General features: G+C 35.2%; 5 protein-coding genes across 5 annotated transcripts in view; 2 read left to right on the top strand and 3 right to left on the bottom strand.

Moving 5' to 3' along the window:
* LOC111903295 (uncharacterized) overlaps positions 1–302 on the bottom strand; it is an 870-nt gene extending 568 nt beyond the window's left edge. Inside the window, exon 1 of the mRNA XM_023899071.1 lies at positions 1–302. This exon is cut by the window's left edge and continues 568 nt beyond it. Within this exon, the coding sequence (XP_023754839.1) occupies positions 1–302 (302 nt within the window).
* Positions 303–4,916: 4,614 nt separating this feature from the next.
* On the bottom strand, positions 4,917–6,849 carry LOC111903254 (xyloglucan galactosyltransferase XLT2). Its single transcript, XM_023899037.3, has one exon. It carries the CDS (start codon positions 6,673–6,675, stop codon positions 5,227–5,229), a length of 1,449 nt encoding a protein of 482 aa, XP_023754805.1. The 5' UTR covers positions 6,676–6,849; the 3' UTR covers positions 4,917–5,226.
* Positions 6,850–31,398: 24,549 nt separating this feature from the next.
* LOC111903255 (CDGSH iron-sulfur domain-containing protein NEET) lies at positions 31,399–32,329 on the bottom strand. The gene is made up of 2 exons (XM_023899038.3): positions 31,954–32,329; positions 31,399–31,681 (listed from the first exon to the last, which is right to left on the bottom strand). Exons 1-2 carry the CDS (start codon positions 32,187–32,189, stop codon positions 31,582–31,584), a joined length of 336 nt encoding a protein of 111 aa, XP_023754806.1. The 5' UTR covers positions 32,190–32,329; the 3' UTR covers positions 31,399–31,581.
* Positions 32,330–39,197: 6,868 nt separating this feature from the next.
* Positions 39,198–40,228, top strand: LOC111903256 (cysteine and histidine-rich domain-containing protein RAR1). Its single transcript, XM_023899039.3, has 4 exons — positions 39,198–39,280; positions 39,355–39,506; positions 39,597–39,838; positions 39,921–40,228. The coding sequence occupies exons 1-4, from the start codon at positions 39,216–39,218 to the stop codon at positions 40,014–40,016; spliced, it is 555 nt and encodes a 184-aa protein (XP_023754807.2). The 5' UTR covers positions 39,198–39,215; the 3' UTR covers positions 40,017–40,228.
* A 9,981-nt stretch (positions 40,229–50,209) lies between these two features.
* On the top strand, positions 50,210–51,162 carry LOC111903282 (putative zinc finger A20 and AN1 domain-containing stress-associated protein 8). The gene has a single exon (XM_023899059.3). It carries the CDS (start codon positions 50,501–50,503, stop codon positions 51,119–51,121), a length of 621 nt encoding a protein of 206 aa, XP_023754827.3. The 5' UTR covers positions 50,210–50,500; the 3' UTR covers positions 51,122–51,162.
* The last annotated feature ends 20,927 nt before the right edge of the window (positions 51,163–72,089 follow it).

Raw genomic sequence — 72,089 nt, 5'->3', positions numbered from 1 at the left:
CATTCATCTCTAGCATTTGGAAGTATAACTTCCTTTTGATGATCAAATATTTCTTTCAAAAGATTCCAGAGAATACTTGGATCAGTAACATCAAGATATTCAAATCTTAACATTTCATCAATATGCTTACGAAGAAAAACTTGTGCTTTTGCTTTGTCTTGTGCCAAACAATTATTAAATTCATCTATAGCATTTGAGATTCCCATGAACTCAAGATGCATTTTTACATCTATCATCCATGGCACATAGTTTTTCCCACTAACTTCAAGTGCTGCAAATTCGAGCTTTGCAATGTTGGACATATTGTAACTATAAATTTTAACCAAAATAAAAACAAAAATTAAAATCCATTTATTTCAATAAATATTACACAAAAAAGAAGCGGTAAAGCTAGCATTGCATACAAACCTAAAGGTAGATGAAATTCCATATTATCTTCGATGTTAATAATTGGGATGAAAAGTAACATGACTATTATAGTCATGATTATCACAAACGGGTGAATCATCCTGAAGCTTGATTTCTTGAAATTGACTTGTTTGATAGAAGAGAGAAATATTTATTGTGGGTAAATAAACAGGGTAAATATGTTTATTTATACTAAAAAAAAATATAGTCGTTGTTTTTGCTGTTTATAACCGTTGCATATATATATATATATATATATATATATATATATATATATATATATATATATATATATATATATATATATATATATATATATCCGTTGTGTATATTTATAAATCATTTAATAAGATTTATAACTAATACATAACTTTACTTGGTATAATTTTATTAATTAGAAATATAAATAAATATTATTAAATAAAATTATGAATAATATCTAAAATATGAATAAACATTGACATGTATAAATAAACGTTGGTATATATAAATAAAAATTAGTTGCATAATTTAAATGCTAGTATACATAAATAAAAGTTAGTTGCATAATGTAAATGTTAGTATGCATAAAAAATTAGAATACATAAAGAAATGTTAGTATAAGAAATAAAAATCGTTAGTAGTCCATAATGTTCATAATGTATAAGTTTTATTAATTGATTATTATTATTATTATTTTAATATGATGAAGGTTTTTATAATTAATAATGTTTTTACTAAGTAATACATATCTTGATTAAGATAGATGTGATTTACACTTCTAAATAACATTGGTTTAAGCTTTCGTGCTGATAACATGTTATAAATTCAACGTGATTAAGATAATTTAAAACAAACTAAAACAACATACGTAAAGAAACTTGATGGAGAAGAAGATTTAGAAAAGATATCAGATATTTTATCTTTGTGAAATTGTTGCTTCTTATTCTTCCAAAAGCATGTTACATATATACAATAAAAACTACCTATCATATGTCATGTAAATAGTATGATATGACATCTTTCACCAATTATTGGTGTCATTCACAATAATTTACAACAAAATATATAAATATATATGAAAAACACGTACAGTAATGAGATTTTACCAGGAAAGGAGAGTGTGGCGATCATAAATTAATGCAGGTAAAATTAACAACTTAAACAAATCGAGTACATTAAATATCATTTAAGCAAGTTTTAGATATGAGTTAAATAAGGTCTTGTCGACTCCTAAGTAATTTTATATCTATTATTTTATTTGAAATATTAACTTTATTATAGTAAATAATTTAATTATGAAGTATTAAAATTTGCTATCACAATAATAATGAATTATCCTCTCTAATAAATCAAAATCTTTTTGTCAAATGTCCTCTTCTCCTTTATTTGGACACATGACATTTTCTAAAATTTTTGAATCTTCTATTTTCCACTTGTCATTATTGTATTTTTCATTTTATTAAATTAATATTTCACATTTAATATGTAAGGTATTATATATGTAAGCTATTTATTAGAAATAGTTTATATATGTAATGTATTCAATATATTAAAACCTCACTAATTCTAATAATTTAAATTTTTTCACATTTTTCTTATAAATTCAAACTTCTCAAATTGTTAAATTTTCATATATATATATATATATATATATATATATATATATATATATATATATATATATATATATATATATATATATATATATATATATATATATATATATATATATATTAAATAAACTCATTTAATACATGGGTCTCACATCCAGTTACTTAATAAAGCAACACATTTGCTCCACTTCGTCAGGTTTGTTTTTATAACTAAAGTCTTTTAACTTCACCGATTCATCCTGTTTAATACATTTCCATAATCGTCATAACCACCACCTTCACAACCACCTCATTTGTTGGATTTTGTTTCCGAAACACAACCTTCACAACCACCTCATTTGTTGGATTTTGTTTCCGAAACACAACCTTCACAACCACCACCTCAACCAAAAAAGAAAAAAAAACGGTCGCTCCACTACCCAAGAAAGGGTACCATGGACAAAAGAGGAATAAGAAGAGCTAACAGAGGGGTGGGTTTCGGCTTCCCAAGACCCAATTGAAGGAGAAAATCAAACTTTCAATTATTTTTGATAGAAAGTTCGAGGCATATTTTATTCGTTAACGGGAAGTGAAAGTTGAAATCACGATCAAATTAGCTCTAAGTGGCGCTATATTTGACTAAAATGCACCAAATTTTGAGGAATTTACAAAAACATTCAAAACATACGCAAAAGTGGGTCAAACAATTTCGATGTCTTCAAGGTGGCCTTGGATCAATTTGAAACAATGATGTCAGCCCGCAAAGCTTTTTCGTATGTGGCACAGTGGCTAAAACTTAAAGACGCTCCAAAATGGAAAGAGCGAACAGAAGGAACTTCACAAACTTCTTTTGATTCAAAGCGTTCAAGAAACCCAGATGCAACTTTCCAACAATCGGACGAGCGAACACACATCAACATCAATGATGATCCGCTCGATCTTGAAGACAAACAACCTCTCCATCGGCCGTTTGAAAGAAATAAAGCAAAAAAAGCTGGTTCGTCGGCTTCGGGTTCTAGTGTTATTGATCATTTTGGAGAGAAATTTGATCGATATTTTCACATTTAAGAAACCAAGGTGGAGATGTTGATTCGGGTGGAGCAAAAATGATAGAAGCGTAAACGTCATTCCTAAAAGCGCAAACGAAGCTTCAAACAAAAATACGATATGGAGATTTTGAAGATGAAAGCGGATGATCTCGAAGACGAATATTTGGAGATTTTTTTCGCGGTGAAAGAGTCGGTTCGATCCCGATGTAGGAATAGGGGGTAGTTTTTTTAGTTACGTTTTGTATTTTTAAGTGTTTTATTTTTATTGTTATTTTTTATTTTAATTAATGTAATGAGGTGTTTAATTTATTGAAAAACTAGTTTTAAAAAAATTACATGTTAATTTATGTATTTTTAAATTAAATTTTATTAAAAAAAAGGTGAAGTGATGTGTTTAGTGGTAGGTATCAAATTGTTAGTTGTAGGGAGTGTGGTGATGATGTGACACAAACCATTATAGTTGTTAATGATGTATATAACGAATGACCTAATATATGATTTGGCTTACTGTTTTTTGCTAGGGATGTTAACAAAGGCAAATGGAACGAGGAGTGCATTTCCCGTCCCCACCCCCGAAATTCTCCCATTCTCTGCCCCCGCTCCCGCCCCCGAAACCTCTAGCCTCCCCACATCTCCCTCGCCCCCGCCCCGCTCCGGCCTCCGAATGATTTTCGGTTGTATTATTTATATATTTATTTATTTTTGCAAAAAAAAATTGTTATTTGGGCCAACAATTAATATTATTTATAGCAAAATTTTACATGTTAAAAACAAAAATATTACGACATCTAACAACTTAGAAACATATTTTTTGTTGAATTTTAGGAACTCAAAATAATGCAATAGTTTATTATATTTATATAATTAAGGGCATCTCCAACCCACCCCAAACTTCATTTCTTCCCCTAATTCTTCTATCATTCTTCTCCAATCCTACCTCATTTTCACCTCCATTTTTGGAAATATGAATAGTATTCCCCATATATGGGGAATAATATTCGTATCTCCAAAAATGAAGGTGAAGTTTGGTTGTCAATTTTAGTGTCTCTCATTTTTATTTTATACATTTCTAGTTTATTTTATCTAATAATTATAATTTAAATGTAATTTTTAATATTTATAATATCATGTTATATATTAATTTATATTAATTAATCATAAATATATGGTTTAATTAGTAGAGAGGTGTATTTTACAATATATATATATATATATATATATATATATATATATATATATATATATATATATATAAGTTATAAAAATGGAATATTCTAGGAATATATTTTTTGGGGTAAAAAATGGGATAGAAAATGGAATAAGGTTGGAGATGAAACACTATTTACTCTATTTAATGAGAGAAAAAATAAAAATTGGTTGGAGATGGTCTAATATTAATAAATATATATAATTTATCATAAGGGCCCATGGGGTTTCATAATGGGACAGCCTATCCCCGAAATTAAAACGGAGTGTTAACCTTGCCCCGTCCCCGCCTTATCATCGATCTTTTTAACAAATACCCCCATACGAAACGAGTCTGCAACGGAAACGGAGCCATGACACTTTTTGACATCCTTATTTTTTACTAAGATTCTGAAATTAAATTATGGAAGGCATTAAGGCAATTAGTCTTAAATTAAATCTTAAACATACATTATAGTGGTCTTTGGTACCCATCTACACCACTCGAGCTTCATCATTATTTATTCGCTTTTCATTAAAGAGGAGCCATGCCATAATTACTTTAATTTAATTTTAAGAAACATATTTACGATATTGTTAAAAGGCATATTACCTTAAAAAAAAACAAAACAAAAAAAAAAACTTAAATCATTCCCATAAACGGGATTCAAAGATAGCACACTTTAGATGTAAACAAATCTAACAAAATAATAGATAATATATACTGCAAACAATGTAACAAGGTCCATTATTGTCATCATCTACTTGTAGCAAATCTATATAAATTGTACACATTTTACATTTATAGCATCACCCACCATAACCACTTAACTCAAAATTCATCATATCACTTCTCTTGGATACGTCTTGTATATCTATCAACTAATTTCTACCATCCGCATTGCCCATCATCATGATAATCCCAATTCCCAAAACAAATTCTTCACAATCATTTTTATATATAATTTAAAAAAAAATAGAATGTCTAAATAAATAATGCAAAAAAATAATTACCATTTGAATCCCTCTCTTTCTTGATCTTTGATTCTATTCAGAACTCCCTCCACAGCCAAATCAAAAGCATCTTTCATGCCCTTAAGACCTTGATGAGGTTTTGCATACACAATTCTTGGAATATATTGTATAACCTTTTCCCTCATTTTCCTCACTTCATCTTTCCCAAAGCTCTCAAGAACACCTTTTATGGATTTCCCATTTAAAACATCATTCTTATCGATATAAACCGAATAGCTTTCGGGTTGACCCGGCAAGAACCATTCGTATTGTGAGTAAGCGGTTCTGTTCCAGAAGAAAACCGGGATTGAACCGGCGATCATGCAATCAAAAATTGACCGCCGGGTGAAGCTGTCGCCTCTGGGTTGAAGACAAAAGTCCGACCCGAGGAAAGATTCAAGTATCAACGACGTACCGTTGGAGCATTTTGACCCGCCACAATCCACGACCCGACAAGAACCCGAGGAGTTGTAACACTGGTTTAGCAAGAGTCCTCGGAAATCATTCTTGATGAGGCCACGTGTCGCGCCGGCAAAGCAGAAAAGGGTGGTACGGGTACGTGTACGAACGAACTCCTGCCACGTTTCGACATCTGACGGCGAGGTGGGGTGGAATCCGGTGGGGTATGGAACACCGACGTCGAAATAGTCCCACGAGTTCCGTTCGATGAGGAGGCGCGTGATGTTTCGCATCCCAGGTAAATAGATGCATCGGGAACCCCAGTCATCGTCTTTAGACCGGCGGAAATCCCATGTGATACGACCCATCGTAATGAAGTGATCCCAACCGTTGGATTTTTTCCAATAAGGTTGATCATGAACCCATTTCAGCATCGTATGGCAATGAAGGTCACGATCCTCCGCCGTGTAATTATTCGTCCATAGATATTTTCCGACGGCAAGGCCGGCGTACAAAGGAATGTAGTACGCCGTAGCAGATTCTGGGTCTAGCGTCCTACACCGGTAGTTCAACATCCGATTATGATAAATAATCTCAGATGCAAATTGATCCGTCCAATACCACGCTCCGGTGAGACTCTCCGGTATCACTCCGGCTAGCTTTGTTGCAGGGCGTCCAAGACCATCATTAGAGTACGTATCGCAACGAGAACCCCAGGGATTCAATTCATGACAATTTTCTAACAATTCTGTGTTAAAAAAATGCGGCAGGTTATAGACGAAGACCTTACCGGACGGGCATTCGGTATCGCCGCCGTCCACGGCGGTGATGGCGGCCACTTCAGGAAGGTGTTGGGGGATGATAACGGCCGTGGATATGTGGTAATTGCGAGCGATTAAGAGAAGGATGATCTGGAGGAAGAGGACAAAGAAGATAAGCCATGTGCGAGGGAGATAAGGTTTAAGTGAACCGAAGGAACTTTTCCGATCTAGTTCTGGGTTTTGGGGTTTATGCGGGGAAGGAGGCGTATCGAAAAGAGGAAGCATGAGGGTGATGAATTTAGGTGCTTTCCGGCGGAATAAAGCCGGGATATATGGTGGGTTTTCAATGATTTCGGTTGTTCGTTGGTTTTACGCCGATACAAAAGGGTGTTATGGTGGCAGCTTGATGGAGAATGAGAAGCTTGTAATTATTTGTTGAGAAGATATATAGGGTATACTTTCTTTTATCAGGACTCAAGTACCATTCCATTTTTGACATAATTACATAAATTAACCTCCAGCTTCTGTAAATGACAAAAACACAACGCTTTTGAAATGGGTTTTTGATAGAAATAGTATTTAATATTGATACAACTAAGATATTAATTACTTATTTTTATGTTTTGTTGGTTTGTTTTGCTAAATCTAGTTTCCAACATCTTGCAATAGATACTCATTTAAATCCATAAATTTGTAACTTTTTGTTCTATGGTTTCAGTTTATCTTTTAATAATATATTGTAATAAATTATGAAGAAACCGTCACTAATTAAGAATATCGAGGATTTTAATTTTAAACCCATACAAAATAAATAAAAAATTGAAAATGCTGTTGTTCTTAAAACATCATAAAAAAATAAAGAAAAAAAAAACTTTAAACAAAGTTATTACAAAAATATTTTTCAAATCATTAAATATGACACATAAAACTTCAAAAGAAAACAATGATGAACACCATACCAATAGGACACAACAACACGCAATAACAACCAAAAAGCCAAAAAAAGAACATGAAAGAAATCCACTTAAAATATCGAAATCAAGGATATGTTTGGTTATGATTACGAATTTTTTGTTTTTTAAAACCCCTGAATTGAAGAAATTGTTAGGAAAAACGAACTTACACTTTTATTAAAAAAAATACACATGAAAGAAATATACTCTTTTAAAAAAAATATTCGTTTTCAGTAAACTTTCATATTAACCCAAAAAAATACTCTATTTGGAAATACAAACTTAAAATTTTATTTTAGAATTAAAAAAAAAAAACAAAGCAAAATATATAAAACACAACTATTTACATGTTACATTTTGTTTATATGCAAAGCAAATCTTATATTTTCAGTAACCTTTCATATTAACCCAAATATTCATTTTTTTTTTAAATTACGGGTTATTTTGTGATATGACATTTATATTTTTTGTTTTTAGGTTAACATAAAAACAAAAATAAATAATGTTGCTCTTGCCTAAGTAAAATGTGAGAAATTAATCATTTACTCAAAAAAAAAAGTGACATCACTTAAATGTCAATCTAAAAACGAACAATATAAATATATGTTACAAAATAACCGGTAACTTCTTTAAAAAAATGGATATTCAGGTAAACTTGAAAATTAATTGAAAATATAAAAGTTTTTCCTGCATTTAACAAAATATAATGGTTTTTCTAAATGTTGATAGATAAATGATTGTGTGTTTTTGTATTTTGCCCAAAAAATTATTCAAAAGTTACATCTAATGGCATAATTAGTTGATAACTTAAAGTTTTAATTTGTATTTGTGTAAAATGTTTACTATAAGAAATTTATAAAATATAAAACTACATAAAAACTAAAAGTTAAAAGTTAAGAAAAAACTAAAGAGCTCCAAAATGTTTAATGGTATATCTTTTAAATTAACATATTATTTCTTTAAAATAAAAGATTTAAGTTGTAATGACCTGAAAATCTCAAACAATGTTATAACATGTATTTCCACTAAATACATTCAAATGTGAACTCATATAGTGGAACCTCAAAGTTTTTGGTAATGTAATATATATGTTCTTATGCTTATTGCATTATGAGAGAAAATTTATAAGTTTTTAGCAAACATTTTGTTATAAGAAAGTTATAGTTCACTCTGAAATGGTTTCATGGATATAAAGTTTGTCAAAATTTAAATTTGTATGGGAAAGTTAGGGTCATCCGAAATAAGACAAAATCTATTTGAATGTACGAAATACCTTTCAATAGAGCCTAACCAAATTTTCAAAAAAAAAATGTTTAAGTCAACTTATTTGACCCCACTTAATACCAAAGCTTCCCTAATAAGAGTAGGTACGAAAAAAAAGGGTGACATTAGAATGTTTTTAAGAGATTATGCTCCTGGGAGGCTAGAAAATTGATATTCGATTTCCACGATAATAACGTCGAGGACAAGCTTTTAAGTCGTGTAATCTATGTATTTCACACACTCTTAAGCTTCTGAGCTTGTGATGAGTATTGAGTGTTGTTGGAAACATTCATATCAAATTTAATGCAATCTTTTGATTTTTATCTAAGAGCTTGTTTAGACTTAAATTAGAAGGTTATGTTACTTTCAAAGAGCTTTAATGAATTTGACAACTTGGAGAATTAGAAGTGTTAGAACTTGTTAACACTTTCAAGTATGTATGAATAAGTTAGTAAACGTCATGTCATCTTTGATTCACATTGGTAAGTTGGCATACATAGAGTTGAAGTCCTTATGAATTCTGAATTTATTTTATTTAGTTAACTGCTCACTTGCTTAAATCATTGCATTTAAATTCCTCCTTTTTGTGGCTAAACTACCTTACGCAAAAATGCATAGACGTTAGCCATGTATCTCTATGGATCGACCATGTTTGTCATGTACTACCTTTTAGTGCAATATAACAGTGTTATTTTGGAATATTTTGTACCCATATTATTTGTTGGGTTTGACATCCCAACACACTCTTTATAATTTTGTATACATTCTTTCAAATATTTTAGAACTCAGCATCTTCCTCTATAAAATCAAACACAAGATTAACAATCGGCTTCATTTCTTTTAAGACCTAAGGAAGGTGACATTTACTCATTTAGTAGCATAAGGAGAATCAACCTCGTTGTTGATGTGATTCACTTTGAAACGGAAGTTTGCCTATATGATTTTGAGGAACTTATAAATAATGCAGCAACAAAAGAAAGAAATATAAGATGCATTTATGATTTAACATGACATGTTAATAAAATACATGAAAAACTTAACATATATAAAAAAAACTTATAATTACTAATCAATTATTATAAATAAATTATTAATTAAGATATATATTTTTGTATTTATATAAAATTATAATCGTTGTTTTAAATAAAAATGTGAAATATATTTTGAAGATATATAGCAGACAATATTTATTTGTGAACTAATGAAGAAAAATAACGTTAAATTCGTGAATATTCAGTGCAGATGAGGTAAATATTTGTATATATATTGAGTATATTGTACAGTTGTTTTATTTGAAAATTTAAAAATTACATTGTAAAAATGAATAGGTGTTATGCATGGATTTAGTATATTTGACGGAATTGCATAAAGGTGGCGTGATTGTTTGAAATTACATTTATTGAATAACGGTTATTGTAATAAATTAGGCAACAAATATTACAAATCAAAGGGAAGAGTGAATTAATGGAAATGTAATTAATAAGAAAAAACCTAAGATTGACAAGTGACAAATAATTAATTTCAAGCTTTAAATGATTGACACGTGACAAATTTGCTACTCTTTTATTAGGTAGGGAGAGGATATATATATATATATATATATATATATATATATATATATATATATATATATATATATATATATATATATATATATATATATATTTGACAGTTAACTAGTGAAATTTGCATGTAAAATTATCAATAACTCAAACATAAACCAAGTTAATATTCATTCAAAAATAGGAATTTGGTAATGAAATTTATTTATGAAAAAACAAAACTTAAATATATGTGAATAGAATGAATCAAGGATAATAATGTACGTGGCCTCGGTTATCATGTATTTTGCAATTATTTGTAGGTGAATGGTCATTTTATCATTGTTCTAAAGTATTTTCGTAAAAATAGTGACTAATAGTTGATTAATATTTAAACAGCAGGTGATTGATTAGGCGGTGTAGAACGATTAATTCTTAGACAATTGGTGAATCCGATATATATTTTTTTAATATTTTGAAACATATATCATGACAAAAAGTATTTAAGAAAACATTAGTCGTTTTTTCTTAGTCATATTAACTTATCTTTTTAATGTTATTAATTATATCTATCAATTCTATTAATGAAGATTTATTTATTTAAAATTCAAATAATTTGAATTTTATGACTTTCGTTTAACTTTTAGTCAATAATGGACCGATTTAATAAATCACAAGCTCTATATATATAAACAATGAGGCAATGGTTCTTGGCGTGTCGACTGGGGTAACCGGTTGCCAAGAGCAACCGACAGAGAATAGATCTTCCTTTTACCGTCAGGTGTCAGTTTTTTAGTTTTGGAAGCAGTCAAGTCATTAGTATTGGCTACTGTCATGTGAGACAATTTGTACACGTGTATAGAGACGAATGGTAGGGCGAACTGTCATATTAATGTAATGACACGTTGAGGGGGTATTTGTGACAATGAAACTAATGATCACGTGATGGGCACGTACATATATGTGATGTAAATGTAAAATTAAAATAGATTCTGTTCATGCCTTCATGGGGGAGCCTGGAGCCATGGGTGGCGGGCGTCATGCAAAATTGAGAGCGGTGTTGCCTCTCATTTAACGAAAGTAACGTGGGATTGTCCTTGTTAATTTCCCGCCGAATTATTGTAGGTAGTAAATTTTGTTTATTTAATATATCAATTATATTATATGATAATAATAATAATTTATTTAAGGTGATAATGATAATAGATTAAAAACGTTATTAGGATTTTCTTTTTGAATGATTTTTTTTTTTAATAATGATTTGGGGCATGTGAATATTAAAACCGAAAGAAATGGTCACAATTCAGAAATAGGACGATGAAGTGGCAATAGGCTGTCTGGTCGTAAACTCGTAATGGGTGTAATTAAGCTGTACAGATGGAGATTGGGGCCAAGTACAGGTGGGCCCAATAAAGCCCACCATGTGTTCACTCCAAATTCAATTGCCGACAAATAACTTTCCAAAAGGAATGTACAGCGTCTCTTTTAACCTTTTTCTCAAATTTTTCTTTTATCTTGGCAAATCGTAAGTCGTAACTATGATAGTATAATTTATCTTAGTATTTTAAGTGTTTTTGGGTTTGTTATGTTTAAAAACTAAAAAAATAGTTAGTAAATTAACTTTTTAACCATCACCATTTTTAACAAATTTATAAAGATTTTTTTTCTTTCTAAATTTGTAGTTTATTAAATATAAAAAACATATATTCATTATCCAAAGGATGTTTGGGATTGCTTATTTCAAACTTTTTTTTTGGGTAAAACTACTTATTACCTTATATGGTTTTAAAACTAAGTTTTAAAAAATTGCATAGGTTAGGTTATCTGATATTAAAATGTATTAACTTGATAGGTTATTTTGTAATGTTTGGTAAATGAAGCTTGCTAGTACTTTGTTACTCTGTACGTTGCGGCAGAGAACATCTTCGTAATATGAATCACGAAACAGTTATGCATGGAAGAGACGAACAAAAGTAAAGTTTGAACATGTATCTTGATTCGTACAACACAACAATTAGTTAAGAAATTATTATAATAATAGGTAATATTAGTAAAAACAAAAACTATAATAACAAATTGTGTAAGAGACCAAAAATGTAATTTTAAAATACTGTAAGTGACCAAAATCGCAGCTTATATGATACAATAATTTAGCTTTAAAATTATGGGGGATGAAAACTGTTAGATCAAAATTAGTTCGGGAGTAATGAATTTAAAAGTAAATGAAGTTTAGAATAGGAAAATGAAAAAGCAAATGAGCAGGGCCAAGGCATCCACATTAGTAACTAATATAGAGAAAATATCATTTTAACCCTACCAATTTTTCATGTTTGTTTTAAAACATCCATAATGTTTTTTTTGGCTGTCTAAGGGCTTAACATATATTTTCACTTGTTACCGATAGGAAGCCCTCCATTGCAGGTCACAAAAATGGAATAATAAGCCCTCGCGAAGCTTTATTCTTCGACGACGCATTAACTCTGATAGCTCCTCCTTATTTGACAATGGTGAACCATCCCTGTCTTCAACACCTTCGTAATCAACCTTCATCGACCATATTAGCCACCATCTTCACAACATGCAATATTCAAACTCTCCTTAAACCCACCACCAAAATCAACTTATATGTTAGTTTTTAAAAATAACCATTTTACCATTGGTCTAAAATAATTTAAAGACTAAATTATAGTAATCACCTTAGTAAACCTCTAACTAGGAACGACCTTAGTAAACCTATAACTAGAGGAACCACATGAGTAATATATATGACGTAATATCCTCTTACCTCTTACAACCGGATACACACGATGATGCCCCCCGCCTCCATCTATACGACTCTCCTCTCCCCGCCTCTGTTATAGTCGTAAGCTATCCTGCCACCCTCAACCACTTCAACGTCTCTTCCACCCACCATACCAAATCTATTGTCGATTAAAACCCCTCCTTGTCACCAACTTCTTCCACCCTAACCCTCTACATTTATTCTTTTCATATTCCACTCAGTTAGTCATTGCTCCAATCGTCACTAGTCATTGCTCCAATCGCCACTGTTACCGATATATGCGCCTCCAACTCCCAAATTACAATATTGTTTACCTTTTCTCTAACTTCTAAATCTTCTACTCATTCCAACTCGCTAGTAAAAATGGAACATTATTGTCTCTCTCATCATTGTGTTTAGAACCAACATCATGAATCATCCATCTCTCTCATTTTTCTCTCTCTCTAGCGCCCCTTGAAAGAACTACGCCAACCGTGACGGATCCTAGTGTGAATCAAAAAATTAAACCCTTTAAGAAGTTGTAAATGGTCAAAGATGTTAGATTGCAATCATGACATGTTATAATTAGGTTCCATGTAACACAAGTTGAAATTTATCCTCATAACAATCATTTATTGGGTTATTAACCGACATAAACAAACAATGGTGAGTACAAGTTTTTTTTTGTTGGGGGTGCCATTGAATTTTTTCAAAAACATAAAAAGGATTTCAAGTAAACTTTAGAAAATTAAGGTATTTATATTGAAACATCTCAAAAATGCAAGCCAAAAATTTTGTTTTGAAACTTATTTTTAAACCATAAACCATCCATAATCATAAAGAAAACCATGTGTCATGTATCTCAAAACATCACATCAAATACCGTGACAAAACATATGATAAAAAGATCAGAGTCTCAAACAATCCCAGGCTGAAGCTGGTGTGTGTGTCATGCGATCATCCCGAGCCCTTCCCTTTGCTAGAGGAAGTACCTGAAACCAAAACTGAAAACTGTAAGCACAAAGCTTAGTGAGTCCCCCCAAGCTACCACATACTATACATATAATCACATATTGGGCCTAACCCACTGCATCAGGCACCGTCCTGCATAACTTAGCCTCGCCCCTGCATCGGCCCCGCCCGACATCAGACTGAAGTCCAGTATACATCTCACGAGCATAACATAATCATAAACATAGACATAAGCATAACAAGAATCACGAAGACATCAAGTATACTAACTGCATCGGGTCCCACCCGACATCAGACCAAAGTTCGGAACATAAAATCTACATCGGGCTAACCCCGACACATACAATCACACATAAACGGGCCGACCTTGGTGCCTTAGAACCGTTCCAATAGGAGAAGACTCACCTCTTAAACTGAATGCTGAACTTGGGTGTGAGGAATCTCTGCTAGCTGCTCCCACGACTCCCAGCTAACTCTATACAACTATACATAGTCAGATAACTGAGAATCTTTTTAAGCCCACTAATGGCCCATTAAAGGCCCACTAACGGCCCGATTTTCTAAATTGGTCCCAACTTCTCAAATGGGCCTTCCCTAAGCCCAAACATAGTCTTAACCTAAATTATCTGACTTCTGATGTCCCACTAAGGCCCATTAGCTGTTAAATCCAATAGTTGGCCCAAACCGAGGCCCAAAAAGGCAGAAGCCCAATACTGTTGAGTACGCGGGGCGTAGTTCTCTGTACACAGCGTGTACCTACTGCGGGGCTTGTACGCAACATGTACTGGTTGGTACGCCCAACGTACTATCCTGTTAAGTTACTTTTCTCATTAAGCACTTAATACTCAACTCTAGAGGCTATAACTACAGATCCAAGTCCTTTTTAACATCCTAATCCATAAAGTTGATCACTTGTTGACTTGCAATCCACACAATGAGCCCAAACATAGAATAATAGCAACTAACTCCATAGAAATGGCTAGATCTCATGCATGGTTCCATAAAAGCCCCAAAGATTGAAACTTTACTGCTAAAGGAATGCTTTGAGCTCCAAGGGTGGCAACCCTAAGCTCAAAAACGAAGTTGCATGGTAAAGGTCCAACCTTTGGTCCTAAAAAGGTCCAAAGCTCCAAAATCTTAGATCTAAACTTCTAAGAGGAAAGTTAGAAACTGTATACCTCCTTTCAATGCCAAAAGATGAAATAGTTTCAGATCCTTGAGCTCAAGATACTCAAGTTCTTCTCATCCAACTTCTCTTCACTTATTCTAAGTTTTTTTTCACCAAAATGAGCTCAAAAAGGTTAAACAAACACAACAATTGAGTATGAGGCGAATTAGGGTTTTCTGAGGGTGAGGGGCTGGTAAGGAGGCCGGGGGTTGGCTATAATGGGGTATTTATATGATTTAAACCCTAAAAATTAGGATTTTGGCATCTGCCCATGTACGCTGCGCGTACGTGTGCGTGCCTCCAACATCCAAGGCCTGCCTCTATGCCCCATGTACACTAAGGCTACGCTCAACGTACATCTTATGGGCGGTCCAAACCTTGGACCATTTGATTAAATTCAAACCAAACGTCCTTTTGTCCACATTTTTCCCAACAATAATTTAATAAATACCTCAATTAACAGTCGTTACATATATTTATATTTTTTCCATTAGGCATGTGCCCCCACTCCCAATGCACTGCATCCACCACTGCAAGCAAATGAACATTTTCTTGTGAATTGTTTGTTCAACTATTATATGAATCTCTTGCTTTAGACAATGGATGTTGGTTTTTTATTCGCTTGTACATTGTTTTATGGATGTGGGATTTGTAATTTGGTCCAAGATTAACAAGGAAGCATGTTGAAGAAACAAAAGATATTCTTTTGATTCGTTTGTGGTTGCTTGGGAATTATTGTTGCTTTTAATTTTAATGACACTAAGTCCTTCAAACTGGATGTCGATAAGAAGTATCAACATTATCGTGAATATTGAATCATTATTTTACATCTTATTTTATTTTACTTAATAATTTCAAGTTGGTTTATTAGTTAGTTTTTAACAAACTTGATTTTTTATCTGCTAATAGTTCGTTATCCAACTATCAACTAATTTTTTAGTTGGTTTACATGTCATCCATTTTACAGAATAGATCAGTTAAGGACTTGAGGGATCAAAAGTAAGGTTTTTGGGAAAAACATTGTTCCACAATGTGGTGAATGAAGTGCCACGGTGTGGCAATGCAATTTCAAGAAACACACATCTGATGGCTGCTATGGCATGGCAAGAGGAATGCAACGACGTGGCAACTTGTGCAACCCAAACCCACGATTTTTAGTGGGTTTTCCATATTTAAGGACCTTAACTTTAGGGTTAAGTCTTTCTATTTAACCTTCACCTTCTTATCTCGAAAAACCTAGCCTCATTTGATTGTTCTTGGTGGGGTTGTGGTGTTCTTGAAGTGTGAAGCCTTGGATTGCAACTTGAAGAAATAGAAGGTGCACTTTGAGCAAAGATCCAACAAGCAAACCTCCTCACCACCGTCTTACAAACGTTCTGAAATTTTGTAAGTCATCAAGTTTCTACCTTTATGTGCTAGTCTTCTAGACCTAGGTTTATAAGCTCGTTCTTCATTATTCAAGGTGGGTTGTGTTGGATTTTTATTCAAAAATAGTCTAATTATAGAGACTAATTCGACGTAATTAGCAATGGAAGAATTTTTAGATTTGAATAAACTAAAACCATTTTAAACTACCAACTTGAAGAAGGAGAAAGTGCACTTTGAGCAAAGATCCAACAAGCAAACCTCCTCACCACCATCTTACAAACCTTCTGAAATTTTGTAAGTCCTCAAGTTTCTACCTTCATGTGCTAGTCTTATAGACCTATGTTTATAAGCTCGTTGTTCATTATTCAAGGTGGGTTGTGTTGGATTTTTATTCAAAAATAGTCTAATTATAGAGACTAATTCGACGTAATTAGTAATGGAGGAATTTTAATATTTGAATAAACTAAAACCATTTTAAATCAACAAGGATTATTTTGCAAGACTTAGAAAGATTAAAACACAAACATAGGAAAGAAAAAGTTTACAACCTTTGACGACTTTGATTATCATGGGAGATTAGAAGTTGATGAAGAATGTAGAGTACAACTCCACCTTAGTTAGAAACACCAACAATTCTTTAACTTGATAAGATGTCAGTTTTCTTGTTGTGGTAAAAGAATCCCTTAAGCTCTTAAGATAAAGAAACTAGTTTTCCTTAAAAGAGAGTTTGCAACTATCAAATATTTATCTTCTATGTCTTAAATCCCTAAGTAAACTACAGAGAAAGAGGTCAAAGAAGAGAGAAATTTCATAGTTTTTGAGCACTAGAAAGAGATCCAAAATGCAACTACTATAGTCATTTATTATTACCTACTAGGTCTTAACACTTTGAGACATGTTATGCTTTTTTATAATATTTAAATGCCATACTTATAAAACATGTCCCATAGATTAAAATAAGCTAAAGACCATGTCTCCACTCTTTAGCCATGCTTACATTTTTATAAAGAAAGGACAAGATTTTTATAAAAAAACTTCAAGTCTTTATAAAATATAAACCCTTATCGTTTTAGCTAAAAGTAAAAAATCTTTCTAGTCCAAAAAGATATACATGACCTTAAAAAATCATACCATATGATATATTATGATACTAAACATTGAAAATTAATTTCCAATTAATTACAACATTTATATTTATTTTTCAAGAATTAATTTCCTATAAATAATATATTCACATCAATTTGTTGTTAGTGTAACCCTTTAAGATCATATATTATCTAACAATATAATTCTATAATGACTCTTGAGCATAAAGTTACTTCAATCTCCCACTTTCACAAGACTCATCATAGATTGGTATAGACAGTGGTGAACGTCTATCAACATTTCACTATCCTAAATAATATATGACTTAGTGTCATTTTATCAACATCCAATTCTCAAAATCTCAACGCCTCAATTGATGTACAAGGTAAGTTTATCAGTTACCCCTTTGTTATAGACATCCTGCTGAACATGAGACTTGGATCGCAATCAATCTCATTTGTCTTTCAACTTTTATGTAACACGCATTAGATGTAAATCTCTCAACACATAAGAGGAAAAAAAACCATTTTGACTACATAAGCCTCTTGTATAGTTCCCACCATACCTAAAATTGGATTTTATAAATGCCCAATTAAGGATCGTCATTTGACTATATCTAAGCACAACACTCCGTACATTTAAGACCCACTATGTATCCCAGGTGTTGAGGATGCAAAGATAGTACCTTTTAATCAAGTATCACTCATAACTGTCATCTATGAGTTGATCTTGATGCGGGTCCATTCAATACTAGTTCTCTGACAAGTACCTATGAAACTTGGTTACAACCACTTGCGTACTTTCATCTAGTGAGAGTCAATCAATCTAATTCATATTTGTCTCACTTCATAATTGATCATACAATTATAATCTACTATGGACTTTTAGAATAATAGGATCATTCATGGGCAAAACATGTTAATATATAACACAAGTATTGATGTGATGATCATATCCCGATATATCAAAAGAATATAATAGTTGTTGTCTTAATGTTATGATATCCAAATACTAAATTCAAATCAAAATATCATTTCTAGAATAATAAAGTCCTATAGTTGAAGTGTGACCATTCATACTTATCTTAAAAGAGGGACTGAACTAATGGGTGTGACTGCATTTAATTTATATGAATTCTGCGAATACTATCATCTACATATTTGAATTTACTCTAAGTATAGTTATATATCTTGGAGAATAGTTATATATCTTGGAGAAGAGTTATATATCTTGGAGAATATGATTGGTGTTCTGATGTGACAGAGTTTCTTAGCTTGATTAAGTATACTCTATAAGCCATAAAAGATTTCTAGGTTATCCATGAATGGAAGGATTAAACCTAGTTTTTGAATGATCTAGTTCATCCAATAATATTTGATTTCAACTTATAAAGTATCAATGTATTCTTATTTAGAAGATTGTGTAGTTATGTTTTGATTGGACCTCATTACAACAAAACTTACACTTCATTCCATAATGAATTTATAATCCAATTATAATTCATAATTATATTTATTTGTTTTGAAGTTAGCATCTTATGTAGCTCTTTACATAGAGATCTTATTCCTAATTGATTATCTCATATACATCCTCTTAGTTCTTCTTAAGTACCCTTAAAATGCTCTCTAAATCATCTAGTTACTTCCCCATTTATTCAATTGGTATCTCATGATATGCTCATAGCATAATCATATACATAGTCTCTTGTGCGTAAGATGACATAAATAATGGATTTGTTTTCCAAGAAAATAGAATATAAATTATTTCATCTTGCTCAAACATGTTTGCTAGGTCCTTTTAAGACATACTCAAAATGGTGTCATGTGACAATGCCAATAATCCTCCATGGAATCTTGTGTCTTGACCTCTTTCAAGATATTGTTAATTCATGCAAAATAATTTAAAACTTTTAACATTCATCTTTATTTATCTCTATAGATTTTACATTCCAAGAATGTATCTTGTCATTCCTAAGTCTTTCATTTTAGAATCATTTTCCGAGTCAAAATCAAACACTTTCCGAAACGTTACGACTAAGAACAAAGAACCCTCATCAACCAAAAGAGAACATACTTAGGTCCCCAAAGCTTGCCAAACGAGTGGAAATCACACTTAACAAATTCCTAAGGCAAACACCAATGGTTTTTGGTACAACAAAACCACAAAGCATTCTACCCCAAAGGCCAACACTAACCTTTTGGAAGAATTCAAACCTAAAATAGCCAACATAAACCACTTGGGATGAGAAGTAACAAAACTTTAAATCAAGAGCTACCATAACATAAGCATCATGGGTAAAAGCGTATTGTTCACCGGACATTCCCCAGAATTAGACAAAGGCCACGTAGGGCTAAAAGCAAAACAAAATGTTGTCCAAACTTGTTTCTTAAACATCAAATAGGAGAAAAATGATTACTTACAGAGTGGACTGGAGGAAGGCACACCTTTGGAGGAACTACCTTTAGGTTGGTTATCTTCAACGTCAAGATTACTGCATAATCAGCGGAGGCCTTCCATATCGAGCTCACCAAGATGGTGGTAGGAGGCAAATTCTTTCTCCATGAAGGTTTTCACTGAGGCGTGCATTGTCCGGGTATGATCCACAATAGTGCTTGGCTCTCCACGAGTAAACTTATCAGAGAAAACTTGCTCCCGAACAAATTATTTGCCACCATCCACGCCAGCGGCCATGCACGCCGCCTTTATCCGCTTAACCACCAGTGAGAACTCAACGCTCTCAATCACCCGGTTCACCACATGGACGACACCTTTTTAGAGGATCCATGCCATATCTTCCTCCAAAACTCTCCTATTCGACTACTCTGCAACCAACTGCTCACCCTACAGCTTCACTCTCCCCTCCAACACCTCTTTCTCTGCCTCCAAGCCCTCTACCTGTTGCGACAGGCGCTCCACTCTTAGGCGTAAAGATCTTTTCAGTTTAAGTGGATGGATTCCACAAATTTGGCAAATTTATGGATCTTTGAGGTCCCTTTGTGGTTATATTTTCTAGATATAATAATCTATGAAGTCCTTGGTCTCAAGTAAGAGTTTTGGAGCTTATTTATTTCATTAGTGACATAGTTTGGAAATGACATGCATGTCCATAAAGAAATTATTTTTATGATGTATTTGGGTGTTTGAAAGATGCCTGGAAAGTATGAATGAATGAATTAGAGGATTAAGATCTTAATGAATATGACAATCTACCACTGACTACGATGTGGAAAAGGGCTTGCCACGACGTGGTGATACTTTACATCGTGACTATCTTGTCTTGGGGTCTTCGATTCATGTGAATTTCTTCACTATACTATATGTTATATATATATATATATATATATATATATATATATACATACATACATACATACATACATATATATATCCTTGTTACATCAGTTGAGTACCCTAGGGTTGTATGCAGTCATGTAGGATAGCCCGAGAACTCTTGATTTAGGCTTTCTTTCATGTTCCTTGTTTGGTTATGGCTCTAGAGTTGGATCACTTCGACTGTCTATCTCACCTCTGATTACATATGGATATATATTCATCGGTGATCTGTCAGTTGTGAAGTAGAGTACTGTATGAGGCCTAATATGCGGTAGTGAGCTATTAGACAAAAAGACTAATGTAAATAGTTGCATGTGTTTATGTTATTGTTTATTTGCATGCTTAATTTATATGTCGACATATCAGATGGTGGGTTGAGACGGTCCTGCTTTGTGCGGTGATGCCATAATCAATAAATACTTTAATGGCTCGAGTGCCTTTATTGTCACACCCCCAAACCAGAACGGCGGAAATGTTCGGGGGCGGAGGACGTCATATTCAGTATCATAACAGTTCATAGAAAGGAAAGTACACACCACCATACATATATAAAGGTTTTAAAAATGTTTACATAATTGTATTCATTACATGTTCAAAAGATAAATACATAAACATCTTTCAAAAGAAGTAATTAACGCCAACGCGTTAATCCCCAAAAGTTGATTTCCAAACCTGCTTAGCGGTTCCCTGAGAATACAAGTTATTTCAAAGAGAAAGTGTCAACAATTAAATTGGTGAGAATACCCCTGTGCGGCGTAACCTGCTGTCGACATGTACGCTGGGGGTACCCTTCGGATAAGATCGGATGAGTCACCAATTCGGATATTATCCGAATATATAATAAAATTTATAAATTTTAATTATTTAAAAATTTCATAAAATCATAACTTCCTCATACGAGCTCCATTTTTAACGTTCTTTATATCCACACGTAGGCGAGTCTACGCTCTACAACTTTCATTTGGACTCCGTCGGATAATTTTGATTTTATTTTTATTATATTATTTTTAGTAGGCCGGGACAGGAAAACTCCGTTAGAAATTCATAACTTCTTCATCTGACGTTCGTTTTCGTCTGTCTTTTCACCATTGGACTACTATCGACGAGATCTTCGATTCTTGTTTAGATTGTTTCGGCTAAAAATCAATCGATCTAAAATTCGAGTTTCGGGCTGCATGCTGCTCAGTTGAAACTTAGAAAAATCATAATTTCCTCATACGAAGTCAGATTTGGACGTTATTTTTATGCACACTCTCGGTTTAACGAACTCTACAACATTTGTTTAGATCGCTAAGGCTAAAAAGCATTTTATCGTAAATTCACTTTTTACGTCACACAACGTCGTGCCGTTTCTGTTGCGAAACTTTGATAGACCATAACGTCTTGGTTATAACTCGGATTTCGGCATTCTTTATATGTCCGGAATCCTTGTCACGACCACTATAACTTAGATAAGATTATTCATTCTAATAATCTTCTAACAAAAAGTCATTTTTGACGCTTATCGTCTCTAAATTGACTAGTCCAGATCTACGGGCGTTAAATAATAAGGAATTCTGTGTAGCGTTAGGGCAAAGCCAAATTTACTCTTATTATATTTTCAGTTAGAACAATAAAGTAACATTTGCTTTTTTTTTTGGACCCTACCGTATTCATGAAAGGGTTTAGAATCAAAACTTTTACACTAAAGTTCTATCAACTTAACATCCAAAATGGAGTATATTAAAAAAAAACAAACAAAACAGACACACAACGTGTGTAATAAGGAATTCACACGACACAATGCACACACGTTTGTAATATTTTTCTCACTTCTTTATTAAGATAAAGACTAACTCTAGATGTTCATATCAATGTATTTTACGATCAATAAGTGCGGTACATCGTAATATTTTTTGGACATGAGGGTGTGGTGTTGATAGTTGTTTTCTATTTTAAAATATAAGCTTACTTTGTATCAAATATATCAAGAAATTATCAATTTGTAATGTGCATTTATTTTCTAATAACAAACAAATCATAATTTGACACAGACATAAGACATTACAACAAAAGGCAAAAACACTTCAAATGTTCGAAATATGTCCAGTGTCGATGCACATGGAACTAACTACACTTACACACGATGTGACCCATATTGTTTCATATGAACCACAACATCTTTTTGATGAACTTTCACAATCCAAATAACTTGGTCCTACATTATTACAAATAGACCTTACGGCAGGATAACTAAAGCTATATAAATGTGTACAACGAATTTAGATACAAAAATTATCCATAAATGGTATGTGAAGTGTTAACAAGCTTTTAAGAGATTTTTGTTTTTAAGAAAAAAAATTCAAATTATAGAAGAAATTTCAGTTGTAAATACAAAGTTAATTTTTAGTTTTAACTTTTACATTTCGTCATTCTATCACTTCCATGTCTTTCAAAGGCTTACGGTTATATTTTCCGAACATTTCCACATAAAATAAAAACTACAACTTCCAGTTTACAGCTATAAATTACTAATTTCCAACGTTCAACGAACAACTAATTTATCAAACATATTTTTAACCTTGCAACTTCTTACCCGCAACCATAAGTATATAAATATTTTATTAAGTTTTATATTAGAAACAAGTATAACTAATTGGTAACATGTTTTGTACTAAAACTTAAATAACAAGAAATAAAACATAATCAAATATAAACATTACAAGATAAATTTGAAACTCTCTCGTCACTCCCTACCAAGATCCAAGCTTTTAACGAATAATGCAAAAATACTAGCTACAAACCTATTAAGGTATATTTTTTCATACTAGTTGCTTTATTAAACGCAACTATAAATACAATGATCTAAGAGCATCCACAATGAAAGTAGTATATGAGTTGAATGTGATGATAATTAGGATTGAATAAGAGTTGAATGGAGTGTGAGTGATGACATAGAATATAGTTGAATGGAGGAGTTAAATGATCGGTAAATGATTCAATAGAAGGAATAAAGTTAGTGGCGAATCTAGAACCAAAAACCACATGGTTCCTTATGTAAATAAAACTAAAATAGTTAGGTCTTTTAGCAAAAATAGGTGGGTCTTTTAGCAAAAATGAGATAGGTCCTTCATATTTTCTATATATATTTGTTGTATTTAAAAAAAAAGGTAGGTCCTAGGACCTACCTTGTTGAAGCTTAGCTACGCCCCTGAATAAAGTGATGATTGATATTAAATAGGTGTTTAATAGGTTGTGGGTGATGTTGTATAGATGTTTAATGGATGATGTGTCAATCCATTTAACTCTATAGAATTCAATAGATTGTGGATGCCCTAAACAATCAACCAAATATCTATACAAAGTGGGCTACATGCCCACACAGAGCTTAAAAATACGAGTTAAACTACACTAACACCACATAAGGATTATTAATACAACACTAACATCTCAAGAGTTTATTGGGAGGTATAGTCCAAATTTTCAAACTGGACTGAAAACTCATGGAAATAACAAGGATAAGTCATTGGTGAAGGAGTTAACATACTATGGCGATGATGGAATGTAAAGTACTTGAATTTGACCCATAACAACCTGACCTATGACGAAGTGGATGCCTATCTCTATGTTCGTTGATCTTGAACTAGATTATAACACATGTAAATAAAACCCTCATTGCCATAGTAAACAAGGGGATGTATGAAACTCATGTAACGTGTTACATAACCAACGAGTATATGTAACGACAATAATCAACGACCCATATGATTACTCAACATCGGTACTAGATAAAGAGATAACGACATGGTGTTTGAAAGACCATAAAAGGACCCCTATGATTACTCAACATTGGTACTAGATAAAGGGATTACTCAACATCGGTACTAGATAAAGAGATAACAACATGGTGTTTGAAAGACCATAAAAGGACCCTTATGATTACTCAACATTGGTACTAGATAAAGGGATTACTCAACATCGGTACTAGATAAAGAGATAAGGACAATAATCAATGACCCCTATGATTGTATAACCTACTTTGGTCACACCGCTCTACAAAACACCAACCTGTATATTAGGTTTGTTTTTTAGGTGAATGATGGTAATTATCACCATATAATTATTATTGACTTTACTTTTTAAATTATCATCACAATATAATTATTATTTGACCAACTTTTATTATTAGTTCATTATTACATAATCAATAAATCATTATTATTTAATAATTACATTTTTTACTAACTTAATTAATATTAATAATTTTATATTTATTTTTTATTAAGATAAAAAAACAACAATAATATAGTTTTTATAATATAATAACATATATAATATTATAAAAAAATAAATTATAAATAAACTTTCGTCAACCTAATATCATTGATATTATAATTAATATTATAAGAAATAAAATCCAAACAAATCTTCATCATTTTTTTAATTTTAAATATTACATAACAAAAATCCGAGACAAAAATAAACAACAACTAATCATCTATAGTCATAAAAGATCTTTCCGTAGGTCTGGGTCGCTTATAAAATTCTAGACACGATTTATACATAGTTTGTCATTCAATTGCGGACGGGTGTTTGTGGCGGATCCATAATGCTGAAATAGGAGGCATCAGATACTCTCCTTTTAACTGTACCATCACATAATGATTGATGTATACAAGTGCAAATGTAAGGACACGATGATTTTGAAACTCACTAGGACCTCCATAGAGGGAAAATGTTACAAGGCCCATTGTGGTCGAAAATTGGACAATCTCACCAAACTCGTTGGCTATCAGGATACCTGTCTCAGGAATAAGCATATAGTGTTCTAGTGGTGTACGGATGAAATATTGATGGAATTTCCTTCAACAATGAACTATGTTCCATCGGTGCTTCCTCTTTTAAATCAAACTGGTACGACCATTGGCATGTTGGTTCCTCATTCAAGTCAAACTGGTACGAACGTTGGTCTATTGGTACCTCGTTCATGCCTATGAAGAATGAACTATGCCTAGCTGGTTCATCGTTCAAGTCAAAGAATGATGAATTATGCTTAGTCGGTTCATCGTTCAAGTCGAAGAATGATGAACTATGCCTAGTTGGTTCATCGTTCAAGTCGAAGAATGATGAACCATGCCTAGGTGGTTCCTGATTCAAGTCTGAACAACTGTATCGGTGAGGAGCTTGACTTTGATGGTGACCATGCTTCACTTTTGGGCGTCCACAGTTATTTTTCTTAACTGAAGGTTCATTGATCATAATTTTCGAAGGATCGATTATCTCTTCCATCTTTCTTATATAATTGTATTTGACATGATCTGGTTGATTGTTGAATTTTTCCTTCCACCTTTTCATATGATCATCAACATTAAGATTTCCATAACCCACAAATACACAAGGCTTAAAGTCAAGTGTTCTCCAAAAAATATCAATTGAATCCAACAGAATAGGTGAACCTATAGTAGAAAAGTCAAAATGTTATAAAGTGATTATACATATAAAACTTGTCAATTTAATACAATACATTTGACATACCTGCATCGACATACATCCAGGGCCGGTCCAATGGTTTTTGGTGCCCAGGGCAGGATTAACTAAAAATGCCCCTATGGGTGTAAAATATAATACAAAAAACACATACTGCATAATCTTATTAAATGTAGTGAAATACATTATTTATTTATTATTTTCTTATCAATAAAAGTAAAATTTTTAACTACCCACAACTATGTTTTCTTGACAATTTCTTTGTTCTGGACAATGTGATTCAAGATTTATATTTTGCTAAATTGCTAACAATTGTTTTCATCATATCCAGATTCATTACTCCTTAGAATTGCAACTTCCATGAGGTCTGATACATCAACAACAGAAACCTGCAAATGAATACAACAAAGAACATTGTTAATATAAAATCTATAAGATTAAGTACTACTATAAGTAACATATCTCATATGTCAATTATATCATAAAAACTAGTCTGACAATAACGAAATCTCCTAAATCAAGATTCATTATCTATGTTTAACCTAATTTTCCTTTTTTGGTGTATAACTAGCTGCTTAGACTTCTTTTTTTTCAAAATCATAGAAACATTGAACAATTTATAACTCGGATCAAGCAACTACTCTTAAAATGAAGACAAATACTAATATTGAAAGAATAACGTTCCAAAAGGGTGAAATATTACTCAAAGAGGTGATGTAACAACATCATGGGGTTACCAAAATTTTGCTATGATGTTTTTAAAATGCATACTACAACTTTCCACACAGCCATATCACAATTGTCATCTATAATGACATGTAGCTTTTTCACTAAATGTTGAGTATATTGGTACTGAAAAGGAAACAGTTTTGTCAAAAAGTTGAATGATGAACACAAATAAAAAAAATAACTAAAACTTAAAATAGCTATTGTATTGAAGATAGTCTAACACAAAATCAATCATCCAAATTGAAAAATAAATAATGAAATTGCATCAACAACAAATAGAGTACAAATTAACAAAAGGAACAATTGTGAATCAATATTTAACATCAGTATCTACAAATATGTAAATTTCTTCCAAACCTGAACTTTGAAATACCTCAATCCCTTAATGGTCCTTGTCCTTGAGTTATCAGATGTACAAATAATTCAATCTAAAATTGGAAACCAAAGATGGGGTATTTACAATTTCACGAAGCTAATCACTAAACAAAATCAAAAATTATGAAGCCATAACTGAATCAGAATTTACAAACACTTAAAAAACTAAGTAAGCACACATCATAAAATTTTAGAACCAGAAATGGGAAACCAATGTCTGATAAACTGATAAATAAATTGATTTCTTTTACCGGTGTTGGATAATAGTGCCACATTCGAGATTTCAAAGTTTCAAAGCGATGGGGAGAATCTGATTGTGTGAATATCTGTCTTCTCATTTTATGAATTGGCGTGAAGTCTCCTTGTCTTCTGAAATTCTTGCCGCCTTCAAGATGTGCGTGCATGCACTCATGCTGCGATCCCCATATCTTGGATGCCCTGCTGGTGGACTTGGACCTTTATTTCTATTAAAATTTGGGCCGAATGATTGCTAGACCTATAAGAGGTGGACTAAAACAGATGCCCCTGTTAAGTTGATGCCCTGGGGCAGTGGCCCAACTTGCCCTGCACTTGGGCCGGCCCTGCATACATCGTAAGTTCGTGAGCGCATGGTAAACCAAAACATGTTCGTAGTTGACAGCCACAATACTCAGGAGTTGGTACAAATCCTTTTAACCGATGAAGCTCTTCTAAGTTTTTATCCAAAGCATGCTCTAAAACATGATGTCGTAGTGAATTGAATATCTCATCCTTAAATTTTGGTTTACGAATGATTATGCTCCTTGTGAAACTCTCTTTAATAGATGTGTCTTGTGACTGTACAACTGTTTGAATAACATATATTAATTTATCCAAATCATGTTTTCGAGATGCTAGGTGTTTTTTTAGCTTAGCGTGTTGGCTCTCAACTCTATTTGTTGTTGAATTTCCAAAATTGGTACTTTTTTCGGTCCACAATGATACAAATTTGTCAGGATACTTCTCCAACCAAGTATTGTAAAGATACCCAAAAACAACTAAAATGTGAAGAAAATTCAAATTAGTATGATTGAATGTATAATAGTTATTAAAGAAATTAAGAGTTTAGGATATATATTAATGATACCTGGATCTTTGGACAATAACGCTTGAAGGTCTGCATACGCTTGCATGTATGCACTCGCTGTCTGAGATTCGACTAATTTCTTCCACATTGGATGAAGAGAACCCCAAGTCTTATCTGATTTGATACGTTTCCTACAATGTTTTGTTATATCGTTGAATATATGTCACTTACAAAGTAAATGATTACTTTGTGGAAAAACATATTCGCACGCCTTCATCAACGCCAAATCTCTATCGGTGACGATGACATGAGGACAAAAAGAATCGTTAATCGTCAATTTCAAACAAGTCAATGCCCACCTGTAGTTGCTTGTTTTTTTCGCTATGCATAAATGCGAAGGCTATGGAAAACGTCAGTCTCGTAGAAGTGACACCAACAATCTATAGAAATGGAAGATTATACTTGTTTGTTTTGTATGTAGTATCCATCAACACCACATACAGAAATGCTTGCCACATCTGTAACGATATTGAGTGGATAAAAAACAACTCCTCTAACTCGTTAGTGCTCTCCTTTAAACGATACTCATAATTACACCCTTTAGTATGCAAAATGTGCATGACATTTTGTATCGGGCTTCTACTTTCTCGTTGAGATACTGTAAACTTATAGAGACAATTGTATATAGTTTTCAGTGAAGACACGTTATTTTCATTTTGCTGCTTTATTGTTGACAAAATATCTAGTGGTTTAACATTCAGCTATGTCAAATCATGGACCAAACAAGTCTCTTTATCCGACAATCGCATTGCAAATGAATGACCCTCCATATACATTGATGGTTCGTGATTGTGATCATCACATATGACCTGTAACTTCCGACCATCTGGTGCCTTCAAATACTTTGCTATCAATTCGAATGAACAATAAATTTTTTTTGTTTCCGCATTTTTACTTCTGGATATACCACTACTATCACAAAAAAGAAATACTTTAGATTTGAATCCAAAAGTCGTTGCCTTCGATCGACTGTAACATAACTTTGAGAAATTATACTTCATCGGTAGAAAAATCCGAAATATTAGCCATTTTTTCCTGCAAAATTGAAATGAAACAAAAAAAACTTAATAAAAAACTGATTAAAAAAATAATTAAAAATTAATTAAAAACTAATTTAAAAAATTAATTAAAAACTGATATTATGCTATCATATTTGAGAAAATGATTGCCATATAAAATAATTTGCATGTGAGGTGGTCCATGGTGGTTTTTTTAACCATAAAATCCATATTTACAAATGAATTTTCATGATATTTAATTAAAAAATAATTCAACCTTTTATTTTCAAACTAGAATTTTGTTTTGAAAATTGAGTGAATATGGAATCATCAAATTCAAAATTGGACGTCCATTAATTTCCGATTTCAAAATTTAAATCTATGGTTAATTTATTCATTATTATAATATTAATACTATTTGTTGGCCGATTATATTTAATGTTTCATTTAGAAATTCTTTTTATACGTACTTTTTGAAAATAAATAAAGGAATGCAGAAAGTACAAAAGATTTAAATTTAAGGTGTCTAAAATGAAATATCTTCAAATTTTAGGCGGCGGTTAATATAAAATGATAAGATATAAAAGACTTACCTTGTTCAAACCTTAGCAAAAATGTTTCAGCCGCCAAGAGTAGGAGCCAGAGATGTCCGATGTGATTTCCGGCGACGACAAAATTTCCGGCGACGACGGTCTGTTTCACGGTGCAACGTTCATAGCCACTAGCCACTGGTCTGATGCTTCGACAACGGACTTTCTCACGGTGCTATTTCGCTCGTTCTTTCTTTCCGGTGATCTATTGTTTTTTCTCCGGCGCAAATGATGATTGTCTCGCTTTTCTCGATCTGGTCTAGGTGGTTCACGATGGTAAATGGTGGTTCCGGCGGTCATTTCTCACGATCTCTCATTCTCTCGTTTTGTCTCCGGCGTTATTTGGTTACAGCCGGTTAGTTGTTGTCGGCAACATTTCTTTGGTTGAAGCTAATTCCGATGGTGAACATTTTTTTTAATATTGTTAATATATTGTTTAAATGATTCATTTTCTGTTTATATAAAATGTGGTGGTTTATTGGAAGTTTAAATGGATTAATGATGTTCAGTGTTCAGTATAACTATATTTTGTAGTTTGTTCATATTCTGATAATTTAGTGTTTTTAGAAATAAAACACAGTCTTCAAAACATAAATATTGACAATATACAATATAAAAGAGAATAAATCTAAATTGAATGCACTCTATATAATACTTACCCATTATTGGATACAAATCCTTAAAATAAGAAAAAGCTGTAAAAAAATCAGACTAGGTTAGATTGATGTGTTTTTTGAAATAAAACGTAGTCTTCAAAACATAAATACCGACAATATACAATAAAAATGTGAATAAATCTGAAATGAATGCTTTCTATATAATACTTGTCCATTATTGGATACAAATCCTTAAAATAAGAAAAAGTGTGAGATAAAAGTCAAACTATATTAGATTGGTGTGTGTGATAAATTGACGTGTATAAAGAAATAGCCTAAAACAACTCATAAACATAAACCTTTACATCTTATAGATTTTGATAACTAATAATTTGCCTTTACCTTAATTAACTTTCCACGTTATCAGTTATTTTGGCTTTTAATTAATTCAATACAACATTAATATATGGGCGGACATTCCATCAATCCATTGAATAGTATTGTTTAAATATGTTAATTACGAATTACTTCAAGAACTAGAACAAGGAACACCTATAATCGTATCTTGAGGGTCGACTAATGATACTAAGGATATATTGAGAGAGAAGTCACTTCTTAAGCCACCATTTTCAGTATTTTCTAAAGATCATTATTGATATCTGAAAGCAAACAACATGTTTTCATTCAGATATCTGAAGCATGCATCAACTGTAATAACAAATATATTCAAAACCCAACATATTCAGATATTATGTTCTCATACTAACCAAAATCGAATTGGATACACAATACATTCATGGGCATGCTCTATATGAAAGATTACTAATCGAAGGCAATTAACCAAATAAAAACATGATCACGATTACATAAATACCATAATTTTTTTATTACTTTTTCAGCAACAGAGGCCCAACATTATCTCCGGTAGCTTTGTTGTGCTTTACATGGCTACCATCGCAAAGCGGGAAAGTCCCAGATCTCCAACACCTACAAATTATAAACAGGTAGTTTTGGAGAATTTGTATCAATTTTCAAGTTTGAGAATTCAAATTCTGTAAATAAATCCCAGCCTGTGTTAATGTGTTGTGAAGATGAAATATAACATTTAAAATTTTAGGGTATCTGTACGCTACCTCCCTAATTCCAAATTAGGAACGAGAAACTACAACAGATAAGTTGATAATAGAAGTTGAATCAGTTAATGTAATGAGATTTAACAAGCGATAATCGACGAAGAAAAAGGTGGGAATAACAGAGACCTGCAATAAGGAGTAACGGGTTTGGCGAGTTCTGTAACGACGACGGAATCGACGACTTTGTCTTCGCTTTTCCTGATTTCAGGGTTTATACCACCAACCTCTGCTTTTACCGCCACCATCCGCCGTGTGGAGTGGCTGAATTGTGTCGCAACTCCGCCGACTCTGGTGGATGTCTTGAGTGCATGCGGTGGTGATGATAAGCCGAACGGAATCCCAACTCCAATAATGCTCGCCATCAAAAGTGTCTTCTCTCTGCAGTCAGTTGGTAGAAAAGTTGGTGAAAGTTAGAGAGATATATTGAACTTGTGGAGAACACGCTCCCTATATCAAAGTTTCACAGGCGGATGTTCCTCCACCACATGATTCTTGCCTCCAAGCTTTACAAACAGATATTCCACCACCACACGATTCATGCGTTGTTTGATTTATAATCAGATAAATTTTCTTAAATTGTTTAAGGTTAATAATATTTGAAGTTAATATTTGATTTCTCTTTCTCTAATATATATGTTTTTTCTAATTACCCAATATTTCAGGAGAGTCATTTCGACTAATTCGAACAAAAAATACTTTTGAGACCGAATTTTCGGATTTCAGTTTTGGACAATAACTATTTTAGAATTTCAAAACAGATTTGAAAGCACATAAACAATTTCGAAATTTTGAGAAAAAAAAAAGCTTAAAAAAGTTATAAAAATATAACAAATGATAATCATTACGTCACAATGGCTGAGAATGAGAAATTTGATTGAAAAATATTGATATAAACACCTTGAAATTGATTACTTAATGGCCCATTTTGAAAAATTACTATTTTTCAAAACACAATAAACGTATTTTAATCAATATCTCTATCATTTTTCACACGGTTAGACCATCAAAACTTAATTTGTTTAGAAAAAAGTCACTAAGTTTTAGATAAAAGTTCAATCATGACAATTTTCATTTGCAAATACGGATCAAATAGGTAATTATATATTGATGGTAAAACTGAATTTTTGGCAAGATATATTACTTATTTTATTATTTATTTATTTTTAATTTTTTGTTCAAGTTATAAAAAGTTGGTAAAACACAACGTTTATTGAGTTATTTTATTTTATTTTATTTTATGAATGACTTATTTTTGAACGATTTTTGGTTTTTTCAGAAAACCAAATGTTTATTGGTGGATTGTTGTTATGAAAAAAAAACTGTGGTACAAACTAAATTCAATCAATCTCAGTTATTTATTAAAATGGTTCATATGTTTATATAAAAGTTGGACTCTCAAACTAAATTATATAAACCAAATCTTACGGTATTGGTTTTCAACACAAAAAAAAAATGAAAATCACATGGTTTTTTCAACAACAAAAAAAAAACTAAATCATAGAAACTAAAATTGAATGACTTTCAGAAAAAAAAATTCCGATTTGACATCCACACATATCGATATAGATTTCGGTTTATAGATGAAAAATGATTACAAGTTTTGATATATTATTTTTTTTTCACAAAAAGAAGGCCTAAGTTTAATATATATATATATATATATATATATATATATATATATATATATATATATATATATATATATATATATATATATATATATATATATATATATATATATATTTCCTAATTCCTACTTATATCGATTAGGGGCGTTCGTTTGGATGGATCGGTTCGATCCGATCCAATTAAGTAAATCCAAATTTATTTCGGTTTTTAAAATATGGATCCGAATAATCCAAACTAAATTCAAATCCGATCCGATTCAATTACAATTCGGTTGGATCGGTTTTTATAATTCGGTTTTCAAAAACTAAAACATTTTAAAATGACATATAATTATATTATTATCCAATTTTTATAGAAGAAGCAAAAGTTTTTTTTTTTATTTAGTTGTGATTTAAAATTTAAAAATAACTACTAAGAATGTATATTATAGTTTAATATTTAATAGATAAAAAAACTTTTGAGAGAAAATGTTTATTAATAGATGAAACTTTTTGAACTTATTTGAAAAAATAAATTATAAAATTAATAAATGGTTATAGTGATATTAAAAATAAATAAATAATAAATTGTTATTCGGTTTTTTTGGAATATTCGGTTCATATTTTGTAAACCAAAACCAATCTGAAATCCAAAATAATAATTCGGTTTTGTTGAAAATCAATTCAAAAATCTGAATATCCGAACTAAATAGTCCAATCCAAATTGTCCAATTGGACAATTCGGTTTTATCCGGATAGTGAACAACCCTAATATCGATGTGTTTTTACGATAGAACTAATCCACACCCACCTACAAGGCTACAAATTGGGATTATGGCATTTACATCTAGCTCCCAAGATTTATAAAAGAAAAGAAAAAAAGGGTAAAGAAAGTAAGGAGAAAATGTTTTTTTTCTATTTTCTTCTGCTTGCTTTAATGAAACGGAGAAACACAATTTTTTTTTTGAGTAAATTACACGAATCGTCCCTTGTGCAGGTGTCAAAATGCACGTTTAGTCCCTATTTTCAAAAATTAACTCAGACTGTCCCTCATTAGTTAAAAACCTACACGCTTCATCCCTCTAGACATAAAATGACCATTTTGCCCTTATTTATTTATTTTTTTATTTATTTTCTATTTATCTGTTATTTATTAATTATTTATTGATTTATTTATTATTAAAAATAGTTATTATTATTACTTTATAAAAAATAAATGGGCCTAAACCCTACGCACTATGAAACTCGTCTCTACCCCCATTTCTTCTTCCGTACATCTATGATCTACCGTTACCACCCACATCGGTTGACCCCAATACTCCGACGACACCAATACAACTCCGACCACTCTAATACACCTCCGGCGACGACATCAAACCCTCACTCACCACACCCAACCCACCTTTCCCCCCTTCCTTTTCCCCTTTGCGTTCTGCCCCCATGAAAACCACATCCAACAACGACCATCCTTACTTGCAGTAACTACCATGCTCTACTTCCAAAAACTGTCAATAATCAACACTCACTAAACCAAACCAAATCAAATCTGAAAAGAAGAAACTTGAAACCTGTAAAACCATAAATCTGAAAATCGAACCACAAATCGAGCGACGGTTGTGTATAAATTGAGCAGATTTGTGAGTGAGAATGTGAGAGTGTAGGCTGTAGACGGTGATGGGTGAAGAGAGAAGGTTCGCTAGAAGAAGTAACCATCGACGACAAGTTCAAATGTGGTGATGGCGGAGTTCAGCGGCGCAAATAACCATTGTTATGAGAGAGAAATGCTCGCCTGAAACCTGTAGATTAGGTCAACGCCTTGCTGGGAGGACGGTGTCTGATTGGAGGCGAAGACTTCCGGTGGCCATATTTTGACATCAAGGGGGAGGTGAGAAGGTGGAGGAACGGGAAAGGAGGGGTTAGGGTAATTCAATGAGTTTTAGGTAAATGGGTGGGGTTGGGTAGAGTTTATATGTTTAATTATTTAAAAGATATAAATAAATATGAAAATAAGAGTTATAATTTATTTTTCCTTTTTTTATAAATACAACATGAGCTACCAAATATGGTGACTTGGTAAGGCATGTGGAAGATATGGTGGATAACCTATTGACCCATGTTCAAATCCTGGCACTACTAAGCCCTTGTGGCCATGAAGGTTCGCCTGCAGTGACTCCAGGGCATGAGTCAAAGTCTCATGTTTGCAGCGGGGGATTAGTCGGTGCGCGAAAGCTGACCCGGAAACCCTCGTTAGGGAAGTTCCCTTTCCAAAAAAAAACATGACCTACCAAGGATAATATAGTCATTTTATGTATGATAAAGGATGAATTATGTATATTTAAACTAACAAGGGATGAAGCGTGTAAGTTTAAACTAAACGAGGGATCATCCGAGTTAATTTTTGAAAATAGGGACCAAACGTGCCTTTTGACACCTGCACGAGAGACGATTCGCGTAATTTACTCTTTTTTTTTCCTTCACTAAGTTGAACTTAAAAACAAACATGGTGTTAAGACGAAAAACCAAATTTGCGGTAAAAATGTGATTTCATCAAATATTTAATAGAAAATGTTAATGAAGTTCAAGGGGCGGACCGACTGTGTAAATATTAAAAACCTTAAGGACGAAATTCATACAAATAAAAACGTGGACTAATAATGTTTATATACCATGGGCAGTGTTATTTGATAAAATAATATTTTTTAAATATTCATCACAAAATAATTACGAATTTGGGAAAACGGATTTTACGTAGATAATTATTTTAAGAATCTGTTTGTAAGAGTATTCTTCATTAGAATTTTGCAACAAAACCTTTGATTTGGCAATATTTTCAAGGTTTTTATATTAAGAATCGGTGATAAATAAAATATAACAAATTTTTATAAAATCAATTTTGATGAAGGGATATATACAGTAAAGTCCCAATATTTTCATCGATTTGACAAGAAAGTCCTAAACTTTATTTTTTTGACAGTAAAGTCCAAATTACCGGCAGTTTTTGACACTTTTACCATTTTTTTCCCGGTTAGCCGGTAATTAGGACTTTTTTGTCAACAAAATAAAGTTTAGGACTTTCTTGTCAAATCGTCAATTAGGACTTTACTGTCAAAAAAATAAAGTTTAGGACTTTTTTGTCAAATCGTTGAAAATATTGGGACTTTAGTGTATATATAATTTTTTTGTTAGAAATTTAATGGTATGATACTCTTTAAGCATAAGAGTTATTGAAACCTTCTCTAATCAGCTAGATCCTATTGAAATCCTTTACGTTTGCTTCTTGATAAATCGTTTTTTTAATCTCAACAAACAGACATTGAAAAAATTGATATAATCAAGAAAGAAAGAAAGAACCAGGGTTGTGTTGGCTTTTTGTAGTCTCAACAATGGAGAAATTAAAAACCTAAAAAAACGAAATTGCCCTGGCTTTATACAAACACAAACAACACATGTCTAGTCAAAAGGGTATGAATGTGGAGAAAGGAAAGAATGACAATTTCGTTTTTTTTTTTGGTTTCTTATTTCTCTATTTTTGGAGCTGCAAAAAGTCAACACTACCCTGGTTCTTTCTTTCGTTATTTCTTGACTATCTCAATTTTTTTCAAAGTCGGTTTGTTGAGATTAAAAAAAAAAGATTTAACAAGAAGCAAACGTTAAGGATTTCAATACGATCTAACAGATTAGTGAAGGTTTCAATAACTCTTATGCTTAAAGATTATCATACGATTAAAATTTTAACCAAAAAAAATTATATATACACTAAAGTTCCAATATTTTCAACGATTTGACAAAAAAGTCCTAAACTTTATTTTTTTGACAGTAAAGTCCTAATTGACGATTTGACAAGAAAGTCCTAAACTTTATTTTTTTGACAAAAAAATCATAATTACCGGATAACCGGGAAAAAAGGGTAAAAGTGTCAAAAACTGCCGGTAATTTGGACTTTACTATCAAAAAAATAAAGTTTAGGACTTTCTTGTGAAATCGATGAAAATATTGGGACTTTACTGTATATATCCCTTTGATGAAACAAGTTATTCCGGTGAGTATGGAGCCGGAAAGAAGTTGGGGAAACTGAGTGCCAGAAAAGAGTGAGAGAGCATATCCCACACTTTTTCTTCTCATATGATTGATAAGTTTTTTTTTTTTTTTTTTTTTTTTAAATATTTATTAAATTATATATCTACTAAAAAGTTATAAAATTTTTATCTAAATTCATGATTTTTATACGAGTATAGAAGAGTGAGATAAATAATAGCGAAAGAAAGCTCAGGGCACTCAAAAGTGAAAATATTTTCTCGTACATATACTCTGTGGATTTAGGGATAATTTTTTCTAAATCAATCAAAGTGTTAATAAAACAATTTAATATTAATATTAGTCATGGTTGTTGATATATGTATTTTTTTCCGATATAAACCTTTGTTATTCTATATGAGAAAGGTAAAACAAAAAGCAGGCTAAGAGATTTATGGGCTTACATGTTCATAACGGCCCAAATCTGGGGAATAATATTTCTATGTTAAACTTAAAGGCGTGTGCACTTGACCCTGAAGGCTTAGAACATCCTTCCGTAGTCCATCCATGAGAGACTTTTGTTAAGACTTCTCTCTGTACTAAATTCTGGAAACGTCGATCTATCAACCGAATCAAAGCAAAAGAATATTTGCGTGAAAATGGCGAATCCGCTGCGATGCCAGAGAATTGGCTGTAACGCTACTTTCACGGAAGATGATAATCCCGAAGACTCCTGCACTTATCATGAGTCGGTCAGTCCTCTTTTTTTCCCTTTTCTTTCCCTATATCACTCGCTCGGGGTTTCCGATAAATTTCGGGATTAACTATCATGATCTTAACGAAGAACAACTATTAGCTTCTCGATATAGCTATTGTTGAATACATTTGTAATCGATTGCATAATTTTTGGTCGAGCAATAACTTGTTAGATATTACTATTAGAGATTCTAATATGTTTTTAGCCGAGTCGGAAAACCGAGTGATGTAGGCCTTTCGAAATATTCAGACTTGAGTCGAAAGATTGAGGTATAAGATCCAAACATATATATACTAAGTTGAACTTGAGTCCAATAATGTACGCATAGCAGTCTGCCTATTCCAAAAGATGTCGAATGATTTTTCCATTTCAGCCATGAGCCATAGCACGATAGCTATCTCTAAAACAGCAAAATAGCGTGTTTGTGTTGAAAATGCCCTAACCTATTTCATCACTTGAACTGACAAGTATTGTCAGAAATACAGATGCAAAGTAATTTGAGCTTCTTCAGGACATGGAAAGTGTAATGTTTACCATTTGCAAAGTAATTGAGAAAAGCGTGGGATTTTAACATCATACTTAACATTTGGATTTTTTTTTTACAAAAAATGAAAGAAAAAAGACTTAGATAAACCAGCATGTAGAGATGTGATTGATAACATATACATTGAAATCTTATTACCAATGTAATAGTTTCTATTTACTTTCTTTATAAAGTATGTGAATTGTGAAAGTTGTAATCTGGTGTCCTTTCTTCAAGCAAATTTATGCAACGAAATTAGTATTTAATCATTTTTATACTTTCAACTATTCTAATAACTTGTATGCTTTTGTTACATGTCTAATCTGTTTGTTTTCTGTGCATTGGCTTTGCTATTCAACTGGGCATCCTTATTTCTCCAGGGAGTAAGTATCTATCATGCATACACCTAATTGATTATTATTTTCATCTTGCATACCATATAAACAAATCTTAACAACTTGTGTTTCAGCCTCTGTTTCATGATGGTATGAAAGAATGGAGCTGTTGCAAAAAAAGGAGTCATGATTTCACCTTATTTCTGGAAATTCCAGGGTATGCTGTATGTATATTGTACACTGTTAGCAAGCAATATGAGTTAATGACTCCATTCTTTTTTCTGATTTAAGATGCAAGACAGGCAAACACACAACTGAAAAGCCAGTGATAGCAAAAAAGGCTACCCCTGCTGCTCCTCCAAAACAAGCAATCAAAACTCCATCTCCTTCAACTAAAGAATCTTGCCCTAGATGTCGTCAAGGATTCTTTTGCTCTGACCATGGTATTTCTGACCCCAATATTTGTTAATTTCAAGATTTTTTTTTTTTTTGTTTTGGTGATCTAAAACAATCTTGGTTATGCTCTGATTTAGGATCACAAGTGAAAGCTATGAATACAAAGCCTTCATATCAACCTCAATCTACTACTTCAGAGAAGGTTGATTTAGATTTGAAGGAAAGTGGGAAAACTCCAGTGAAGAAAATTGTTGACATACACCAGCCTCAGATCTGCAAAAACAAGGGATGTGGTCAGACTTTCAAGGAAATTGATAACCATGAGACTGCTTGTAATTACCATCCTGGCCCTGCTGTCTTCCATGACCGAATGAGAGGGGTAAGAATGAGATTTTATATCTCTTGTTTTGTTGCTTAAAAAATATATTTAAGTTTTTTTCTTTTTATGTAAATTGGTGCAGTGGAAATGCTGTGATGTTCATGTGAAGGAGTTTGATGAGTTCATGGGCATTCCACCATGTGCTAAAGGATGGCATGATGCAGAGGCAGCATCCTAACAAGTGCAGACAGACATATGAAAATTTTAGGTATTCAAACTGTCTTTCTGTTATTATGTTGTAGAACCAAATCCAATTGCTTCTTTCAACAGGTATTAATTAAGCTGCACCTTTCTTCTTTACTTTTTCAAGCTTTTATATAATGATGAAGTTTCTTGCGTTTGTTATAAGTTTAAGTTCCATTTGTTGAATACAGTTCTTATTTTTCGTTACTTGATGCATCTTTAGTTCTCTGATCTTTTTCATCACTTCTTTAATTCTTTCTTTCTAGTGAATGTGAGGTGTAACAACTAACAAGTGTAGCTGTAGATAACGTTTGTGATCCTTAAGATTAGATATGTTTGTAAGATTAAGAATTTAAGATCTCATTTGCTTAAAGATGTGTTTCATACAAGTGTGCACCTTGCACACATCTCAGACTCATATTTGAGCATATCTGAGATCTCATTTGCCACTTGTGTAAATCTCAATTGCTTAAGATGCTTTATGACTCTAAAATCATCAACATTTTCCTCATTTTAGTGTAATTCTAGAATTTACTAAGCAAACAAACCAAAACTTTATGCATAATTGAAAATTGAATTTTTTTGGAACGATCGGATTTTCATCGTCTCGTTCTAAGTTCTTGAGATGGTGTTTATTGAGGTGCATGTTGTTCTAAAAAAAAAACAAAAATGAACCAACTTTTTTGTTTTCATTAGGTTAACAGCTGAATATATCGATTCAACATTGTATATACATAAACCTAAACCTAAAAATTGTTAGCGATTAGCCATTTATGGCTAACTGATGGACTGATTTTAGTGGTTAATAAAATATGTTTTCAAAATAATTATTTTCTCATCAACTTTGAAATTCCAAAATTAAGAAAGTTATAAGAAAATTACAAACTATGGCTAAGACCGTACAAATTCTATATAAAATAATAAACTCCAAAAAAAGGTTACTATGGTTTGCTATTTTTACGGGTACAATCCAAAAATCTTTTTATTTTATGTGGTTTGATTGTGGATTTAGTCTTGTAACATTTTGTTTGTTTATTTGTACAATGAGTTGCCCTATGTACTCTACCCTGTGTCCTTTACTCTGCATATGTCTTTTCTTTTGAGAGTACACCAACGTTTAAAAAAGCGAATAGGTTGTCTTCAATGGTGCAACCGGTCCAAAAGTTACCACACCACAATTAACTTTAAAATTATAAACATTAAAAAAAATGTTAAAAAAAATCCCCAAAATTAAAATACCAAACATGCATAATCCTAAAGTCAAACATGCATAATCTAAAGGGAAAATGACTTGACAAGGTAATTAACTTTTTGGTACGCTTACATCTGGGTAACTATCTTTTTTTTATACACATCTAGGTAAAAAACTTGTTGGAAATGTTTACATATGACCATTATGACCGGCTGTAGCAGGTCACATCGTAGATGTGGACAATTTCAATAAGTTCGTTACCTAGATGTGTACAAAAAAATAGTTACCCAAATATGAAGAAAACGAAAAGTAAGAGTAGATTATACGAATGATCCCTGTGGTTTGGGGGAATTTATGTTTTTGGTCCCTAACTTATTTTTTTTAACTCAGATGGTCGTTACTGTTTTTTTTATTGCGCATTTGGTCTATGTCTTACCTAAAAAAATTATTGTGCCCTTATTAATTTATTTGTTGATTAATTTTCTTATTTATGTTTTTATTTTTTATATATTTAAAAAAAATAATAGACCCCACATATCTGTATCTCCTCACCATCCCATCTCTCATCCTCCTCCCATCCTATATCTGTATCTCCTCATATATCTATATCTCCTCACCACATATATGTATCTCCTCACCATCCTATCCCTCATCCTCCATCTTTAGTGATATCAACGTCTTTATCATCCCTTTTGTTTTTGGTCCTTCAACTTCGTCGAATCAACACACCCCCACTAAAGATGAAGAGACGATGGGTTATGGTGTTGGCTCGCCAGATTTGAAGAACCAAAAACAGAAGGATGATGAAGACGTCGATGTCATTAAAGATGGAAAAGAAATAGAAGTTAAGTAGGATGAGAGATGGGATGGTGACCGGTGAGACTCAAACTAAATTTCTCAAATGTGGTTTCAGGTGTACGGTGATGAGATACAGCTATGTAGGGTCTATTAATTTTTTTAAATATATAAAAAATAAATACATAAATGAGAAATTAATTAAAAAATAAATTAATAAAGGCAAAATAGTCTTTTTAGGCAAGACAGAGACCAAACGTACAAAACAAAATTAACAGTAGGGACCATCTGAGTTAAAAAAATAAGTTAGGGACCAAAAATATAAATTCCCCCAAACCACAGGGACCATTCATGTAATCTACTCTTACTTTACTCATATTTGAGTAACTATTTTTTCTATACACATATAGGTAACGAACTTGTTGAAAGTGTTCATATCTAAGATGTGACCTACTATAGCCGGTCATAATGGTCATATGTGAACACTTCCAACAAGTTTGTTACCTAGATATGTACAAAAAAAAGATAGTTACCCAGATTTGATCATACCGAAAAGTTAATTACCTTGCCAAATCATTTTCCCTAATCTAAACATGCAAAGTTCAATTTTTAAACAATCAACCTCGGAATACCTTGAAAGTAATGTATAAAAAACTTAAAGTCACAACATCTTAGTGTTCATTAAAGAAATCTAAAGCAATATCTTCTAATGCAACCAACTCATCGTCGTCTTCTTTATCACCTTCAATATCAAACAAGAATTTAATTTTAACAAAACTAAAATTCAAATGGAAGGATAGTAATAATATTTGATAGAATAGGTAAAATACTAACTTAAAAAAACATGTGGCTGAAAAGTTGCCGATTCATTGTTGTTTGGCAACTCTTCGTTAAACATATAATATTCCCAACTCGTCATAATTTAGATCTTCTTTATCCAAAACTCGGTGTTATCAATACATCATATGTGAGCAGATCATAGGAGCTTTTGTCATTCTTGAGAGTGGTAAATAATAAAAATATTAATATATTTTAAAACATTAATAAAGAAAATAAAAACGGAGTTTGAAAGAAATAAGTTATGTATTTAGTAAATGTATGTTATAACGTACGTAAACAAGGTTATTAAGCCTTCGATTTTCCAAGTATTTCCTTCTTTTAGCGTGGATTCTTTTGAAACACTCCAATTCAATTATGTTCACAACTGGAAGAAGTTTAAAATTCGAATTGCAAATTTTTGCAAATCTGAAGCATCTCCACCAAATAAATTCACAATTCATCTAATTAAAACAAAAAAACAAGAGATAACAAATAATATTATAATTTGTATATTAGAACTCATTAATAGTTAAGAATTGAAAACGAAGAGGTACGTACTATTATGTTTGTGAGAAGGAAAAACGATTAGTCAACCAAAATTATATTTATGCTTACGAAAGATGTTTAGTTGCTCGGTAAAAGTTATAGCATCAACACTAGTGTTATGTTCGATCAAATCGAGAACCCCCGAAAACACCTTCTGTTTCTGATAAAGAATTTCTTGGTCATATTGAATGATTAGATTAAGTCAATAAATATGCATCATGATAAACAACTTCATTTCCCATCTATCATTAATGATGTTAGTATAAGGCTTATATAAAACCTTTTTGTTACGAAATAATACCTTAATCCCTTCATTTCCTCTATACATTCCTTCCAACACATAACCTCAAAGAAGTAAACACCATTAAAGAAAATAAATATGTTAATATAATTGTAAACATCATTAAAAAGGTAAAAAAAATGCAGAAAGAAAGTATATGCCCAAAGCAGGTTCTTCATCCGAATCACAAAGTCATAAAAGTCTCAATAATGGAGTTATCACATTTACTAGGACCAAAAAATTATTCCAAAACTCTTCATCCGATATGATTAACTTAATGGGTGGGCTCAATTCAGAATCAGAATGAACCTGAACGAAAAAACGAGAACTGATATTATTGATATAGAGGAACTGAGGACCAAACCACATTACGTATTTGGTTCCCAATCGATTCCAATTCGGTTCAGTTCGAACGCGTATTTTGCTCACTCCTAGTTGTTAGTTAGGGTCTGAAATCAGATTGTTCCGATCTAGAACCGAAAAAGCAAGAACCAAATTTATGGATACGGAGGAATAAAAAACAAAACCAAATTATATATTTGGTAATTGGTTCCGGATTAGTTCGATTCCAACGAGTATTTTGTTCACCCTTATTTATGACACAAGTTTTTCAATGCAATAAATGCATGACCAAAAACGGTCGACACACTGGTGAATAATCCATTAATAACCATGTGTTTTTCCTAAACAATTTAATGGCCCTTTTGGCCATAGACGGAAGTTGTTTTCCTCGATATAAGTATAACCAAATCAATCCCTTGAGGCATCTCCTCTATATCCTTTAAAATCAAGTTATATAATAAACTGTACAATGAAACCAACAAATAGAAGGATATTGGAGATGCCTCAAGTGGCTGATTTGGTTACATGTGTATTAAGGATAACCGTTTTAAATAATAACAAAAAATGGTCATTAAACTGACTAAGAAAAAGGCATGGTTGGAAAGAGATTAGTCGCCCCGGTGCCACCCGTTTGAGCATTGCATTTATTGCATTGAAGTGCTTGTGTGATCATAAACATGATTTGCAAGTTATGGTTACCTTCACATATTATAAAAAAGTCTACAAATTAGCAAAGGCAAAAGAAGTTGAGATGATTATATTGTATGAAATATTTTGGGATAATTGTTTAGTGATAGTAAATGTGATGACTCAATTATTAAGACACTTACGTTTTCCATGTACCTGCCCCTTCAAACCAAGGATTGGAAATGGAAGATCCAGACAGTGGTGACCTTAATGAAAGCAAGAAGACAATCAAAATAAGGAATGAAATTGGGTTTGACATCTCAAATGAAGATCCCATTCATGTAGAAACCATGGGTGAAAGCGGAGAGAACAACGTTATCCAATGAATTTGTTAACCCTAAACATTCGTGGGATAGGAGAAGGTCACAAGGTGTCATTGGTGCGTAGGCTTGTTAAAACGCATAAGGTATCTTTCATTGGTATTTAGGAGACTCAATAGGCACATTTAAACAACATAAATGTAGAGAGTTGTTTGGGCTCAAATCAATTCGATGCAGATAGAGTTCATGCAACAGGTAAATCATAGGGTCTTCTTAACATCTGGGACCCTCTTGTTTTTACCTTAATGGTACTAAATCTCAAAATTCCCTAATCAATATAGGTAATTGGGATGGAATTGACACACCTATCATCCTAGCTAACATCTATGGTCTCCAGGCCATTCTCGACAAAGAGAAGCTGTGGGAAGACCTGTTGAGGCTCAAATAATCAGAGGTGGTATCTGGATATTAATGAGGGACTTCAATGCGGTTCAGAGAGTGGATGAAAGGTTTAATTCCATTTTTGTGCATGTACCGCGCTAGGCTTCAACAGATTTATTCATGAATGGGGTTTGATCAACCTCGAAATGGGAGGTCATATGTTCACATATTTCTGCCATGATGACTTGAAGCTAAGTAAACTTGACATATTTTTGGTCTATTTAGAAGTCCTTCAGCTGACTTCACCCCCCCCCCCCCCCCTAAAAAAATATATATAGTTTGATTTTTGAACTCTTGGATGGACATGAGAGGTTTTGTAAATGTAGTTGCTAATGCGTGGTTGTACTTCTAAGGATATGGCATGACTGACTGCATATTGGCAGCCACATTCAAACACTTAAAAAATAAAATCAGAGAATGGAAGGCGACAGAGTATCCTAAAGAAGTGGAAGATCTAAAAAGGCTTAAAATTAAGGTAGATTCTTTGGATAACACTGTTGAAACACGTATTCTCTCTGAATCTGAAAGATTGGAAAGGAGGGATGGCATCAAAAAAATTATCTAGTTGGAGAAAATGACGAGTCTCCACCTAAAACAGATATCACGGATTTGTTGGACCATTAACGGTGATAAAAACACAAGTTTCTTTCACGACTATGTTAAGGATAAGAACAGGAAGAATAGCATCAACAAAATCATGATTAACGGTAGCTGGAATACAAACCCAACTCAGATTAAAGAAGAAGCATTCCAATTACTTAGCAATAAACTTAAAGAAAAGTGCCCCCCCCCCCCCCCCCCCGGTCCAAAATTCTGGAATCCCCTGTTTCACGTATATCTAAGGCGGATAGGATCTACTTGGAAGAATCTATCTTATTAGAGGAAATCAAGGTAGCCATGTAGGATTGCAGGAATGAAAAGGCCCTGGGACATGACGGGTTCACCTTTAAATTTATTAAATGTTACTGGGATATTCTTTTTGGTGACATAACTCTCTTCGTTAAATATTTTGAACAATTTGGAAGATTGGACCCAACATGCACTTCTTCATTTATATCTCTCATCCCCAAAATAAAAGATCCATTAAGCTTTAGAGACTTTCGCCTGAGGGATTGGATGCCTGTATAAAATTATCTCGAAAATCCTTGCCTCTCATCTCAAAAGGGTTATGGGAGACTGTATTGATGAAGTACAATCCGCGTATATTGAAGGCAATTATATCCTGGATGGCCCTTTAATTATGAACAAAGTTTGCTCATGGGCGAAAAAAGCTAAGAAGAAGGTACTGGTATTCAAAATCGATTTCGACAAAGCATTCGATTCGGTGAACTGGAATTACTTAGACTTAAGTCGAAGTGAAATGAGATTTGGGGACAAATGGAGGATGTGGATTAACGGTTGTATGAAATCGGCTAGGGCGTCCATTCTCATAAATGAAGTTCCAACAAAATAGTTTTCAATGGAAAGAGGCGTCACGTAGGAGGATCCTCTATCACCATTTCTATTTCTCATCACCATGGAAGGACTCAATGTAGTACTAAAGACTGCATGCAATAAATGTATCTTTAAAGGAGTTCAACTTCTTAATAACGAACCAACTATTTCACACTTACTGTATGCAGATGATGCACTCTTCATTAGGGAATGGTCAGAAAGGAACATCAAGAACCTTGCCAGGATATTGCACTACTTCAACATCTTATCAGGTCTCAAAGTGAACTTCAGTAAGTCCAAAGTTTCTGGAGTCGGTTCGACATTGAATGAGACAACTTGTTGGGCCAGACCCCTTGGATGTGAACCATCTTGCCTCACTTTCACATGCCTAAGGGTACCCATCGGTGCAAATATGAATTTGAAGAGTAATTGGTCGCCTATCATCGACAAGTTCTTGTCAAAACTCACTTCCTAGAAATCCAAAAACAGTTTCGTTCGGTGGTAGGCTTACTCTAAGAACGGTTGTACTTGGTAATTATCCTACCTATTATCTTTCACTATTTGTTGCACCTGTTGGGGTTCTAGAACAAATGGAAAAAGTTTGAAGAAATATCCTTTAGGGTGGATCAGATGGTGCTTCAAAAATTAGGTGGGTCTCGTGGGGTAAAATTACAGACACAAAGGATGACAGAGGAATTGGGGTGGGATCGATTAAAGCACTCAAGATCACCTTACTTGTCAAATGGTGGTTGCGGTTACGCTCTACTCCATCTCTTTTATGGAGTCGAGCCATTACAAACGTACACAATTTACACTCCAAGCCTGTCTATTATTTGGCCAATTTGTAAATCCCAGGCTTTTGGAAGAACATTGCACGGGTAAAAAAGGAATTAATGAAATTTAGAATCCCTCTCTCGTATATCATCGAGAACACAGTTAATGAAAACTATGCAGACTGGAGATGAATTTATCTATTAATGGAAATTACTCAGTGCACACACTAAGGAGGAAAATTGACCAAAATACCCCTGTTAACTTGGAAAAAATTGAATAGGCAAAGGAAGTTCCAAACAAAATATTGTGCTTTATTTGGAGAGCTAGAACGGATAGAATCCCATCTGCAATAGCACTTCAAAAACGGGGGGTGCATCTGGATTCCATCGCTTGTGGGTATTGTAATCATGAGGAGGAATGTGAAGACCATATCTTGGTTAAATGATCGTTTGCACGCATTATGTTGGAGTGGATTTTCAAGTGGTGTGTAGTTGATGCAACTTACTTCAACATAGTGGTGGAAGTCCTTGATTTTGTCGGGGGATGGGGAAACTAACCAAAGAAGATACGAATCATATTAGTCATTTGCTATCGGACACTGTGGAGTACTTGGAGGGCAAGAAACGATAGCCTATTTAACAACCGGCGAATCTCATCCACTAAGGTGGCGGGCATGGTGAAATCAATGGTGTTCGTATGGATTAAATACAAAAGAAAGTCTGGTGGGAATGCGAATCGGAATGAATGGTGTATTGAATATTTTCTTTGTATTACATTTCGTAATTTTCATGTTTTGCATTGTTGCTCGTCTATCTTCTTGCTAGATTTGAGCCTTCTTTTGTTTTATTAATATATTTGCCCGTTCCAAAAAAAGAAGATATTGATTTGGATACTTTAATGAATAATATGATGATGTGAACTTTGGGTTTCTGATACACTATTTTCATTTACGAGGCATGATTTCCGCTCCAAAATAAAATTTGAATAAAGTTAATGTTTTCATATCAAAAATTTGCATCGTCATTTTTTAACTTCTAGGTTGCATGTTATATGAGGCATGATTTCCAACTTTTAAACAAGTTTTATGGGCTGGATAGTGATAAGTAGGGGTGAGCATTTGGACCGGACCAGACCGGTTTCGGAGAATATTAAGGACCGTGGACCAGACCGGATGAGGCTTACCGGGTTCAGGTTCAGGTCCGAGTTTTCTGGTTCTTGGACCAGTTGGACCCATACAACTTTACATGCGTACGGTACAACTCATTAAAGCACGTTTTTGATTTGATACAACTCATTAAAACTAATATGCCATTGGGTTTGATACGTTGCAACTCGTTAAAATGAATATGTTTTGGATTTGATACGGTACAACTCTTAAAAATAAATATGTTTCCATTTTTTGTACCCGTTGGGCTGATCAAACTTTTATTGTTTATACCATTTGTTTGAACTTTGGATCAAATAAGTTAATGATTTATTAGTTTGATATCCCAAGGATTATAATTCATTGAATATAACACCAAAAATGACAAAACTATAGTCTAAACTCATGTACAGGCTCTAAATTACACGTTGGAAAAAAACGCATGTCAATCCGACTTAAAACGAATGAGATATGATTGCTTAAAGATTTGCATAGAATACAAAAGTTTAACATAATAGTTGAAAAACTGAAATATTTTAGCTTTGATATCCCAAATGTGAAGGATTGTAATTTATTGAATATAATACCCAAAACGATAAAATTATAGTTTAAACTCAAGTACAAACTCTAAATTACACTTTGGATAAAACCGAATGTCAATCCGACTTAAAACATATGAGATATGTTTGTTCAAAGATTTTCACAGAATACAAAAGTTTAAAATAATAGCTGAAAACTGAAATATTTCAGCTTTGATATCCCAACTTTGAAATATTGTAATTTATTGAATATAATATTAAAAACGATAGAATTATAGTCTAAATTCAAGTACAAACTATAAATTACACGTTGGAAAAAACAGCATGCCAATCTGACTTAAAACGAATGAGATTTGAATTTTTAAAGATTTTCACAAAATACAAAAGCTTAAAATAATAGTTGAAAAGGTGAAATATTTCAGCTTTGATTTCCCAACTTTGAAGGAACGTAATTCATTGAATATAACACCAAAAACAATAAATTTATAGTCTAAACTCATGTACAAACTCTAAATTACACGTTAGAAAAAAACCTGCATGTCAATCCTATTTAAAACGAATGAGTTATGCTTATTTAAAGATTTTCACAAAATCAAGTTCAAAACCGGTTTTTACCCGGAACTGGTCGGACCAAACCGTTAAAAAACTGAACTAATTTTGATCAATTCATAAAACCAAGAACTGGCCCGAGGGTCCAAAAAGGGTCCAAGTCATGTTTGGTCTGGTCCACGGGTCCAAATGCTCACCCCAGTGAAAAACGTCAATTTTAAAGATTACTATGGGCGTGTTCGACAAAACTAGTTGGTATCGGGTAGCTAGTAGTGGGTATCGTTTGATTTTAGAGCGTTTTGTTGAAAGCTACTCATGTAACTTTTGATTAAAAGCTAAACGCTCATGTTGCTGAATGAGGTTTTTTCTTTTTTACTTGTGTTTTCTTAAAAGCTAGACGACAGAAGCTCTCAAACGTTGTGCGCCGAACACGCCCTGTAAATTAGGTTGTTTATAATCTTCACATTTTACAAGGCTTTGTTCTTTGTGTAGAATGAACATTAAATTTTCAGTTATATTTCTTAGTAATTAAAATTGTGAAGTAAACTACAATAACCGCACCTAAAAAAAAGGTTACCAAATAAATTATTGATAATTATTTGTTCTATCTAATAAACGTATTAAAGTATCAATAATGTATAAAATAAAATATATTATCAATATATTTGAATTTGTATATGCTCCTAGTTCCCATCTGGGTACCTTTCCATACTCCCATCCAATTCCACATTCTTTCCTTCTATAATCTCAACCTTCTTTTCGATCCCATTATAAATATACTTACTCCCAATTACTTCAAACTCCACTGCATAATTCTCATGCAATTAACAACCACGAAGAAACCTTCAACTAGTTCAAGACGAAAGCAAGAAGAAGAAACAGAGATGGCGATGAAGGAGCAATCAAAAACACCTCAACTTTGCAAAACGGGTTGCGGGTTTTTTGGGAACCCAAATACCCGAAACCTCTGTTCTGTTTGCTTTAACATTGAGCTCAAGAAGGAGACATGTAAACATACGGATAGGATTGTTGCTCATGTGAATATATTACCTGATAAAAGCCCATCCAACAACAATCATCAAAGTCTTAACATCATCAACACCAAGAACAGATGCAGGGTCTGCAACAAACGGGTCGGGTTGATAGGGTTTAGTTGTAGGTGTGGTCGGACTTTCTGTGGGTTGCATCGGATGCCGGAGGAACATGCATGTGATTTTGACTTCAAAACCGCCGGCCGTGCGGTTTTGGAGGAACAAAACCCGGTTTGCGTTGCTGATAAATTGGAGAGTAGAGTTTAAGTTTTGTTTTTAGTGCAATGGAGCCCCTATACTATTCTTCTTTAACATTTAACAACTTCATTCTTTTTTATTTATATATATATATATATATATATATATATATATATATATATATATATATATATATATATATATATATATATATATATATATATATATATATATATATATATATATATATTCTTTTAGTCGATTGTAAACTTTTTTTTCTTCCCTTTTGAGTAAATAGAAGTAGAATTATATTTTATTACATGTACTTTTGTTTAGTTTTCTATGGATGTTCATAAGTAGTGGGATTTTAGATGGTATAACCTTAACAATTGAGTTACAAGTCGCCATCGATTTGATTACGAATAAATCACACAAAAAAAACTTTTTAGATATAAAGTTATTTAAGTGTCACAAGATTCCCCTACAATAAAACTCATCTCAATAATAGCATAATTTGAGATAAATTGTGATACTTTTTGGTTTACAGTTTTGATTTTTTTTTTTTTTTTCCATTTTTTAAAAAGACATCCATGTCTAAAAAGTATTTAGAACTTATAAAAATAAAGGTATACATAAAAAAATTTCCAAAAGGCTTTTAGCCTAGTGGTATCAGGTGTTGCATTTTATTCTTAAGGTCAAGGGTTCAAGTCTCATCTAAGACATAGATGATATTAAGAGTAGTTTAGTAGAAATAGGTTAGATTTGTTCTGTTCAAAAAAAAAAAAAACTAATTTAATATGCTATTACTTATATACCTTTTGACATGCTTAAATATCTATAATACAATAAAAAATTCTTGAAAGCTTGGTCAAATGAGAAACTTTAGCATAACATTTTTTTTGGATTTCTTTTTTATCTTTTTTAATCTTGTTGGACTATTAAAGGTTATGTATCATTTGTTTTATCCTAACTAAATACTAAAAGTTACAAAGGTTTTGTATCTTGATATTTCTGATTGTTGTTGGATTTTTTTCATTTAATTGTTTATAATCTAGTTGGATTATTAAAGGAAGTGTATCTTACTATCTTTTATTTTCCGTACTAAATACTATAGCAATTAAATACTGATACTGACATAGTAATCTTTTATTAACCAAAATCACGGTCCGGTAAGGCCCAATTGCGTGTTTGTCCAAACTCGTTGATCAATAGATCATATAAAGCCTAGTGATAAATAGGCCTGTTCAGGTGGTCAAGGTTCGAAGACAATGCAACATTTGACTTAATGTTATTATACAAGAAATCTCATAAAATAACATAAATATATCATAGAAAACAAAAACATAAAAATGGTCCTTTTAGGTCGGCATCCATTGTCGTCAATGGTTCTAAAGTTGGTCATGACATCTTATGGCTCTAAGGCTTGTACTTGCCTTCAAACTTTAATAAAATATCGCCTTAAGTCATATATATATAAATAAATAATAGTAGAAAATACATATAAAAATATTAATTATATACAAAATTTACCATCATAAGTCACACCTTACAAATAATGTGACTCGCCAAAACTCGTAAAAACATGAGGTTGACATTATCGCTAAAGTCAAGTCTTACGTTGTTTTGTTACATTCAGTGGCGGACCTATGTAGGGCATTTGGGGTCCCGAGCCACTGCACATTTCCGGCACGCAGTGTAATTTTTTTTTTTTTTTTGGTTTTTTCTATTAGGTGCACCCGCTTGAAGTACGAGGGACACCCCTACTAAAACAGTATGCGTCCGCCACTGGTTACATTGACGTGATCTCATGGTTATTAGTTTTTCCTTTTTTTCATTTTTGCTTCTCATTCTTTCCTTCTATTTAACATCTAAAAATAGTCATCTTTTCTTTCCATTCTATCCCTACAACAATTTATAAATAAAATGATTAAACTAAACAAAAAGTCATTAAAAACATAAAATTATTATTTAACTAAAAAAATCGAAACAAATATTAAAAGACTAACTAAAAATAAAAAGGGAATACAACACTAGATAAAAACATACCTAAAAAATTTGGTTCTTAACCATATTTTTTCTATTCCCACCTTTTTTTGTAGGACCGGAATCGATGTTGTTCCGGACAAATAATGATACATCGATATACAAAATTGCATATCTTTATCCCTTCATTTTCATACATAAAACACAAACCCTCCTCTATCATGTATATTTTTTTGTTCCGCTAAATGTCATTGTATGTCATCGACTTCTTTTTTGTTACAACTACTAAATTGTTACAATTGAAAAATAATCATTTGCATTTGTTTTCCTCATTCATGTTGTTCAGGGAAGTATGATGTCACATTCTTCCCTTTTCATTGAGGTATTTGTAGCTTTTCAACTTGAAACTCCTCATCATCTTTGTAGATGTCGTCGAGAAGTTGGGCATCCGAAGGCGGTAGGTTGGGTACGAGTTTCCGATTTTGTAGGGATTAAATAAATGTTGATCATGAGAGAGTAAAAAATCATTGTATGAATGTTAGAAAGTTGTGAAAAATTGCAAAAATTAAGTTTGATATGGTGGAAATCGCATGATTTGAACGTCGGGAGTTGGTGGCTCTCATGAACTCGTATCACAACTTTTTCTTTCGGTCTGAGCCAATAATATGATTTTTCTCACTGATTGAATCCTTTTTTGGATAGAGGTGGTCAAAATTGATGCAATAAACTGAAAGTGATTAAAATTGGCGAGACAAAATGATAGTATGAATATGATATTTATAGACAGAGCTCGAGGATTTTTACCTGCAAATGTTTTTCTTTCTTTGTTACCAGGATAATGCTTACTCATCTCATCCTCCGGCTCCCAGGTCCATTCGGAGCCTCTTCGGTGTTGCCATTGTACATTTACTAACTACACTTCCTTGTTCCAAAGGGCTTTCGTTTCTCTGTCCAGAATCGCAATGGGCTTTTCCACATAGTTCATGCTCTCATCAATCTGAATATCATCTAGCGATACAACCATCGAATCATCAACCACGCACTTCCGCAGCTGCGAAACGTGAAATGTACTATGGATCTGGCCAAGCTCCTCAGACAACTTTAACTGATACGCAACCTTGCCCACCCGAGCGATAATCCGAGATGGACCAATATACCTGGGGCCCAACTTGCCCCCGCCTCCTGAACCGGATAACACCCTTCCAGGGTGACACCTTTTGGAGTACCATGTCCCCGACCTGGAACTCCAGGTCCGATCTGCGCTTATTCGTATAGCTCTTCTGCCTGCTCTGCGCCGTCTGAAACTGGTTGCGAACCTGCTGAATCAACTCTGTCGTCTTAAGCACTACTTTGGTACTTCCCCACAACTCGATACCCTACCTCCCCCCAGCAAACTAGAGTCCTACATCTCCGACCATAAAGCGCCTCAAACGGGGGTCGGTCAATACTAGCATGATAACTGTTGTTGTATGAGAACTATGCTAGTGGAAGGTATGTATCCTAACTCCCTCCGAAATCCAATACACATGCCTGAAGCATATCCTCGAGCGTTTGAATCGTCCGCTCACTCTAACCGTCGGTCTGGGGCTGATAAGTAGTGCTGAAATGCAACTGAGTCCCTAACTCCTCATGGAACTTCTTCCAAAACCTGGAGGTGAAGCGAACATCGCGATCCGAGACCACAGATACTGGAACCCCATGCCTAACCACCACTTCCCGCACATAAATATCTGCTAATTTGTCGGCGGAGATACTCTCGGAGATCGGAATAAAATGAGGACTCTTAGTCAACCTGTCCACAATAACCTAAATGGAATCCACACCTCGTGCCGTCCTAGGTGGCTTCATGATAAAATCCATAGAAATCTCTTCCCATTTCCACATGGGAATAAGTAGTGGCTACATCTTACCGTGATGCCTCTGATGTTCGGCCTTGACCTTCCGACATGTTAAACACCGCTTGACAAACTACGCGACTTCCCGTTTCTTGCAAGGCCACTAATAACTCAATCTCAGGTCTCGATACATCTTTGTAGCCCCCAGATGGATAGAAAATTTAGACTTGTTTGCCTCCTCCAAGATTCTTTACCTCACACCTCCAGACGCCGGAATCCAAACTCTGCCACACTGAGTTTATAACCCTCGACCATCTCGGACAAACAACGAAATTTCCCCCCGAATCCGCTTTATCTTCCAATTCCCCCTTTTTAGACCCTCCACTTGTGTCTCCTTAACATATCCAAAAATTTTGAAATCACTGTCATCCTCAAGCAAATATCTCGAATTGGGGCACTTGTCGTCTTACGGCTCAAAGCATCGGCTACCACATTGGCTTTCCAAGGATGGTACAAGATCTCACAGTCATAATCCTTTACTACATCGATCCATCTCCTCTGATACATATTTAGATTCTACTGATCCATATACTTCACACTCTTGTGATCAGTGAAAATGGTGCATCAGACCCCATACAAATAATGACTTCAAGTTTTGAGGGCAAACACCACCCCCCTAATTCCAAGTCACGTGTGGGGTAATTTGCCTCATGGGGCTTTAACTCTCTCGAAGCATAAGCAATTACATGCCCTCTCTACATTAGAACCGCTCGTAATCCCAAAATAGAAGCATCACAATACACAACAAAGTCATCCAATCAATCGGGTAGTGCTAGAATTGGGTCCTCACATAATTTCTGCCTCAAGATCTCGAATGCCGACTGCTAATCTGGACTCCACCGAAAGGTCACGCTTTTCTTGGTCAATCTGGTCAGAGGTACGACGATCTTGGAAAAATCTTGAATAAATCGCTGATAGTACCCTGCAAGACCCAAGAAACTCCAGATTTTGGATGCATTTTTCAGAACCTCCCAACGCATCACCGCCTCAATTTTGGCTGGATCAAGCAAAATACCCTCCCGATTGATGATGTGCCCCAAAAACTGGACCTCATGCAACCAAAAATCACATTTGGAGAATTTGGCGTACATCCTCTCCATCCTCAAGGTCTCCAACACCTCCGTCAAATGCTGCTCATGTTATTCATTGGTCTTAGAATAGACCAAAATATCATCAATGAAGACGATCACAAACCGATTCAACATCGGTCTACAAACCCGGTTCAGGAGATCCATGAATGTCGATGGAGCATTGGTGATCCCAAATGGCATCACCACAAACTCATAATGATCAAAACGAGTCCTGAAGGTTGTCTTCGGTATATCCTCATCCCAAATCCTCATCTGGTGATACCCCGACCGAAGGTCAATCTTGGAAAACCAAGATGCACCCTAAAGTTGGTCGAACAAATCATCAATCCTCGAAAGCGGATAACGGTTCTTCACCGTTAGCTCTTTCAGCTCCCGATAATCGGTACACATCCTGTGTGACCCATCCTTCTTTTTCACGAACAGGTTTGGTACTCCCTACGGGGAACTGCTCGGACGAATAAATCATCGGTCTAGCAGCTCCTGAAGCTGCGTAGACAACTACTGCATCTCTGGCGGAGCTAGACGATACGGTGCCTTGGCTATCGGAGGCGCACTAGGCACTAAATCAATATGGAACTCCAATTGCCTCTCCGGAGGCACCCCTGGAAAGTACTCAGGAAATACGTCAGGAAATTCTCGCACAATTGGAACACTGCTAAACTATGGCGTGGTCTCAATCCTCGTGTCTGATGCATAAGCCAAGAACCCAGAACAACCCTGTTGAAGAAGCCTATTAGCCCTCGCAGCCGTACAGAAAGCTGTCCAATGTGAGGCTCTCTCTCCATGAATAACTAGTTCTCCCCCACTTGGGGTTCAAATTCTCACCAACTGACACTCGCAATCTATCACGGCCCCATTGGTCCCCAACCAATCCATCCCGATGATCACCTTCAATCCTCGCAAAGGAATCAGAACCAAATCGTTAGAAAACCTCTCCCTGAACACATTTAGAACACTCGTCTTATATACCCTCGTAGCACGCATGGTGCAGTCATCCGCAATCTCCACCTCAAGTGGGTAATCCAAGGTTAGGTCCCCAGAGCATCCCGAAACTTCTTGTTAAGCACAAGAGATACGAATGATCGGGTAACCCTCAAATCAAAAAGAACATGAGCCGAAAACCCATTGACGAAGAAGGTCCCTATGCAAAAATCATAATGAAATAAGCATAATAATAAAATAAACAAGACTAAATAGATAACATACCAGTCATGATGTTTGGTTTTGCTCGGGCCTCCTTTGTAGTCAGCTGAAATACGCGCCTCTTCACCGCAGGAGCCTCTGCCTTGATCGGGCGGCCATCTGTAATCCTCTTAGTGGCGGCACAAGCGCCGCCATTGCTCCCCCTCCTCTAACCAACCTCAGCCAATCGGCCTTTTTATGACCGATCTGGTTGTAGTGGAAACAAATTAAGCCCTTCTTGGGGCAATCCTAGCTCATGTGACCCCGTTGGCCACATGCATAACATCCTGAGCCCACTGGTTAGCAGGCTCCGTTGTGTGGCTTACCACACTTGGCACAACGGATACGACCCTGCTGACTCCTACTCGGAGGATCAGAGGTCTTAGGCTTCTTGGCCTGACCTACTGTTGCATGAACCTGCTCGAGCTTCTGCTTCGTGCGGAACTCTAACTCAATCTCCCATTCCCGGACCTTCTCCACCATCTCATTCAGGGTCTTGCACCCTGAAAAGCTCACAAACTCCTGAATTTCTTCTCTCAGCATGGAATGATACCTAGTCTTCTTCATCTCCTCATCCACAGCGTACTGCAGAACAAAAAGTGCCCTATCTCAAAACTTGATGGTGATCTCCGCCACAATCTCGGTAGTCTGCTGTAAATCCTGGAACTCTCTCATCAAACGTTGTACCTCGATAAATGGTGCAAACTCCTAATCAAACCTCCTCACAAACTCCTTCCAAGTCATCTCAGCCACCCCTGCTGATACCATCTCACGGGTCACCTCCTCCCACCAGTCTCGTGCTCGATCCGTCAACATAAAAGATGCAAACCCCACCTTTGCCGCATCAGGGCAAAAGCTCATGCGTTGGGCATTCTCCATGTCTGCCACCCAACATCGGCTTGTGATGGGATCCCTGACCCTGAAGAACTCAGGCGCTCTGCACGCCTTGAACTCCTTTAACGAGGGTGCTTGGGCCCCAATCTGGCTTGCATCAATCTGGGCCCGAAAGGACCTAAGCCTCTCCTCCATGATCTCCATGATGCCCTCCTTGACGGTACTGAAACTCATCAGGGTAGGGTCAAGGATGCCTCGAGTAACCTCGGTTGCGATAAGATTGTGCAACCTCTCATCCATGGGCTTTGCACCGGAGCCCGAACCTGATCCTGAACTTCGCATGATCATCGCCACACTCAACTGAAAATATCACAAACAACCAAGATAAGGAATTCGAAAGAGACTCCTCCTAATCGGACTTCTAAGAATTACCCGGTCTGTCATTGCTTCGGGTACAGGTCCTGTGCTTTCAGTAGTACAGGCCCAATAATACCTTCCACACCTACATGTACCTTTCCCAAGGCCATACCTAATATCCCTAAGTCAGTCTATCATAAATCATAACTCATAAACATAACACTAACTCTGATCCTAGATTGTCCTAGGATTCTCAACTCTTACAAAACCAGGAACCCAGATTAATCATAGCAGGTTTCCCTATGCATGCAAGTTATACACAAAGAGAATCACATAGACTGTTAAATACATATTATACCCTAAACCACAACCAAACAAGGAACAGGAATAAGGCAAATTCCCTCATTCTAGGGCTATGCAATTCTAAACACGCAGAACTTTGAAAGCATACACTTAGCAAATAATCCATACAACCATATTTCCATATATATTATAGCATGACTAAAACATTGGGAATACTTACTTGAGCTCGGCCGATTATGCGCATTGCATTCTCCCCTTTTTTTTACAAAAATTGTTTTCAAGAAATTTAACTTTGGTTTCTTTTGAAAAGCAATTGTCATCATTTCCTCAGTTTGAGTTCTAACACACCCGGAAGTGTGCCAAAATATCTCAAACCAAGGCTCTGATACCAACTTGTAACGGCCTAACTTTTAGAAAATTCTTAAACTTTTAATTTCACAAACCTCATCCATAGGAAGTACAAAAATCCCAATACATATCCATATTATTTTTTAATTCAGAGTACAAAGAAAAATAATTCTGAAAACACTGGAGAATGCATGCCACGTCATCAAGTCGAACCCTTGCCCTTATCAACAGAAGTACCTAAAACAACCAATAAACCTGTAAGCACAAGCTTAGTGAGTTTCCCAATCACACAAATCATATAATCACATAATGTCATGCTCATACATATACAAACAAGTTTACCATGGACTCCCTCCATGGTCTTCAATGGAATGCCATGGGCTCCCCCATGGTCTTATGCCCTCATGCCATAGGCTCCCCCATGGTCTTGCCAACTGTCATGGGCTCCCCCATGGTCTTGCTAAGTGTCATGGGATCCCCCATGGTCTTTACATAAACCCATACATAAATAAAATAGCAAACCATTACACATTCCAAAACAAAACATCTCATATCAATTGATGGGCCGACCTTGGTGCCTTCGACCCATGAGTGTGGTGAGAAGACTCACCTCAATACTACATGGAAGCTAACTAGGTCGGGACTCCAATATCTGCTCTACTCAACCCTATAACAAAAATCTAGTTTCCAAATTTACGTTCATGCAAACTAAACTCTCCTAATATAGTCCCAAAACACAAATCTAGAGTCCAAAAGTCGGTTAATCATGTAAAGTTTCCAAATTTACGTTCATGCATGTTAGAAATACACTGTAGAGCTTAATAAGAACTTATTAAGGGACTTATTGCATGAATGGGGCTTGGACCTAATGAAGTTTGCAACTTTAAGCCATGAAAGTTCATGAAGGGGTTACATCTATTATAACAACCCCTAAAACCTCTACTATCTTGGCTAGCCCAAACAAAATCCCATAAACATCCTAAAACTTCCATTAAAGGGATCTAGGAGATAAAAAAGCATGATGTCGACTTTATACCTCAAGGAGACTGCTTTTGGTGAAGAGTTTCTGGATCTATACTCCGTCTTCTAAACAAGATGCTTCCAACTTCCACACTCCTTCCAAAGAACCACTCAAAATCAATTCTCAAGGCTCACACACTCAATCTTGAAAGGATAACAAACTTAGGGTTTTTTGGACAAAGGGAAGTTTGTAAAGAGGCCAACCAAGTGGTAAAAGTCCTTTAAATAGGGTGCAACTGTAACATCCCAAAATTCAAGACTAAAAATTATCTTTTAATAAAACATTACTTAAAGCAAAATCATCAATCCAAACATAATCAGAGTATTAATTTCCAAAACACATGTTCATTATCAGAGTAAAACATTCCCAAGCTGTCTAATCTATGGTGTGTTCCATGCGATCACCCCGAGCTCTTCCCTCCGCTACCGGAAGTACCTGAAACCAAAACTGAAAACCATAGGCACGAAGCTTAGTGAGTTCCTCACCCTACCACATACCATGCATAACCACATACTGCACACGTTGGGCCACACCCGCTATCCTGGGCCTTGCCCGCTACAACGGCCCCGCCGCTCCAGGCGCCGCCTGGCTTCGAGCCCCGCTCGGATACAAATCTGTTTCACTTAGGCCTCGCGTGTCACAAGGCCTCGTCCACTAACATATAATAGCACATAAACATATCACATCACATCACACAAGCTAAACTCATACTAACTGATCTTGTCCTAAGGCCTCGCCTGTCTCTGGGCCCCGCCCTTGTCTTGCTACTGATGAGTCATGGAACCCCGTCCATACTCCTGCTGATGGTGAGGTACGGGCCCAACCCATCCTCACTCCTTCCCTAACTTGGGCCTCGACCCTGATCTGCTGCTACTGAGATGTGGAACACCATCCACACTCTGATATTGGTGAGATACGGGACCTCGCCCACACTCACCTCCCTACCAGACACATACAAGTATCACACAGACAACAAGTATAAACTATCACATAAACCATTCCTTGGGCACCCGCCCTCTGTCATTGGACCTCGTCCCGAATATCATACTAGCATACTGTGCCTAGGGCTAACCCCCGGGTCTTCTACTCATAACTACATGGGCCGGCATTATGGCCGTATACCCATTCATACAAAGGGAAACTCACCTGCACTGGCTAAACTGGCTGATGAACCCACTAGTTGCTGCCCGACAACTCTCTGAACTCCTGCTCCACTCGCTCCCCGAGCTACCAATATCAATGCAAAACTGAGTCTAACTGACCCCCGAAAGACAACCAAGTCAACTCTAGCCAAAGTCAAAGTCCTGGTCAAATTCAACCTTCCAGGTCAACCCTACTCGCCGAGTCACCCTATTGACTCGCCGAGTTCATATGTTTAGAGTCCTTCTATTCGCGACTCGACTCGCCGAGTCTACCGATTTCCGAGTCCTGACTTGTCCAACTCACCAAATCTCCATTCGACTCACTGCTCGAGTCTCAACTTGAAGTGTTTGGGGTTTCGTGACCTGAATCGCCGAGTCCAAGAACAGACTCGCCGAGTCCAAGACAACCTTCAACAGACACACCGAGTTGTTCATCCAACTCGACAAGTTCCTGCCCAACTTCATCTGACTTGACGAGCTGTTCATCCCACTCGTCGAGTTCCTCCAAATCTTCATGCTACTCGCCGAGTCCATTCAGATCTCCATACATGCAGAGGACTTTTAAGTCATGCATGGAATCCAAACTGTAGATCTAACCTTCCCAAGCCTATTCCTCACGTAAAGTTGCAAACTTTACGTGTAGGGAAGGAGATCTAGGCAAAATACACCATAAACTAGGGTTTAAGGCAAAGAGGCTCCATAATCAACTCAAGGGCAGATACATTATGCTTCTCAAGACCATAATATGCTTAGATCCGAAGTAGCAACTTCATATCTGGCTTCTAACTCAAAAGGGGTAGCTAATCATGGCTAAAAGCCCCCAAAACTCACAACCATGATAGATCTAAAGGAGGGAAACGACTTAATATCTTCAATAACTCAGAAAGTTTCCCCAATCTTCAGATCTAAGGCCAATCCTAGAAGCTTCAATGATTCCCCTCTTTCTTCTTCCTTCAAATCACTCAAAAATGGCTTGGAAGCTTGAATGGGCAACAATGGGGCTTAGGGTTCGATGTTCTGGGTGAAAGAGGCAGTAAAGGAACCCTAGGGGAGAGAATGAGATGTTTAAATAGGCTCCAAGTCCTGAATTTAGGGTTTTCCTCGCACAGACCAGACTCGCCGAGTCCTCTAGGCCGACTCGCCGAGTCGGTCACTTACTCCTCGACCCGGATCCCGCTCGGACTCGTCGAGTTCCTCCTTGGACTCGCCGAGTCTCCCCTTAAATTTAGGGTTTTCTTTCCTTTCTTGGCCTTCAAAACTTTGGGTGTTACAACTCTCCCCCACTTAAACTAAACTTTGTCCTCGAAGTTTGCTATTGCCCACCGCCTGCGATCTGCCTCCAATATCCCACCAATTATTCCAACACCCGCTGCCTACCTTCGTTGGCCTTCCGCTCGGTCATTCCGACTAACACTAATCCTTGCAGATAATAGACTCGGGTCACCCTGACCCTGAACATCCTGGAAACACAACTTACTCACCGACAATCCTTCTGGTACTCACCGAGTACTGCACTGAACCTATATGGGTTCACCCCTTCTTTCCTTACGCAAATTCCTTGCCTTCCCAAGGCAAAGCTCCATAACCAACTATTTCCTCTGTTACTGTGAAGGTCCTATCCTTCACCAACTCTATCACCCCCTCTATTTCCAGTACGGGTCTTCACCGCCAGTACCACTGACACTCCTCTCTGTCAAAACTTGGTGTCGAGCACCCCTCGATTTAACTAACTGAATTCCACCATACACTGCTTACCCGCAGTACTACTGACTGAAAATTCTGCTATTCCTTGTCTGCCTTCCGGATGAACTGAGACCACCCTGGTCCCTACCAACCTATCAATGTCTGGATTACCGGCTCCCACCGGTAGATTGTCACAACACCACCACCAGTCGCTCCCAGCGACTTCCAAAGAAACTTCGACCACCTATAACTGCTCAATCTATTCTGCCATTCAGGCACTACAAACCTGGGATCCCCGATCCCCTAACTTGACACTAAGGTCCCTACCAGGTCCCACCTGCGCTGCTAAAACTCACGGGCCTCGCCCACGGGTCCCACCCGCCTCTATCCTTCTAGTCTCACTAGTCTAATCACTCTCGCTCGGGCCTCGCCCACGGTTCTCACCCAACCATACTACTGAGCAACCCTGCTCTCAGGTCTCATCTAAACTGCTAATCTCATACGGGCCTCGCCCACGAGTCTCACCCAACTATATCCTGGAGCGGCCTCTCCTAAGGTCTCACCTCTCTAGGGCTATACATGCAAACTCCCTATCATTCGCGTCCACTACCCATTCCTGATCCCTATATGATCACTAGGAGATAAGGGCCTCGCCCCAACTCTGCTAACGAAGCTACTAAGGAATGCTACGGCTTACCTGTAGTCTTACATCACCATCCATTGCTAACTGCTAGTGAATGCTACGGTTGCCCCGTAGTCTTACAACACTTCCACCACTGACTGCTAGTGAATGCTACGGCTGCCCCGTAGTCTTACATCACTTTCTACCACTGACTGCTAGTGAATGCTACAGCTGCCCCGTAGTCTTACATCACTTCCTACCACTAACTGCTAATACGAAGGCACCCATGTGCCATTAGCTCTCAATTCCCTCATTCCGACTCCCTCGAGTCCTACGGGCGATCCACAACCTGAATTCCCAACCACGTACTAACCATTACCATCACATGCACTAGCTGATGGGGAGTTTCTCAAACTCCCAACCATGAAATCCTCAATCCATCAAATGCTGAACTACTTCTTTTCCTTCTCGGAGGTCGCACACTCATTCTGGGTCTGCGTGCTCCTACCTTTGCACACTCGGAGGATTCTCCCCCACTTTGATCCTGCTTACCCCTTGTTGCTCAATACTCAAAAAGAAATCCCAATCCTTGCTACCATTCCATAATCAATCTGCTGAGGAACCCAAGCTTACCATAGCTAGGGATCTAACCAAACCATCTCTAACACTATACAACTCCGATCTAGCGAGACATACCAAGTCCCTCCCAAGCATGATACACTTACTGCATCCAATGTAACCTTCTCCAATAGGGCACATCCCCTCACTACCATTCGAATATCCAAGGTATGCAGATGGCATATAACTCGATCACAATCAACCGCTCAAAAATAAAATACTCATACCGATAATGATGCAAAACCATAACAATATAATCATGCACAAATAAAAGAACTGAAAACGGAAATCGCATACCTGCAACGTCCGGTGCTGATGGCGCCTCCAAGGTAGTCATCTGAAGAGCTCTGCCTCCTACCGCAGGCGCCTCTGCACGGCCCTGACAGCCGTCTGTGATCCTCAAAGTTGCAGGGGCAGGTGTCGTCACCCGTCCTGCTGAAAACAAACTGGGGCACTGGGCCTTCTTGTGGCCCCGCTGATTGCAGTGAAAACATAGCAAGTCTGATCCCTGTGAGGTGGTAACAGTACAATCCCTGCTAAAATGACCAGTCCGACTGCACTTGAAATAGCCAGACTCACCACCGCTACCACTCCTGCACGTGCCCCCGTGCGCCCTGCCACACTTCCCGCACCGACTGCGGTCCTGATAATCCCTCGATCTCGAATCCGATCCCTTGTGCCTTTTGCCCGAACCTGCAGCTACCTGAACCTCATCCGGTTTCCTCTTCCGGATATGCTCCAAATCAATTTCCCTCTCTCTAGCCCGAGAAATCATATCTTCCAGCGTCTTACAGCTGGATCTGCTCACGAACTCCCTGATGTCATCCCTCAACATCTCATGGTATCGGGCCTTCTTCATCTCCTCATCCGCGACATACTGCGGTACAAGAAGAGCCCTCTCCCTGAACTTGGCAGTGATCTCCGCCACAGTCTCAGTGGTCTGCGTCAAAATCCTGAAACTCCTGTGCCAACTGCTGCACCTCAATAATCAGCGAAAACTCCGCCCTGAACCTGGCCGAGAAATCGCTCCAAGTCATCGCGTCCAACGCGACATCATCCCCCAAAGCATGACCAATCTCCTCCCACCAATCCCTCGCTCTGTCCTTCAGATGACAGGAAGCGAGTCTGACCTTGTCCCCCTCAGGACACCGGCTCGTACAGAATGCGTTGGCAACATCAGTTAACCATCTGCTGCTAGCGATGGGGTCCCTAGCCCCATGATAATCAGGTGCCCCGCAAGCCCTGAACTCTCGAAATGTCAAGGTAAGCACTCCCATCAATGCCATCATCTCAGTACGGAAGGCTCCCATCCTATCATCCAAAATCTCCAATATACCCTTCTTGACCGTGCCAAAGATCACAGGAGTCTGATCTAGAATACTGCGCGTAACCTTGGTGGATATCAACTCCCTCATTCGCTCCTCGAGCTGCTCGGCCCCTGAACTCAAGCCTGATCCCTCTCCGGCGCCCGATCCGCCCGTTGGTCTCTCTCTTAACGTCACCATGCTGAAAACATAATACATCCACTATCAGAATACTCATCACTGCTGCAAGACCAAACACACTCCCTACCAGGTTCCCGGTCTTGTCTCAGCCTTTACCGAATCGAGTACGGATCCTCTGATTTCAGTAGTACGGGCCCATACTACCTTCCACATTTATCCGTACTTTCCTCAGGAATTGCTTTGACTCCACCAGGTCCCTTACCCACTACTACTGCTCCTAGCACTATCTCATCCTAGGCTTGCCCTAGGGAAACCTCTGACTCAACTCAAACCAGTCCTCAGCTGCGGAAGGTCTCCTTGTGATGCCAATTAGCCATCACCTGGATACCATCACATGTGATGAGGCTCAGATAATCCTTCGAGTAAAAGAGTCGTCCCTACAACGGTTGGACTCAAACAAGAGCTGCAAAATAGGGCCAAATCCAGCACTCTGAGATTATTCAACCCTGATCACATGTGACGTGACGTATCCACCTAATGGCTAACTCCCATCACTCGGAATCCCATATTGCACAAAGCAAGCAGCATTCAGATAAGGGGAAAATCTTGTTGGATTAATGTCTAAGTCCATAACTATAATTGGTAAGACTTGACCCGACCCAGCATGGTCCATTTGGGTTGCATGGCATCATGCATTTGGATAGACTATAATGAGAAAAATAAGACACTTATGGTTATTAATATATTATAAGTTCTATTATATTAATAATAAGATTATTTGATTAGTATTGATCAAGAATTAATCTAGGATTAATTAAATGATCAAAAGAAGACTAATTAAATATATAGGTTGATTGTGTAAATCATCCATACTTGTATAGTGGGCTAATGCTCCATGGATAATCAAGTTGGGCTAAAACCCATAGGATGGTCCATGGATGCTCCATGGTGTATTTGAACCCATGGATCCAAGGAAATAGAAAGTCATGACAATTAGTGTTTACCCTAATTGTAACACTATATAAAGATCTTATTCTTGACAAAATCGGCGACTAGTATCAAACTAGAGTGTGTAAAATAAGGGCTAGCCGATTTCATAAGTTGTGGATTTCTCTCAAGTTATTCCAAGTGTATTTGGTGTTGTGTGAACCATTTGAGGTGTCACACTTGGGGCACTAGGCAATCATGCTTCATGAAGACTTTCTACATCAAAGAGGTATGTATTCTATCTTGTTACACTCATTGTTTTGTATGCTAGATTAGGATAATACCTTGGAAGTTCTTATTTGCATGTATAATAGAGAAAACATAGATCCAAGGTATTTAGGGTTGCATGTACACTTAGGAGTGTTAGAATGCTCATAACCCTACAGTGGTATCAGAGCCTAGGCTTGTTTTCTTGTTATACTTGCAAAAGAAGCTGGAAAATCGAGTTTTGATGCTGTCTGCCCAGCAGACTCGCCGAGTCCAAGGCAAAAAGCATCCAACTCGCCGAGTTGGTTCGTGCACTCGACGGGTTGGACCCCCAGACAGCATAAATTCGACTTTTTTGGCTGGAATTGGACTAGGAACATTACCCTAAGATGTTTTTGGACTTATAAACTTGTTTTTGATGTGGTAATGTTCATGCTAATCCAATTTCAAAGATAATTGTCAATAGATTCATGTTTTGTATTAGTTTAAGGTTTAGACTAATTACATGAAAAAGTTTGATTTGAATTATCTTGTTCTTATGAGTTGCTTGGATTAATAGAAAAGTTGAGTGAAATAGTTGTTTTCAATCCAAGTTAATCTAAGAGTTGATTCTAAAATGTGTTTTTGTAACTTGTTCTCAAGTTATATGAAAAGTCACATTTAAGTTTCATAAAAGTCATAAAAGCTGGCAAAGGTTACAAAATGAAGAGTCTAGTTCTAATTAAATGGTGTTATGACTCCATAATTTGTCCTCAAGTTATGGAGGACCAAGAGTCTCTTCATTAAATAATAAATTAAAAAAAAAGTGTAACCTTAATTAATTCCATAAGTTATAAAATAAAGAAAAGTTAATTCTTTTATTAGTTTAAAGTCTTCCATAACTTGTCCTCAAGTTATGGAACTTGAAGAGTTTTTGGATTAAAACTACTTTAAACACATAAGTTATGGAATTAATTAGTTTTGAATAGTTTCAAAACTTGCCCTCAAGTTTTGGAATTTGTAAAGTTTTCTCTTATGAATACTTTAATTCCAAGTTAGCCCTTAGAATTTTAAAAGTTAAAATTCAACCCTTATACTTTATAATATTATAAGTTAACAATATATATATATATATATATATATATATATATATATATATATATATATATATATATATGTATAAGAGTAAAGTCAGTCTTACCGCTAGTACGCCTCATTCATGAAGCCGGTCTATAAGGTGGGTATAAGGTTGTTGCCTATAAAATGGCAACTTAATGGATGTCCACTCTCACCCACCGCTTGCTTGACTGGTGGAGGGTCGTTAGCCGAACGGGTTTGACAGGACTAGAATTCTCCCTTCATTAAAAGTATTAATGATAAATACTAAGTAACTTAACTCTTAATAATACCCAATCTTAGTTACTTAGGAAAATGTGAATAAGGTGCTAATCCATGAAATTACACTTTGCACTTTGTTTAAGTCGGTTAGTGGAGCGTGTGTGGTTTACCGGCACACTAACTCGTATTTAACAAGGTAGGTAAACGGTAACTTAATGTTTATCATAGTATCGATGGAGCGTGTGTGGTTAACCGACACATTGATTGAGGGGTAAACACTTAAGGGTACCAAGTAATTTTCATGGTTACTTCACACCTTGTTTTGTGATCCTCGGCATCCCAGTCACAAAACCTGAAGGGCACACTCGAGATTGAAACATGCCATTGAACGGTTCAATGAATCTCAAAGATCTAGGAGTTTCAAAACCAATTAAAACCTAATAATACATTTCGTTTATCTTGGTGGAAATTGGTGAATCGTCATTCACCTACCTTCAAATATTTTATAGCTTGGATTACGGCATACCTCTTCTAAGTTATAAAATAGTTTGTTGCGTCCTAGCCTTAATATTTCATATTGGGTGTCATATTAAGGACTTAAGATCAACTATCTTGAATATCTCCCAAAAGATGTCTGGTTTAGACAATTATGATCTTCCCACATCTCTTGAAACAAGCTTTCCTAATGAAGATGATGTCCCATGGATATCATACTTCTTCACCTCTCTAATTATTCTCCCTAACCTAGAAGTTCTTGAAAAGTTTAAGGTCACTCAAGCCTTATTGGCAAGGCAAGGTTTAGGTGTGATCACATCTTGGAGATGTAGTCACATATTGACAAGCCGGGAGAGTTGGGTGTCAAAGTCTTGAGAAAGTTGGTGGTTCAATCACTTTCTAAGTCACATAGTGAGTTCCTTTGGGACACCTATGAAACAGACTATGACAAGACCCTTAATGATCTTATCTATTTGTTAAGATCAACTTCCTAAAACTTTATGGACATTGACAATGATGACATTGGATATCCAGTAAAGCTCTCTCTTCCTAGTGGAAAGGGATCGGCCATAGTCAACTGGGTTGACCAAATGGTAAAGAGAAAAGCTAAGTCTGTGATAGTCCCGTGTACCATTACCAAAGGGTCCATATGTTTATAGTGCCAAAGGAAGGGGCATTGGTTGCGAAGCTGCCAAATTTACCTAAGGATGTTAAAGTCAATAAGTTTGACTCTACTTCAGGTAAAGTCCACTATCTAACTTTGTTAAGTTTCTATTATGAGATTCTTGATACATGATGTGACTGGGTCACATGGTGATGTTTTAAGAATCAAAAAAAAGTAAAGAAACTTAAAGAAAGAATATGCTGAATCTGATCGCGTAGATGGATTTCTATCGCGTAGCTTGAAGATCGGATTCTTGAGCTACTTCTTAGGAGTTATGAGATATTGCTTAGGAATAGATAACAACAAGTTTTCATATGGATTGTAAGGATAAGTTTTTCCGCAAAGTTTTAAAATAAAAGAAATTTTTAGATTTTATTTATTTTAAAATATCCTTACAATGGCATTTGAGGAAAAGTTGTTGCTTATATGATTCCATTAATAGAAAGAGTGAAAATATGAAATTAATTCTTTCATTTGTGGTAATGTCTAAATTTACCAAATAAGGAAATATTCTCATCACCCAAGTTTCAATTGGACCGGAACTTGGAATCATGCAAGTTGTATAGCATGATGAATGAGAACTTTCAAGTATTGGAAAATTAAGACTAGTTACTTGTTCACATGGATGTGTGAGTCAAGTGAAGGACTAAGGGATCGAGTACACATTCTTGTGCACTGGTCAAGTCCACCACAAAAGAATGATAGAACTATTCGTCATAGTTTACAAAAGCTTAGTAAATATGATTATACTTACAAGCTTAAGTGTAACTCTGAGACATTGGAAAAAGGTTCCAATGTATGACAGAGCGAATAAGAAGAATCAAATTAGGCAGAAGGATAAAAGTTTCTCAAATCTGAAAAGATGGGAGAGTACTTTAGTATCAATTTTGTGATCATCTTAATGATTAAGAAACCATAGCACAATTAGTTCTCTAAGGAAATCTTAGTGCATTCTTATGACTAAGAAGAGGGATCTTGAATTGTTGAAATGGTTAAATCAAGAAGATGAGTCACACTTCCTTCCAATACAAGTCTTAGAGTCATACTCCAAGATTATAACTTGAGTGACATGTCTTAAAGAAGGTTTAAAACATTTTTCAAATGTAAGAGTAAAAGTTCCTACTCTTGTACATTTGAAATTGGAAAGTTGTGATGTTTTGGATAAAACAAAGACCAACTAAGGCCAATTGTGTGAAGTGTTTGTCTTGATTAGAATCCACACTATCTCTTGAATAACTGACAAGAAAGTCTTATATGTCAAGAGGACAGTGGGAGTCGTAAAAGTCTTGAAAGTCTCAAGAACTAATCAAGAGTAAAACCTAAAGTTCTTCACTAGCACACGACTTGAGGTTTCTAACCTATCGTGTTGACATAGTCTATGCCCATTCTAGTTAAAGTTGGCTTTGCATATGAGTTCTTAGAGTTCTCAATTAGTTGCACAACAACTTGGAAGCAATGGCAGGCCCTTGAGCTGCCAGGTGGCAAGAAGTTAAGATTGAGTTCAATCCATATGAGTTTGGATCTGTCATTATCCTTGTCTTGTGACTATGGTTTTGACAATTCACATGGATAAGAACACATACACCATTGAATCTAAGTGTCATAAGGTTTCTCTCCGATTCATGAAAATGATGGTGAGGAAACACTTTCACTAAGTAGATTTTAGCTAGATAGCAATTTTAATATTTGCATTCTCAAAGTTGTTAGTGGAGCGTGTGTGGTTTACCGACACACTAACATGGACTTGTGAGAAGTGGCAAAAAGGTCTAACCATTATGATTACGGCATCCCTCTTCATAATTGTTTAGACACACAAGTGTGCTATCTAAGGGAAGGTGTATGATTTTGATAAAGTCTTATCAAAACAATCTAGTATCAGAAATCTGAACTTTGGTAAGAAAGTCAATGAAGTATTGATTTCTAGAAGTCCAGCTGATTTCTGAGTACATTTCAAAGCTAGTGGGAGCATACGTGTTATGCTAATAATCATCATGTTAGTGGGAGCATGATAATTATGATAAGTATTGCAAGTAAGCAATGTTAATTATAGAAAACAAAAGTTTCAATTGGGAAAGAGTTGTTTTGCTATAATTAAGGGAGAGGAAATTATACTTCATCTCAAATCTATAAGCTTAGATCGTGAGGTTTTAATCATTTAGTCAAGGAAATATATATGAATTTCATGTTGGAATGGCTCAACATAAGGAAATTCTGTATATGGGTCCATTATTTGCATTGTAAAATTCGATTATGATTACGACATCCCTTTTCATAATCTGAATTATGAGAACTTGGCAAATTGAAATGGACATATTATAGAAAAAGACTAGTTTAGTCTTTATGTGAGACATCATGAATCGTGTCCCATATGCTTCAGATATAGGATCGATTACATGTGCTATATTCATCCTTTCTAAAATTTTCCAAATGCCTGGGGCATTAAGAAGGGAAAAGGTTTAGAACTGGATATGACTAAAAGGATTAAACAATTGTCGAGGACAATCTAAGGTTTACCAAAGATTGGTTGCTCAAGGACAGTTGGAAGTATAGTGATAATTCTGGAAGGACCATATTGACATAATCTGGAAGGAGACAACTCTTGTTCAGAAGTGATAGTCAAAATGGAATCTGGAAATGTTTCAAAGTTAGAATTTTCAATCTGTTTAAGATTAGGAAACTTAATGCAAGAAGGATGTTTCCAAGGAGCTGATCTCCTTTGGAATACTCTGTAATGATTGTTGACAAGTCTTTCTGACTTTGTGCATAATCATTACAAGAGGATCAATGCATATAAGTTTAGAATCCAACAGATTTCAGTAAATAACATGAATTTGGAATTCTTG

Source organism: Lactuca sativa, chromosome 2, assembly GCF_002870075.4.
Source record: "Lactuca sativa cultivar Salinas chromosome 2, Lsat_Salinas_v11, whole genome shotgun sequence".
In the NCBI taxonomy this organism is placed as follows: domain Eukaryota; kingdom Viridiplantae; phylum Streptophyta; class Magnoliopsida; order Asterales; family Asteraceae; genus Lactuca; species Lactuca sativa.
This window is presented reverse-complemented; position numbering and strand designations above follow the sequence as displayed.

Excerpts from the sequence above, each read along its gene's own strand:
- LOC111903256 (XM_023899039.3), top strand. The coding sequence starts at position 39,216 with ATGAAAGAATGGAGCTGTTGCAAAAAAAGGAGTCATGATTTCACCTTA. Across the intron at positions 39,281-39,354 it reads TTATTTCTGGAAATTCCAGG|ATGCAAGACAGGCAAACACA; the intron begins GTATGCTGTATG and ends TTCTGATTTAAG. Across the intron at positions 39,507-39,596 it reads ATTCTTTTGCTCTGACCATG|GATCACAAGTGAAAGCTATG; the intron begins GTATTTCTGACC and ends GCTCTGATTTAG.
- LOC111903282 (XM_023899059.3), top strand. The coding sequence starts at position 50,501 with ATGCTCCTAGTTCCCATCTGGGTACCTTTCCATACTCCCATCCAATTC.
- LOC111903255 (XM_023899038.3), bottom strand. The coding sequence starts at position 32,189 with ATGGCGAGCATTATTGGAGTTGGGATTCCGTTCGGCTTATCATCACCA. Across the intron at positions 31,682-31,953 it reads CCCGTTACTCCTTATTGCAG|GTGTTGGAGATCTGGGACTT; the intron begins GTCTCTGTTATT and ends TATAATTTGTAG.
- LOC111903254 (XM_023899037.3), bottom strand. The coding sequence starts at position 6,675 with ATGCTTCCTCTTTTCGATACGCCTCCTTCCCCGCATAAACCCCAAAAC.